This window comes from Panicum hallii, chromosome 6 (assembly GCF_002211085.1).
Source record: "Panicum hallii strain FIL2 chromosome 6, PHallii_v3.1, whole genome shotgun sequence".
NCBI classification, from domain to species: Eukaryota; Viridiplantae; Streptophyta; class Magnoliopsida; order Poales; family Poaceae; genus Panicum; species Panicum hallii.
The window spans coordinates 39489860-39558104 of NC_038047.1; the positions used below are offsets into that span (position 1 = coordinate 39489860).

General features: G+C 45.5%; 8 protein-coding genes across 14 annotated transcripts in view; 3 read left to right on the forward strand and 5 right to left on the reverse strand.

The window, feature by feature from the left end:
* Nucleotides 1-12811: 12811 nt before the first annotated feature.
* Nucleotides 12812-15785, reverse strand: LOC112897276 (cytochrome P450 87A3-like). The gene is made up of 9 exons (XM_025965547.1): nt 15503-15785; nt 15048-15372; nt 14714-14860; nt 14335-14586; nt 14130-14219; nt 13923-14001; nt 13680-13786; nt 13423-13559; nt 12812-13339 (listed from the first exon to the last, which is right to left on the reverse strand). Exons 1-9 carry the CDS (start codon nt 15724-15726, stop codon nt 13246-13248), a joined length of 1455 nt encoding a protein of 484 aa, XP_025821332.1. The 5' UTR covers nt 15727-15785; the 3' UTR covers nt 12812-13245.
* Nucleotides 15786-24049: 8264 nt separating this feature from the next.
* Nucleotides 24050-27014, reverse strand: LOC112897275 (cytochrome P450 87A3-like). The gene is made up of 9 exons (XM_025965546.1): nt 26742-27014; nt 26287-26611; nt 25941-26087; nt 25562-25813; nt 25360-25449; nt 25161-25239; nt 24918-25024; nt 24661-24797; nt 24050-24577 (listed from the first exon to the last, which is right to left on the reverse strand). Exons 1-9 carry the CDS (start codon nt 26963-26965, stop codon nt 24484-24486), a joined length of 1455 nt encoding a protein of 484 aa, XP_025821331.1. The 5' UTR covers nt 26966-27014; the 3' UTR covers nt 24050-24483.
* Nucleotides 27015-29058: 2044 nt separating this feature from the next.
* LOC112896619 (LRR receptor kinase SERK2-like) lies at nt 29059-41592 on the reverse strand. 3 transcript variants are annotated; one of them, XM_025964648.1, is made up of 15 exons: nt 33663-34108; nt 33295-33573; nt 32909-33108; nt 32346-32475; nt 31921-31992; nt 31677-31820; nt 31528-31599; nt 31323-31388; nt 31155-31225; nt 30844-30957; nt 30540-30721; nt 30168-30378; nt 29837-30074; nt 29588-29738; nt 29059-29485 (listed from the first exon to the last, which is right to left on the reverse strand). In XM_025964648.1, the coding sequence occupies exons 3-15, from the start codon at nt 32976-32978 to the stop codon at nt 29183-29185; spliced, it is 1824 nt and encodes a 607-aa protein (XP_025820433.1). In that variant the 5' UTR covers nt 32979-33108; nt 33295-33573; nt 33663-34108; the 3' UTR covers nt 29059-29182. The 3 variants fall into 3 exon arrangements, with proteins under 3 accessions (XP_025820433.1, XP_025820434.1, XP_025820435.1); XM_025964649.1 differs by lacking the exon at nt 33295-33573; XM_025964650.1 differs by lacking the exons at nt 33295-33573; nt 33663-34108 and adding an exon at nt 41058-41592 and having other exon boundaries at nt 29064-29485.
* On the reverse strand, nt 35392-36147 carry LOC112896621 (histone H2B.1-like). The gene has a single exon (XM_025964652.1). It carries the CDS (start codon nt 36039-36041, stop codon nt 35592-35594), a length of 450 nt encoding a protein of 149 aa, XP_025820437.1. The 5' UTR covers nt 36042-36147; the 3' UTR covers nt 35392-35591.
* A 178-nt stretch (nt 41593-41770) lies between the features above and the next one.
* On the reverse strand, nt 41771-44374 carry LOC112896620 (serine/threonine-protein kinase RIPK-like). Its single transcript, XM_025964651.1, has 3 exons — nt 43656-44374; nt 43363-43499; nt 41771-42694 (listed from the first exon to the last, which is right to left on the reverse strand). The coding sequence occupies exons 1-3, from the start codon at nt 44221-44223 to the stop codon at nt 41975-41977; spliced, it is 1425 nt and encodes a 474-aa protein (XP_025820436.1). The 5' UTR covers nt 44224-44374; the 3' UTR covers nt 41771-41974.
* A 10420-nt stretch (nt 44375-54794) lies between these two features.
* Nucleotides 54795-56669, forward strand: LOC112898443 (protein trichome birefringence-like 14). The gene is made up of 4 exons (XM_025966761.1): nt 54795-54948; nt 55031-55210; nt 55406-55601; nt 55841-56669. Exons 1-4 carry the CDS (start codon nt 54795-54797, stop codon nt 56667-56669), a joined length of 1359 nt encoding a protein of 452 aa, XP_025822546.1.
* A 1091-nt stretch (nt 56670-57760) lies between these two features.
* Nucleotides 57761-61249, forward strand: LOC112897456 (protein trichome birefringence-like 16). Of its 4 annotated transcripts, none has more exons than XM_025965749.1 (6): nt 57761-58003; nt 58097-58195; nt 59280-59448; nt 59536-59718; nt 59864-60059; nt 60159-60987. In XM_025965749.1, the coding sequence occupies exons 3-6, from the start codon at nt 59295-59297 to the stop codon at nt 60985-60987; spliced, it is 1362 nt and encodes a 453-aa protein (XP_025821534.1). In that variant the 5' UTR covers nt 57761-58003; nt 58097-58195; nt 59280-59294. The 4 variants fall into 4 exon arrangements, with proteins under 4 accessions (XP_025821534.1, XP_025821532.1, XP_025821535.1 ...); XM_025965747.1 differs by having other exon boundaries at nt 57762-58003; nt 59196-59448; nt 60159-61249; XM_025965748.1 differs by having other exon boundaries at nt 57987-58011; nt 59196-59448.
* A 4149-nt stretch (nt 61250-65398) lies between these two features.
* The window catches only part of LOC112896975 (probable GTP diphosphokinase RSH2, chloroplastic), a 3985-nt gene continuing 1138 nt past the window's right edge, over nt 65399-68245 (forward strand). The window contains exons 1-4 of one of the 2 annotated variants that reach the window (XR_003229563.1): nt 65399-66539; nt 66634-66819; nt 67616-68076; nt 68176-68245. The exon at nt 68176-68245 is cut by the window's right edge and continues 112 nt beyond it. Coding sequence is in view for 1 of the 2 variants with exons in the window: in XM_025965120.1 (XP_025820905.1) it covers nt 65844-66539; nt 66634-66819; nt 67616-68076; nt 68176-68245 (1413 nt within the window). In the remaining variant the exon portion in view is untranslated. The remainder of the gene's footprint in view (nt 66540-66633; nt 66820-67615; nt 68077-68175) is intronic. The other variant, XM_025965120.1, reaches the window with a different exon arrangement.

Below are 68245 nucleotides of genomic sequence, written 5' to 3' on the forward strand. Positions count from 1 at the left end.
GATAATGCGTGTTCACAATCACAGTACCGTTTGATCAGATACAGTTTTTTGTGCAGTAAGAAATAGCAAACCGAGAGGAACCAACTATAGCATTGAGGCAGCACATTGCTATCGGAAATAGTGCCAGGTATGTCCAAATGCATACCCTTCACAAAGACTCGCTGGAAATTAGTTGAGGCCTAAGGTTAAACTGATCATAATAGAAGATTTATCAACCTGCACTTTTCAGTCTTCTGCAGAACAGAAGCATAGGACGCTTTTGTGTCTCTCCCTAGCACCCAAATATGAATGGCTCGGAAGCGCGTACCTGGTGTTCATCTTCCCTTATTCTCCTTTATACGAGAGGAACCTCGACGGTTGAGAAAAAGGTCCGGCTTCCCGTCAGCTTCAGCATTCAGTTTAAGTTGCAGATTGATCCTGCTTCCAAAGCTAGTACAGGATTCAGGCGAGTGTGGCACATCGCACGCACAAGCCGGGTTGCAGCTAGCCCCTGGCCTTCAACATCAGGCAAGTCTCTTCCCACAAGGTAATCTGCAAACTCCGCGCGCAGTACAATTTCATACGGGACAATATTACATCAAACCCGATGAGCATCTAGTTGCCTTGCACGAACAGTACAGTAACAGGTGTCATTCTGCACAGAAAAAGCAGAGCGGAAGTCACTGAAGACCAAGACAGGGAGGACTACAGTGTGCGTGTGCGGTTTGCCGTCTGCTGCACAGGTTCCGGCCGCCGTGCAGGAGGAGATGCAGTGGTGGTCACTTGCGGCCCGCGCGGACATTCCCGGCCTCCGCTCGAGCTCAAGCCGCGGCTGCTCGCTCATCTCGGATCCTCGGCTGCCGACGAAGCGAGCTCCTCCGGTGTTTGCTGTGGGAGTCAAAGAGGAACGGAGCGGAGCTCCTGCGCTAGGCCTTGTGAGCGTGACGGACCTTACCGATGTCGGCTGGGAGCACGGCGGCGGCGGCGGCGGTGGACGGCCAGGAAGACATACCAAGGCAGGGGGGGGCATTTGTAAAAGTAAGGGGGCAATATGTGAATAATCGGACCGCGATTATTCATCCCGATCCAAATTAGGGGTTTATTTGAAAATACATGGGGGCAATATGAAAATAGTCGGATCGCGAATATTAATCGCGATCCAAACCAGGGGGGTATTTGCAACTATCAGGGTCTGTTTCGCAAAACATTCGCCGCCGCCAGCAATGTCCTCCAGCGATGCTGCGCTGCTGCCCGCCGACCACCGCCCACCGCTGTCCTTGGCACGTTGCGTCCCACGCGCTCCGCTCCAACGAGTCCGCGCTCCCATACGGTTCCTCCGGCGCACAGCGTGTCCCCCGGGTAACGGGCCTTGCCTCCTGCAGAGTAGCACTAGCGTGGGAGCGCCCGCGGCGGCGCGGTCTGGCGTCCATAGCTCGGCAATGGCCAGAGACGGTAAGGGTTCATGGACATGGAGCCTATAGCTCGGCGATGGTGCGGGCCTGTTCCTCTACTCCATGATCAGGCCAATGCCATCATCTCCGCTTGTCTGCGTGATTTGGATGGATCTCTGTGCGGTTCATGTGTTCACTGCTTTGCCTTAACAAGGAGAAAGGGCAGCTCGTTTCAAAAGGAAAAAAAAAGACAAGAAGAAGACAAACTAGTTGATGATCGGAACCGAAAAGCTTTGCGCCATCTGCCCTCTGATGATTCTTTCGCTGCAGTTCAGGCTTGGTCATTTATTTCTGAACTTTCTTACACAGGTATTGGCTAGGATTTCGAATCCATGGCCCAGTGGTGCAGTCTGCGAAATGCTGATTTGTTCTGTCCAAACATGAATCAAGAATGATTCAAGGATCGCTGTTGCCGCAGACGGAGTCGAAGATCAGTATGGATAGAGATGCCATGGCAGCATCGCACGACAAAGGTGCCATGTCAACAAAATTAGGGAGGAGTTCAAGAAAACCATCCATCTTTTGTTTCAGTGATTAGTGGTTGAACCACTAAAATCCTGTTTTTATGTGGCCTTTGGTCTTTTGGATGTCGAGATGGATCCAAATTGGTAAATAAACACCACTCGAGCATCAGAAGAACAGAGTTCAGAGGATTGCAATGGCCTGTAGTTTGATTTGTATTCCTCGTCATATGCCAAAACAGGTGTGCGAATCGATTTTCGGGGGAGTTTCTCTTGAGATATACCATTGACGACTAACCAACAGTTCTTCAGAAAATATTTCAGACAGCCCATGCTAAACTTGGGCTGTAAATCTGCACATGAACATTTTCTTTTGCAGCTGCCTCCTGGGTACCAAACAACACCAGGAATTCAGGAGTGGAGTTTCTGGCAAAACAAAAACCTCTCCGCTTGAGGGATGGAAAAGTAAAAGGGATCCATGTGAGGAAGCAACAAATGGGGATCGAGAAGTGCAGTCAGAAATAGCTCACAAACGAAGAAAGACTCGAGCGAATTTGGTAGAGCAGCAACTGCAGTACTGAATCAGAGATAACTGGGTTCAGACACGATACAGGTGCTGAAAGGAAGACGGCAATGAAGTAGCAGTAGATGTAGATCACTAGATCTAGTTCCTCCTGGAGAATCCTGTATTGTAAACTTGTTCTGTTCATCTATCCAAAGGATCAGCAGCTGTCACTCTGGTGTTTTATCTGAACTTCCCTCTTCTCTGAACTCTCTTACTTTTACATTGTTCGTTCCTCACAAATTGGAGGATCAGTATCTTAGACATGCATGTCACGATAAGAGCATCAAGATTCCATGCCAACAAAAACAGGGCTACTAGCGGTCTGCTATAGATATATTGGTGAAATGATGTGACTTCATTTCGTGGTTAATAAAAACATCATCATGCCACCATCTAAAAACCAAATCAAGTCAGTCTTCAACCAGTATATACAAACATCCAGTAATCCAAAAGCACCCGACTGACCAAATCTGCCATGGAGAAGGCCGAAGTAAATCCGGACACAAAATGGACCATCCAGGCAGCCACCATAGCATGACAGCAGGAAGTAAGACAGCAGGACACTATATACATATCCATGTTCATAACAAAAGGACATCAGCACATCAGGATGGTGAGGCTGGACAAACCAGCAGATGGACACACGAAACCAAGTTCTTCACGTGCAGCAATGGGCTCGCTCACTCAGCATGCTGAGCCCTTGGCACAACCAGGGCGCATCCGCCGTTAACCTGCAGTCTACAGCATCCGAAACAGTTTCCGATAAGATGAAGCGCACACTCATGCGTCAGCCACTGGTACTTGATCTTGGTGCCACGTCACCATCTGAAGATTTGGCATTCAAATTCCCATGCTAGAACCTTGCTGATAAGGCAGCCGAAACAGTTTCACATAAGATGAAACGCTCATGCGTCGGCCACTGGTACTTGATCTTGGTGCCACATCACCATCTGAAGATTTGGCATTCAAACCCCCATGCTAGAGACCTTGCTGATAAGGCACCCGAAACAGTTTCACATAAGATGAAACGCTCATGCGTCGGCCACTGGTACTTGATCTTGGTGCCACATCACTATCTGAAGATTTGGCATCCAAATCCCCATGATCGAGACCTTGCTGATAAGGTATGGGGCTCCCGATCAGCGCACACTCGGTTCACAGCACTTCAAATTCGTAAATGATGGTCCTGAATTTAGAAAGCAACATAAAAAGAATTTAGGGTTGTGGATTACATAGATGTGTATAGGACTCCAAATATAGCATCAATAGAGCAGATAGTAAACAACACAGAACTGTGAATACATAACTACATAAGATAATTAGAATAGCAGATACAAAATATATAGGAAAATATATCGAAAGATTGCATCTGATCAGTACCTCTTCAATGGAACCATTGCCATGGAGACTACGTGGATAGTAAACTCGCTTAAGTAAGCTTACACAACATTCACCTTTTCTCTCTCTTATTGAAAGGATACACAAGATTCACCTATATATGGGGTGTTTGGTTTGAGGGGGTGGTGCACTGGTGCATCGTGAGTTGATCCCATAAATTTTGGTGAGATTAATCCATTCCTCATTCCTATACCAATTATGGGTATATGAGGAATGAGGTGGCGAAGGATCAACCAATTACATTTCTCAAACCAAACAAGAATTCGAGAATGAGATGACGATGGACCATCCATTCATGAAGCCAAACACCCCCATAATGACATCTACACTGAACCTAGTAAACTAAGAAAGATGTATCACTCATCGAAATGAAATGTCTGCGCACAATCCCATCCCCATCCACCAAGAAATAAAGCCAAATGCAGTAGAAGTAAAATCAAGAAAGGCATTTTTATCACTGGGCTAACATATTGTACTTGTACCAGGAAATTCCAGTGGTCCAATACTAAAACTAAAAGCACCCTATCTCACGCATCACAAGACTTGCTTAGGCGCCCATCAAAAGGAACAGCTAAAGGATCAGAAAAATTAAACCTAAGACTAAAACCCCCCATTTTTCATAGTGTATTGCATAGTAGAGCGACTAGCAAACGACATTCGACCGGACGATCAGACGATACTCGGATACACTGCGGAGCACCAAAAAGGATGGACCAAGCAGCAAGATGCCGTACTTGTCGGTACTGCAGACATTGCAGCAGAAGACGAGGAGCCGGAGGACAGTGCCCTTGCGGATGTGGCCATCCTCGACGTAGTGCTTGAGGGGGGTCGAGAGGCTGAACTGACCCAGCGTGTGGACACCGTCGGAGAGCACCTTGCGGTGGGTCTCCGTACTCGGGCGGCAGAGGCAGCACCCATCGAGCCCGACCGGCGGCTCGGCCACCCACGACACCTCCACAACCTGCAGCACCGCCCGCTGTGCCGCCGGCGCCACCTACCACATCTTGCTAGCCGCAATGGCCGCCACCGCCCCACGCGTCAGGAGCGCCTCCATGGTGGTGGAAGAGATTGAGATGGGAGGACGCGTAGGGTTTGAGGGAGGCGAAGGGAACGGCGGCACTGCAGCAGCCTGCAGGAGTGAAAGGCCGGCCTGCCAGTTTGTTTGCCAACAAAAAGACGGCCCATGAAGCATGAAGGCCCACCATCAAGTGAGCTGATGCACAAGGCGCTAGGTCCCCCTCAAAAAAAAAACAAGGCGCTAGGTTCATTTATTTTTTAAAATTTATATTCACTTTATTTTTATTTTTTTAATCCTTACACATATTGCAGTGCGCGGCGTGTTTGTTTTTTTGCCTTCCATGTGCAGTTGACAATTTCTAAAATATTCTTTCAATGATCTGCGGAACCTAATTCGACCATTTGCAAATGCACACATAACAATTTGAAAACTTTGTACACGCACTAAACAAATTTGAAAGGACTAGTTCAACAAAAAACACTAAACTAACTAAAAATTTACAGATCACCTTGGACATTTCGTATGTGAATTCATTGAGATGGTACTACAAACAATGTCATGCTAGAGCGGCCGATAAAGAGATGTGTACTTTATTTACTTACATATGTAACATACATAATACTAAACTGTAAATTACTGGTTGCTATTTCCCTATTCGTTTTAGTGGGTAGATTATGATTTGAAAAGCTTTTAGAGTTATACTTCGATCATCAATTGTTATTTACAATACATAACATTTATTGCTAGAAAAATTATATCATATTAAAAGGTATTTGAAATATGAATATATTCATGTAAATTTTATGCACAATTATGCATATGATTTAATTAATTCTTCATCAATATTTATGAAGTTTGATTTTTAAAATCCTTATACGCCTACGAAACCAAATTAAGGAGTACTAAGCTATATAGGTTGCCTAAGACCTGGCGCCATACACGTCATAGCTTCTTGATTAATGTTGTTGATGATTGGAAAAACGTAGCAGCTGGTGATCAGAAGTGGCGTCAGCTTCGTGTGAAACTTTCTTCCGCAAAAAGAAAAAAAAATATATTAAATGCCAGCATAAGTTTTATAGGAAAAAGTTCAATTTACTTCCTCCAAGTATAGCCAAAATCTGAATAATCTCCTAAACTAGATCTTAGTTCAATTTACCTCATTTTACCCCTAATATAATTTATCCTTTTTATTTCTCCATACATAAGTTTAATTTAATTTTAAATTTTGCAGGATAGTAGTGGATCGGACATCACAATGCATATTAAAAGAATTGTTATAGCTTTTCATTGTTATATTTCATATAATATTGAACTCTAATGATTAATTTATTATTAAATATCATAACCTAACAAAACAACGATAAAGAATTATGTTTTATTTTTTCTAACATGTGTTATGATGTGTACCATCATCTTGTAAAATTTCAACTTAAAACTCCACCTATGCATGGAGAAATGAAAAAGACGAATTGCACTAGGGGTTATTTGAACCAAAGAGCATAGTTTGGGGGTAAAATGAACCAAACGATAATTTAGGGGTTTATCTGAATTTTGGCTATAGTTGAGGGGAGTAATTTAGATTTTTTCCTTTCATATAGCGCTGCCCTAGGTTGTAGGTCAGTTTTAGAAAAAAAACAGTTTCCTATGCATTACTCTTTCCGATCTCAAATATAAGTGCATTAAGATGTATCAACACAATAAGCTCCAGTACCATGCCTTGACTAGCAATATACAAACAGTATATTAAAATTAAGAATATTTAAAATTATGAGCGCATCATATCAAATCTAATATCTTTAGATACTCTTTAAAATAAATTCAGAAACGAAACGGGTGGTACATATATATAGACTCAGCAAACGACTATATAGGTACGGCGGGAAAGCCATTGACCTGGCTACGCACTTGAATATTTCAAGAACACGCCTAGTAGACTAGTTCTCCTAGGAAAGAAAAACATCCTCCTCCTAAAGTACCCATCTCCCTCCTCAAGTTGGCTTCAATCCCCATGCAGAAAGAGGAGGATGAAATCTCCAGAACTAGAACTTCGTCAGGCGAATATATGGCTCGGTCCGCATATAACATGCAGTTTGATGGATCAGTCATCTTCCCATACCCGGACCTTATCTGCAAGCCATGGGCGCCGCCGAGATACAAGCTCTTCATGTGGCTCCCTCTTCAGGACCGACTCTGGACTGCAAACAGGTTGCAACGACGTGAATGGGGGCAACAATTACTTCTGCGCATTGCCCAGTGTCAAGCAGAAGCATAGTGATGTTTACCGTTGTCATTGCCCATTCAGAAAATGAGTTATCCAATCACCAACTGTTTGTGGAACTCCTTGCAAACAACTTCCACATGAAATTAGGCTGTAAGTATAAATTAGGGTTTTCCATGTAGCTGTGGAGAAAATGTATTATATACCTTTCAGCTGCAATTAGGATGCAAGTTATATTTATTTTGGATTATTAGGTCATCCAAAAACTTGATAAAATAAACTAGAATGGTATTGTACGTAATTAATTTAGGAGGAGAAATGAACTAGTATGGCATGCCATCGTCATTATTTAGTTGATCCATAAATCATCATTAGGTACCCACTTGCATCCCTAGCTGCAATGTGCCGGTGTCTTGTTGAAAATTCAGGTGTGGTGTTTATTCATCCGGTTGATCTCATTCATAACCTTCTCAAGCAAAACAAACTCATTCACCTTACATGAGAGAAGTGGCAACAAGCATCATAATAGCAAAAAAATAATGCTAAAATATAAAAGCAGTATAGATGTCTGTTATTGCACTCCAGTCACCCGAGTAGTGAATGTCATGAACTTGTAATCCTCCCATGTGAACCTAGAATTATTGGCTTCTCATTTCTTTTAGTATTGCTTCATCAAGCTCCTCCTAGAAAAATGTGCAAAGCTATATATTGCTGAGTAGGATTCGTGATCCAGTTAGAGCAAGCTTAATAATACAGCCGGCTACTGGCCGTAAGGATCTTTGCAACTTATCTTTCAGCCCACTCATACAGAGCTCTTTACCATTAATACACAGCCCACTTGTCTCTCTCATAAAGTTTCTTAGTTCTTGTATCCAAGCCGGCTGTAAGCTTACAGCCCGCTTTTTCTCTCTCTTCTCTCCTTTCTCCTCCACCTCAGCATTTAGCTTGCTTATAGCCTGTTATAATATAAGCTCTTAGCTTGTGTTGGGATGTAACTTCGCCAAGTAGTCGAGAAAGAGAAAGAGAGAGCTCCAAAGGCACAAAATATATAAGCTGGTGAGGAGTCCCCTCCTTCTGACCTCTTGGGTCCTTTATATAGAGGGAGTAATGCCAATTTCCACCCGAGCCCTTGGTAGGTACAACATTCGTAAATAGATATTTGAGCCTTTACAATAGGCCCATTTTTGCATGGGCTGGGCCATTCTTCCAACAGTAGCCCCTTAGTTACTTTGGTTTGATTGGTACAACAAGACGAAGTAGCTGAATACATATGAATTGGGCTAGACCTATCTATGACTCCGGCCGCGAGGAATGAACTCATGACCATCCGCGCTTATGACTCGCTTTATCCTCATTTTGTGAGGTATCGAAGGTACTTCTTAGCTCTCCTGATCGAGCTAGACGGGCTTCATATATAGTTGATGAAGTCTTCGTCCTGGAAGCTTTTTTGCATCACCCATCGGCTTTGCCTTCGACTCCCTGGTACTCGAGTGTTTGCATCTTCGGAGCCGGTTGAGCCTAGTCGGAATCTCGGACCACTATGTTGTAACCGATGTAGTTGAAGTAGATGATGTAGACAGTTCTTCTTCCCCGTAGCCGAAGCGGCAAGTCCGTCTTTGGTGTAGCCGGCGTAGTTGAAGTAGAGAGGAAGTAGAATGTTGCTGTATTGATCGTGCTGAAGCCAGCAATGCCTTTAGGTCTTTGCTCACGAGCACCGGGCAAGACTTGTCCACCAGGTCATGCTAGTCCTCCATGGTCCTGCCATAGCCCCTCTTGTCCGGGATTTGTGGTGGAGCCCATTGGGCCGAACTGTGTCGACGAGGCCGATGGCTAAGTAGTCATCGTCGTGGTAGATGAAGAGCCCCTTGAGCCGAATTGTGTCAACGAGGCCGAAGGCAGAATAGTCGTCACCGAGGTAGACGAAGAGCCCCTCGAGCCGAACTGTGTCGACCAGGCCGAAGGTGAAGTAGTCGTCACCGAGGTAGACGAAGAGCCCCTCGAGCCGAGCTGTGTCGACGAGGCCGAAGTTGATGGTACGCTTCTTGGGCACCTTCATCTTTTTTATAAGCTTTCTATGGGCTACAAGAATATAACTTCAATTTTCCATCCAGAGCTTCTTTTTTTCTCACAATGACGTAATCACACTTTTACGATTTACCTTCGGCCTTTCGCCTAGGGTACCACTTTTCATTTCCACGAATACCTTCGGCCTTTCGCTCGAGAGGGTATCACTTTTTATTTATACGAATGCCTTCAGCCTTTCATTGGAGAGGATTTTATTATTTTTATTTCTACGAATGCCTTCAGCCTTTCACTAGAGAGGGTTTCATTTTTTCATTTCATAGGCACTCTCAGCTCTACGGCTCTTTGGCATTTTGCACGAGAGAGTCTTTAGCGTAGCGTGAGTACCTTCGGCTTCACGCTTCCGTGCAATGCAATGCAACGTGATTGCAATGATTGCATGTATGAGATGAATGATGAATGAATGGATGGATGGATGGATGGATGGATGCTTTTGCAATGATAATAAAAAATGAAGGGTTAGCCTAACAGATAAGGCACAACTTTTGGTTGAGTCCCACTTTCTTATGTGACCGAAACCCAATGAGTTAACTAGAATCAAGCAGTAGTGAAGGCCAAATAGAATCCTATGAGATCAATTTGATGAAGTGTAATAATGGGGAATACCGATTGATATGGCATATCCATTTCCAAATCAGTAACAGACTGAGCCATATAGAACTTTGTTTCGGGGTGAAAACCAATAACCCGAAGGTAGGATCATGCATAAATGTGATGAATTGTGCATACGGTGCATTATAATTCAAGTGATGTAGATAAGATGTAAAACACAATCGAAGTATAAATATATAGCACATTTGAGATTATAAAATGTAGATAACGTGCCAACATATTGAAAACGAAGGGCAAACAAAAATAGAGTTTCTTACCTTGGGGAGAAGAGCATGCAAAAAAAGATAAGTGATGTTCTTCCAAATGAAGGGTTAGCATAAGCATATAATCAAGTAAGACCTTACGAAGGGTAATTCACAAAGGTGCCGACAGGCTGAGGGACACATGTTTATTTCATGACTAAGCAGGGTACTGGATGTCGTTGTCCTAAAAATAAGGATAGATTGTGCCCGCTTATTCTAGGCATTTCAGCCCCTTTCGCCGGTGACAATATCTCTTTAAACCGAAGGGGTAGCTTGCTTCCGCGCTGCAAACCTTCCTTTTTAGAAATAATATTTATTTTGCAAAGAGATAAAAGCCCTTAAGCAAACGCTGCTTTAGCGATTGAGCAAAGGTAAGAGTTGATTTATAAATAGTGCTAGTAATCATGAAATGAAGAGTAAAAATGCATTGCACAATATTTTTGACGTTGAAAAGTAAGACTTTGGTAGGATAGCATCATTTATGTTAACCAAAGGGTGTAGAAGCAACAAGTACTTGGCTATCTCAGCTAGCTCGACCGCATGCTCCTCTGAAGGTACTAGTTTCAAAACCTAAGTGGCCGAAGCCCTTTTTTTATTTTATCAGAGGAGATTTAAACCGAAGGCACCCAGCAAAAATGATGCTACGAAGGAATCGATGAACCTGTGACCCAAAAGGGTAGACGTCACCTGTTCCAATTCCTCTGTGAATTATCGGAAGCTCACCTGCTGCTTCTTATATCTATAGAACTGAAACCGAAAGGTCCATTTATCCAAGAAGTGACGAAATGAACCACCGAAGGTTAAAGAATAATAATTGTTGGCTGCATATTATTCACTTTCAACAATTCCTTGAAAACCAAAAGATTTGTCTATTTGACTGTCAAAATAATCCACTTTAACAATAGATGAAGGCCCTGGGATTGTTCCTCTCCCACAATTATTTTCCGAGAGCTTGGTGCTGGGTTCACATTCTATGTGTGTATACGTCTTTTTGCAGTAGACCCAAACCTGTTCTTGGATGTTGAAGCTCAGTAGCAAACATGGGAACCGAAGCTCAATGAAGAAAGTGTACAACCGAAGCCCAATTGTACACGGACCGAAGGCCCCTAGGTGGCATTGGAAACTAGCGTAGCTTTGATTAGTGATCTATTGTGCTTCTCACCGAAGGAGATAAAGAATGGAAATAAAAGTATAGGAGATAAAAAAAAGTATCAACAAGATATAAAACACGCCGGAATTGATAAAAGTATAGGTGTACTCGTGAAAGAATTAATCTATTCCTCCACTCTTAGCTTGCTAGTTGGTGCTCATATGGAGCTGTTTTTCGAACGCAACCATTACATATTGAAGAGACTGTAAAGCATAATGCGTAAAAAAAACGAAGTGGGTGCGTTGGTTGCTGAATTACCTTTGAAGGCGGAGGTCAAGGGATCGATCCCTGGTCCCGCCTGTGCATCAGTAATTTTGCAAAACTAAGCTGGCTGAAGGTGCGCTCTTGGCTGGGCTGAAATTGTACCGAAGGTACATCTCAGTATCGTGTCTCATAAAAAAACCAACCGAACGCATAAACAAAGGTACAGCACAATTACAAATCAATACTGAAGGTATTTTTGACTGAGTCACCAGGAACGACGTTTAGTGAAGGGTGAAAAATTGATTCTGAACGGGTAAAAATCAACCTCCAATCAACCATAAAGGGTGAAAAACAATTCGGAATCACCATCGAAGGGTCAAACCAATTCGTCCCAAGAAATCACACTAAGATTGAAGGGTAAAACCTACGAACGGAAAGAAAACCGACGAAGTTCTTGTCCCAGGGTACTTCGCACCTCCTTTTTTTTCTCTTCAGTTTTTATTTTCATGTTAAACACACGATGGGCGTCAAATTATTGGGATGTAACTTTGCCAAGCAGTCGAGAGGGAGAAAGAGAAAGAGCAGTTTGAAGGCACAAAATATATGAGTTGGTAAGCAGTGCTCAATTGAATTCCCTCCTTGTGATCTCTTGGGTAGGGAGTAATGTCAATTTACACCCGAGCCCTTTATAGATACAACATTTACAAAAACCTTTACGATAGACCCATTTCTATACGGGCTACGCCCATTCCCCAACAGCCAAGCTCCATCTCCTTGTGCTAGCTTACTATATAAGAGAAGTGTCATGTGCGCTGTCAGCTCCTGCTCGTGATGAGTTTTGGTTCACGCGAGTTCGCTGGAGCTGAGCACCTTTCGGTGTTGACCCTGGAATTACTTGCATGCGCGCTGGAGGGTGCAGACTGTGTACCAGTTATGTAATCTCGTTGCTAATCTTCTAGTTGGCGCGCGCGCCCGTGAGCCAATTTTCAAGCATGTTGCGTGCGCGCGGCGCCACCCGTCGGCGCCGTCTCCGATCAGGTCAGAACGAGACGTGGCGAATGAGGAACGGGGTGGCGGCTTTTCCTTGCGATTTTCGACCGCTTCGCGTTCAGCCTCCGCCGGAGACCATGCTGTGCTTGCGCAGAGCTACTAGCACCTCGTTTAGAGAGAAAAAAATATGGAGAAGGAACCCGTCCACAATAACCTACAAGATGCTGTTGCCTGTTGCATCAGAGTCCGTAGTATACAGCCCTATCGCGTACTGGTTTGTTGTGTCATTGCGTACCTCGGTTAGCAAGGCAAGTTAAGGCAAATCAAAAGGAATCAGGTACACATGGATGACCACATCTGGGTGCAAAAATAGACTGCAAAAAATATGAAAAAACGATTTCGAAAGGCATGCGTTGAAGTTTCAAAACTCTAGTGATAATGTACCATCTATACCCATTCAAAGTTACAAATCTGTACTGATAATGTGATTTTTCTTTTCAAAATACAGAACAGTACCAAACACATATCCACACATGCATACTCACTTCTATGAATATACGCGCGCACATTATACCCCATAAGCACCTTCAAGAAATTGCCACGTGGTAAGTAATCATCTCCGGCAGTCATCTCAGGGTATTACCTTTCTTTATTGCACAGGTAGTTCCATACTTGCACATAACTAGTGAAAAAACAAACATACAATATGTTCTTGCCCACTTAACGTACGTACTGCGTTTCCTTTTTTTTAAAAAGAAAGAAAGATAGACACCGTACTGTGCAAGAAAGTGCTAATAAGTGCACACTTTCTTGCCGTGCGCACTTATTACTCTACGGAATTTACAGTGACCAGCATAATTTGTAGACACATCATCTCATTCGGTCGTAGGAACAAGTTGAATGTGATAGCCCTGAGGTATTATCATCTCTGCAACACGCAAGACTTGTCCTCCTTTTATCTCTTTCCACCTACAGAGACCATCAAAACTGCGCATGAGTGGGATGCATGAATATGAGATCTGTTCGTGCATATCTGCTCATGTATGTTGTACCTGTACTTTGTCACTAGGACGTGGAGGAAAAGTGATATAAAAAGTTTGCCGAACTCTGCCCCTAGACAAAGCCTTATGCCTCCTCCGAACGGCATGAAATTCCTCTGCTGCGTGCTTCGTTTCGTCTCATCATGTGTCTGCATGCAGTTAGCCCCAGATAGATCATGTAAATTGAGCGCATTTTGAGTTAAACATAATCTATGGAGCAAATTTAACAGTTCAAACTAAGTGAAAGAATGCAGTGTTTTGCTACTAACCATCCACCTCCATGGATTGAATTTGAGTGGATCCTCAAAGAGTGTTGGGTTTAGATGGACTGCCATGGGGCTAATCATGACTAACCACCCAGCCGGAATCGTATAGCCTGCATCAGAAATGGATTATCCAATGACCAACTGCTTTGTGCAACTCTGAGCATGCAATTTCTCCTGAACAGGCTATACATGCTTATAAACTAGGGGTTTTCATACAGTTGTGGGAAAAATGGGGAAAATGTGTACCGTTCACTTGCACATCTTTCAGAGTTTTTCTGAATATTCCAGGTGCGACGTTACTCATCCGGGTAATCTCATTCATAACCTTCAGGTGAAAAAAAAAACTCATTCATATCATATTAAATAAAAAGTGCCAATAAGCATCACAATAGCATAAATAACGCTGAAAAATAAAATCATCAAATATATGTTGGAGAATGGAGATCCAGGTACCTGAGTAGTGAATGCCAAGGACTTGTACTCATCCCATGTGAACCCAGAATTCTTGTCTCCTCGTTGCTTCAGTATTTCTTCATGCTCCTCCTAGAAAAATGATGTGAAGTTTCATATTAGGATTCAACCTCAAAGTTACGTCTTCTATGATTCTGTACTTATTATTTCGTTTGTGAGGTGATAGCATTCGAACAGGTGCAATAACCTTGAGCGTTTCGACGACTTTAGGGTTGTCTGTGAGCAACTTAAGACCTAAGGTGAGGGTTGCTGATATTGTCGCGAAGCTGCCAAAAAAGAGCGCAGCAAGTGCATCTATAGCAAAAGCCTCGTCTATCACCGGCTTTTCACTTCCTAGTTCCTCGACAAGTAGGTCGAGAAGGTCACCGTGTTTCTTCCCAGGTGTACGTAGCCGATCTTGCAGCAGACCGGTCAATTTCTTTTGCACGTTTTTCCTTCCCTGCATGCAACAAGTATCAACCCACAGGCAGCACAAACTCTATGTAAGTTGAGAGTTATAACGTTCAGGAATTAAAATTAAAAATCTCAACCAAATAAAATGAATGGATTGATCCTGAATTGTGTACCTTCATGCACTTGTAAAATGATGTCCCGGGAAAGTATATTGGGAAACAGAGCATCCCTTGGAAGAAGTCTTCAAAATTCTTCCTCAACTCTCGAGACTCGACGGGTTCGATGCTGACCATCTTCTTGGCGACCAGATCAAATATCATCTGTGACACAAGTAAAAATATGGCAAAATATCACTGTCAAGTTGGACATGTCACTGCCACTGATTGCGCCTTGGACAACGACAAGGACACACACCCAACCAACGGCTACATGTGCCCGGTTGAGCAGTGGACTAGTGATTGGTCACATGGTGTTAAACTACTCCTACGCATGCATGCACACACTTACATCTGCCACGCTGTCCTTCACCTCGATGCTCGGCCTGGCGGCCCACGAGGCGAAGCCCTGCCTCATGGCGTCCTCCAGCTCTCCGATGAGCACCTCCTTGAGGCTCTCGGCGCCGAAGAGCTTCGAGGAGAAGCTCCGGATGAACTTGTGGACGGTGCCGCTGTACGTGGTGACGCTCTTCTTGCCGAAGATGTTGTTGGCCGTCTCCGGGTACCAGAGCCGGAACAGCTTGCCCTCTTGCTGGAAAATGAACCTGTTGAACTCCGGGTCCAGGGAGACCACCAGAGGCTGCCCCACCAGGTTGGTCTTGAACACAGGACCATACCTGAAGAACAACAATGTATTGTGGATATGAACAGCAGTAAAGTTATTAGCCTAATTGTACAAAACAGTAAACAATACGAAAGCAGTAATAAGTTCAGAGTAACTTGGGCGGCTCTCATGTTAGTTGTTACCGCTTGAGTCGGTCCCGGTAGTAGCTGGGGATGTCCATGGAAGGACTGGCTTTGAACAGCTGGAAGGTCTCGCCAACAACGGGGAAGCCCATGGAGCCAGGAGGGAGCTTGCCGACAATGCACGGGGGATTCACCCACCTGTACACCCAATGCAGCAACCACCCAACCATCAGCGTCGCGCAGCAGAGAGCTGCGTACTGGAGGCCTAGCTGATCGCTCCCCATGCTACTATACTAGGCAAGAGAAGCTCAGGTTTTCAACGCAGCGAGCTCGGCCGTTTTCCCTTTCCCGGCCGTGCGTGCACAGAGGAGGCGTCGATCGAGACCTGCTTTTATAGGAAAAGCTCCGAGTTTTTCTTTGCCCGCGCGCGTTTGGATTTTGCGAGTATTTTTCAGTGCTGACCTCGATCTGAATTCTCTTTCGTGGATAATTAATACTGCCGGAATCACTTGCTCTTGTACGTTTCCTGTTGCCAGTTTTTCTAGTTCGCGCGCGCGCGGCGGCTTTGTTGTCGCTGCCGTCTGGGCGCCGCTTCCGCGGGCCGACGCGAGGCGTGAGGAGGAATCGAGCGTTTCCTGCTGCGTCGCTCGAGTTGGTTGCAGAGAGAACGAACGGGACGGCAGGTTCACGATTGGTTGACTTCCAACTTCACGATTGGTTGACTTCCAACTTCCGACGGATAATTTTTGATGGCACAGATGCCAGAGATAGCCGTCGCAAATTTATTAATAGCCGTCGATTAATCAATTTCCGACGGCTAGATCAAGTAAGGATGTCGTTATCCTAAAAGTAAGGATGGATTGGGCCCGCTTATTCTGGGTATTTCAGCCCCTTTCGTCGGTGACAACATCTCTTTAAATCAAAGGGGTAGCTTTAAATCAAAGGGGTAGCTTGCTTCGGCACTGCAAACCTTCCTTTTTAGAAAATAATATTTTATTTTGCAAAGAGATAAAAGCTCCTAAGCGAACGCTGCTTTAGCGATTGAGCGAATGGTAAGCAGTTGATTTATAAATAGTGCTAGTAATCATGAAATGAAGAGTAAAAATGCATTGCACAGTCTTTTTGACGTTGAAAAATAAGACTTTGGTAGGATAGCATCATTTATGTTGACTGAAGGGTGTAAAGCAACAAGTACTTGGCTATCTCAGCTAGCTTGACCGCATGCTCCTCTGAAGGTACTAGTTTCAAAACCTATGTGGCCGAAGCCCTTTTTTTTATTTTATCAGAGGAGATTTAAACCGAAGGCACCCAGCAAAAATAATGATGCTGTGACCCAGCAAAAAGGAATCGATGAACCTGTACCCCAAAAGGGTAGACGTCACCTGTTCCAGTTCCTCTATAAATTATCCGAAGCGCACCTGCTGCTTCTTATATCTACAGAACTGAAACCGAAGGGTCCATTTATCCAAGAAGTGACGAAATGAACCACCAAAGGTTAGAGAATAATAATTGTTGGCTGCATATTATTCACTTTCAACAATTCCGACTGCGTCGCTCAAGTTGGTTGCAGAGAGAACCAAACGGGACGGCAGGTTCACGATTGGTTGACTTCCAACTTCACGATTGGTTGACTTCCAACTTCCGACGGATAATTTTCGATGGCCACAGATGCCAGAGATAGCCGTCGCAAATTTATTAATTTTCGACGGCTAAGCCGTCGATTAATCAATTTCCGACGGCTAGACCAAGTAAGGATGTCGTTATCCTAAAAGTAAGGATGGATTGTGCCCGCTTATTCTGGGTATTTCAGCCCCTTTTGCCGGTGACAACATCTCTTTAAATCGAAGGGGTAGCTTGCTTCGGCACTGCAAACCTTCCTTTTTAAAAAATAATATTTTATTTTGCAAAGAGATAAAAGCTCTTAAGTGAACGCTGCTTTAGCGATTGAGCGAATGGTAAGCAGTTGATTTATAAATAGTGCTAGTAATCATGAAATGAAGAGTAAAAATGCATTGCAGTCTTTTTGACGTTGAAAAATAAGACTTTGGTAGGATAGCATCATTTATGTTGACTGAAGGGTCTAAAGCCCTTGGCTATCTCAGCTAGCTTGACCGCATGCTCCTCCGAAGGTACTAGTTTCAAAACCTGAGTGGCCGAAGCCCTTTTTTTTATTTTATCAGAGGAGATTTAAACCGAAGGCACCCAGCAAAAATGATGCTGTGACCTAGCAAAAAGGAATCGATGAACCTGTGACCTAAAAGGGTAGACGTCACCTGTTCCAGTTCCTCTGTAAATTATCCGAAGCCCACCTGCTGCTTCTTATATCTATAGAACTGAAACCGAAGGGTCCATTTATCCAAGAAGTGACGAAATGAACCACCAAAGGTTAGAGAATAATAATTGTTGGCTGCATATTATTCACTTTCAACAATTTCGATTGCGTCGCTCGAGTTGGTTGTAGAGAGAACCGAACGGGACGGCAGGTTCACGATTGGTTGACTTCCAACTTCATGATTGGTTGACTTCCAACTTCCGACGGATAATTTTCGATGGCCACAGATGCCAGAGATAGCCGTCGCAAACTTATTAATTTCCGACGGCTAAGCCGTCGATTAATCAATTTCCGACGGCTAGACCAAGCCGTCTAAAATTAATTAATTTCCAACGGCCCAGCAGTCAAGCGTCGGAAATTAGATGGAATGTAACGCCCGCCGTTATCACTCGTCTCCTCCTCTCTCTCGCCCGATCTGCACTGGTCGTCCAGCTCGCCGCCGCCGCCGCTGCCCACCTTCGCCGCCGCCGCCGCGTCCACCCGCCTCCTTCGCCGCCGCCCGCGCCCGCACCCGCCCGCGGCCCCACCACGGCGCGCCGCGTCCGCTCGCCTCCACCGCCACCGCCACCGCCCGCAGCCCCGCGCCCGCCCTCGACCCCGCGCCGCCCTGCTGCCGCCTGCGCCTGCTGCCACCTCGTCGCCGCGCCGGCTCCTCAGCCTCTGGCGCTGCCTCCCGTCCTCCGAGTCCACCTCCTCGGCCTCTGGCGCTGCAAGGTAAGAGTTCGATTTATATACTAAATAAATATATTGTTTAGCAACAGTGTAGAATTGTTTATTTGATTGTATACTAATTTCCGACAGCCATACATGTGATTAGATTAGTTTATAGGGTTATTTTTCGTGGGTAGCCATGACACCATCGAAAATTAACTTCAATGTGATTAGTAGGTTAACAATGTTAATTAGGTATTAATTAGGATGATTAATAGGTTAACAATGTTAATTAGATATTAATAGATAGTTTTTTAAAAATTATTTAGTTAATTAGGATGATTAACTAAGGTGAGTAACTACTTGGCTTAAGTAATTATCCTCATTATTGCGAATACATATTTAACTCATGTATTTAAATTTTAACTTTGATTGTTTACTTTCAATTTCAAGTACGAGTGAGGATCGTCGATGGATGTATGAAGGTTGGAATGGTACTATGTCTTCACCTGAATGGTTTTCTAAAATGGAGAATTTTATTAGACGTGCTTTTGCTTTGTCAAAAACTAGTAATGATGTGAGATGCCTATGTAGTCAGTGTCGTATTTGTTATTGTCAGATCGAAAGAATTCTATCATTATACCTTATCAGATATAGTTTCATGCCGAACTATGAGGTGTGGGTATATCATGGGAAGAGTTACCTCGTCAGAATGCATCAAAAGTCTCAACAACTGATGGTGGAGAATATGATAGGATGGATGAGATGGTCCACGATTTAGGGGAAGATATGAAGCTCCCACCTGAGTCTAAGGATCGGCCAACTCTAGAAGTCAAGAAAAGCTTCAGAAGAGCCGTTGCATGAGTATACAAAAGTGACGACCCTTGCTTTTGTGACTCGCCTTATGGCCATTAAGTCCAAATTTGCATTGTCTCACAATTGCTTCAATCAGCTCTTGAACCTTATAAGTGATGTGCTTCCGCCAAATCACAAGATGCCTAAAGATGTTTACCAGTCAAGAAAGCTATTGTCTTGTCTTCGCATGGATTATCAAAAAATTGATGTCTGCCTAGATAACTGTATGTTATTTTGGAAAGAAAATGAAAGTCTGACGAAGTGCAAGTGTGGAAAATTGAGATACGTAGAGGTTGTAAATGAAGATGGTGAAAAAGTGACTACGGAGATAGCACAAAAGCAACTTCGTTACATGCCTCTTAAGTCTCAGTTGAAGCGGTTGTTTCTATCAAAAAATACTCCTGAGCACATGAGATGGCACAAAAAGTACGTGCGTGCGAATCCAGAGTTGATGGTGCACCTATCTGATACTGATGCATGGAAGGCTCTAGATGATTTTGATCCTGATTTTGCTATTGACGCGAGAAATGTTCGAATTGGGTTAGCGACTGATGGCTTCTCACCTTTCAATATGACCGCATCCTCATATTCTTGTTGGCCAGTATTTGCTGTTCCCTGCAATCTTTCACCGCATCTTTGCATGAAATATGATTACATGTTCTCGTGTCTCATCATTCCCAGGCACCTCATCGTACCACTCGTCGCGCCGCTGAGGAGAGCGCAGAAGTAGTAAGGCTACGGGAGGCAATGAGACAGCAACAAGAATGGTTTTAAGCTCAACTTGCAACACAGAATGCATTACTGCAGGTAAGTCTTAGTTGCTGACACTAAGTATTAATTGTATATAGTAAGTTGCAATCATAACGAGAATTTACATCTTACAGCAAGTAGCGGCGCAGCAGAACATGGGCATAAATGTGCCACCGATGCCACCTCCTCCACCTTTCCTACAGAATATGTGGTCCTCACCTGTTGCTCGGGTATTAACAAGTTAATTAGTTCAAAGTATAGCTAATCTTTGTATATGTTAATCAATTCGTCATATTTTAATGAATTCACTTTGTATAGCCTACTCAGACTCCACCAGCTAGCTTAGCGGCATAAGGAGATCCGCAAGTTGACGACTCGGCTCAGCTCTGGGCGGATCAGTTATTTGCTAGCGGAGGAGGTAGCGGCTATCACTCAAACGACCAACCGGATGGAGGTGGTGATCAAGTTTGAGTGAGATCTTTCTTTCTGTCGTGCTTATGGATGTGAACTTGTGTTGCATTTCGTCGTGACTTGTGAAATCTATAAATGCGAAACTTGTGACGGAACTTATTAAATCTTTGGATGGGAAGGTACTTGAGTTATATATGCATGTGATATTTGAATGCCAATTGATATATGAATCTGTGATTTATAATGCCTGCGATGAACTTATATGAATTTTTGTGAATTTTATCTCGGATTTCCGAAGAATTTCAAAATTGGCACTTCGATCAATTTCCGACGGCTGCTTACGTGGCCGTCGTAAATTAACCTAACGCTGTCATAGCCTCTCTGGTGGGACGCACAACTGCTTATTTCCGACGGCCGTATTAGCCGTCGGAAATTAAACTAATTTTCGAGTCTGGCGGATAAGCCGTCGGATATTAGTTTCCGATGTATAGTTTTTGACGGCCTAATTTCCGATGGGAGCGGCAGTACCGTCGGAAATTAATTAATTTCTGATGATTTTTTTAATTTCCGACGTTTCTAGCCGTCGAAATTTTCCAAAATGTTGTAGTGAATTGGTTCATGTCTAAGCAGTGGCCGAGCTCGCCTCAGATTGATTGAATCGAGAGAACGGGCGAGTATCTCCTGTCGAGAACACCAAATCGAGCTCTTCCCTAATCGCCCAGAAACCTGCTGGTGCTACATGGAATTAGCCACCGCCGGCGTAAGGCGTGCTGCACGGAATTAGCCACCTTCCTTAAAGAGGACACAAGGAATCCGGGTGCGATAACTTGCATAGTTCTATCTACGGGATCACAGGCTGCCTTCGCACGACGGATGCACGACACTTGATCGGGAACCGTGTGAGAGCAACTCCAACAAGAAGTCCTAAAATTAGGCCCTAAAAGTTAAATTAAGACCTCATTTGAGTTATTTAGGGCCCAACAGATTTTTGTTACTCCAACAATGAGGCCATATTAATCAGATTATTGGTTAATTCTGGGATTCGTGGGAGGCGTGGGAGGCGTCCGGTGGTTGTGATACGTGATTCTACCGGATAGGACCCCTTCGCCCAGGTACTATATTTGGGACCTCATGGTTGGAGTCCTAAACAAATTTGATCAATTTTTATAAAATAAGACTTTTGTTGGAAGCTATTTTTTATGCTTAAGCCCTATATTTCAAAATAGGACCTAGTTTAAGACCTTTGTTGAAATTGCTCTGAGGGGGATAAAATTAAAGGGGAGAGATGTGAGTAAAGCCATGGACGAGCTTAGAGCAAGCTAAAATATTCTGAGCATTGTTAAGGCCTCCATCTCCTGTTTTTTTTTTCTTCTTACGTCTAGTCACAGTTAATTTATACTACAATTCAAGCAAATTATATTTTACTTATAGCTAGTTACATTGATTTATTTGTGTAATTTCTTTCAAAGTAGATATGGTGTCTAAAATTCGGCTGATAAGAAATATCCCAGTTTTTGAAACACTAAGATTTTGGTATTTATACATGCGCTCCCAAAATTCAGGGTCCTACTAGGCAATAAATACATTCCCAAAGAAATGTATTTACTCCAATCACCTCGCAAAACAAGTATTTACTCCAATCACAAGCCATTAATATCTTTTTTCATATTTTGATCGACTTTTGAAGATGATGTAGGTAGAATTGTCTTAAAAGTGTATTTATAAAATAGTCAAGTTTGCTAAATTTTCGCACCTTTCATGGTAACTGGTAGCCATAGTATTGCCATGACTTGCTCAATCTCCAAACATTTTTTTACTTATGTGAAACATTTGTTTACTCGTAGGGGTAGTAGCTTTCTTGTTTGGTTTCATGGAGATCTGGATTCTTGTAGCTTGTCAAAGCAACATCGTGCTATTCACACTTTCTCCATTCAAAATGTAGGTTATTTTAGTTTTACCTTAAACCAAACTCCTCTACTTTTCACTAGATTCTAGAAAAATGCACCAAACATTTGCAACGTCAAATCATTTTTTAAATTTAAATCCATCATAAGATATGCTTTTGTTAGTGCATTATCATAGATATTGATATGTTTCTATAAAGTTGGTTGAAATGGTCTGACTTAGAACAAACTATATTTTTAAACGGATGAAATAGTAAAGATGCTAAAGCAACTGCATGCATGAACCTGGAACCGGTGGTTAGATAGGCCTCAAAGTAAAAGTAGACGACTTAGATGGGTCTCAAAGTTAAATTAGACGACTTCAGTTTTGGGCCAGAGACCTCTCTGTCTCTGCCTCTCTGGCTATTATTCGTCGGGCCGTCTTTGACAAAGCCACCCGGCCCACGGCGGCGGCGAGGCGAAGCGGCACGGCGGAACCGCAACGAGGATGCAGCGCCGCGAGGAGAAGCAGCAAGACAGTAGACAGGAGGCTGCGCGGCCGCGCGGCCGGCGCCGGTGAAGAGGAATCAGGTGAGGAAACATTGGGGATAAAATCCCCTCAATGATTGCTTTGTTTGTTTTAGGTCCTGTTCCCACCCCGTAAACGTAAAAAAATCGTAAAGGCAAAATTTTTGAAGAAATTTTACTAATTTAAAGTACTAAATGAAGTCTATTTACAAAACTTTTTGCATGGATGGACTGTAAATCGCGAGACGAATCTAATGAGCCTACTTAATCCATGATCTGCAACAGTGATGCTACAGTAACCATCCGCTAATTATTGCTTAATCATGGATTAATTAGCATCATTAGATTCGCCTCGCGATTTACAACCCATCCATACAAAAAATTTTGTAAATAGATTTCATTTAGTACTTCAAATTGGCAAGATTCTTTTGAATTTTTTTTTGCATTTACGGACAAGAAACTAAACACTGCCTTAGTTTATTTGGAACATTTCAATTTGTATGATGGATTGATGGGGACCCGCTCTTGTGGGGGCTGGAGGTGGGTTCGTCGTCTAGCACCAGCGAGAAGCTGTGAGGAGGCGGTAACAAGCGGCGGTGTGTGCTGCCTGCTGCGACAGCGGGGGCTGGGCGGATCAGGACGACCCGCTCTTGTGAGGCTGCGGCATGCGCGCTGGAGGGTGCAGACTGTGTACCAGTTATGTAATCTCGTTGCTAATCTTCTAGTTGGCGCGCGCGCCCGTGAGCCAATTTTCAAGCATGTTGCGTGCGCGCGGCGCCACCCGTCGGCGCCGTCTCCGATCAGGTCAGAACGAGACGTGGCGAATGAGGAACGGGGTGGCGGCTTTTCCTTGCGATTTTCGACCGCTTCGCGTTCAGCCTCCGCCGGAGACCATGCTGTGCTTGCGCAGAGCTACTAGCACCTCGTTTAGAGAGAAAAAAATATGGAGAAGGAACCCGTCCACAATAACCTACAAGATGCTGTTGCCTGTTGCATCAGAGTCCGTAGTATACAGCCCTATCGCGTACTGGTTTGTTGTGTCATTGCGTACCTCGGTTAGCAAGGCAAGTTAAGGCAAATCAAAAGGAATCAGGTACACATGGATGACCACATCTGGGTGCAAAAATAGACTGCAAAAAATATGAAAAAACGATTTCGAAAGGCATGCGTTGAAGTTTCAAAACTCTAGTGATAATGTACCATCTATACCCATTCAAAGTTACAAATCTGTACTGATAATGTGATTTTTCTTTTCAAAATACAGAACAGTACCAAACACATATCCACACATGCATACTCACTTCTATGAATATACGCGCGCACATTATACCCCATAAGCACCTTCAAGAAATTGCCACGTGGTAAGTAATCATCTCCGGCAGTCATCTCAGGGTATTACCTTTCTTTGTTGCACAGGTAGTTCCATACTTGCACATAACTAGTGAAAAAACAAACATACAATATGTTCTTGCCCACTTAACGTACGTACTGCGTTTCCTTTTTTTTAAAAAAAAATAAAGATAGACACCGTACTGTGCAAGAAAGTGCTAATAAGTGCACACTTTCTTGCCGTGCGCACTTATTACTCTACGGAATTTACAGTGACCAGCATAATTTGTAGACACATCATCTCATTCGGTCGTAGGAACAAGTTGAATGTGATAGCCCTGAGGTATTATCATCTCTGCAACACGCAAGACTTGTCCTCCTTTTATCTCTTTCCACCTACAGAGACCATCAAAACTGCGCATGAGTGGGATGCATGAATATGAGATCTGTTCGTGCATATCTGCTCATGTATGTTGTACCTGTACTTTGTCACTAGGACGTGGAGGAAAAGTGATATAAAAAGTTTGCCGAACTCTGCCCCTAGACAAAGCCTTATGCCTCCTCCGAACGGCATGAAATTCCTCTGCTGTGTGCTTCGTTTCGTCTCATCATGTGTCTGCATGCAGTTAGCCCCAGATAGATCATGTAAATTGAGCGCATTTTGAGTTAAACATAATCTATGGAGCAAATTAAACAGTTCAAACTAAGTGAAAGAATGCAGTGTTTTGCTACTAACCATCCACCTCCATGGATTGAATTTGAGTGGATCCTCAAAGAGTGTTGGGTTTAGATGGACAGCCATGGGGCTAATCATGACTAACCACCCAGCCGGAATCGTATAGCCTGCATCAGAAATGAATTATCCAATGACCAACTGTATTGTGCAACTCTGAGCATGCAATTTCTCCTGAACAGGCTATACATGCTTATAAACTAGGGGTTTTCATACAGTTGTGGGAAAAATGGGAAAAATGTGTACCGTTCACTTGCACATCTTTCAGAGTTTTTCTGAATATTCCAGGTGCGATGTTACTCATCCGATTAATCTCATTCATAACCTTCAGGTGAAAAAAAAACTCATTCATATCATATTAAATAAAAAGTGCCAATAAGCATCACAATAGCATAAATAACGCGGAAAAATAAAATCATCAAATATATGTTGGAGATCCAGGTACCTGAGTAGTGAATGCCAAGGACTTGTACTCATCCCATGTGAACCCAGAATTCTTGTCTCCTCGTTGCTTCAGTATTTCTTCATGCTCCTCCTAGAAAAATGATGTGAAGTTTCATATTAGGATTCAACCTCAAAGTTACGTCTTCTATGATTCTGTAATTATTTCGTTTGTGAGGTGATAGCATTCGAACAGGTGCAATAACCTTGAGCGTTTCGACGACTTTAAGGTTGTCTGTGAGCAACTTAAGACCTATGGTGAGGGTTGCTGATATTGTCGCGAAGCTGGTAAACAAGAGCGCAGCAAGTGCATCTATAGCAAAAGCCTCGTCTATCACCGGCTTTTCACTTCCTAGTTCCTCGACAAGTAGGTCGAGAAGGTCACCGTGTTTCTTCCCAGGTGTACGTAGCCGATCTTGCAGCAGACCGGTCAATTTCTTATGCACGTTTTTCCTTCCCTGCATGCAACAAGTATCAACCCACAGGCAGCACAAACTCTATGTAAGTTGAGAGTTATAACGTTCAGGAATTAAAAATAAAAATCTCAACCAAACAAAATGAATGGATTGATCCTGAATTGTGTACCTTCATGCACTTGTAAAATGATGTCCCGGGAAAGTATATTGGGAAACAGAGCATCCCTTGGAAGAAGTCTTCAAAATTCTTCCTCAACTCTCGAGACTCGACGGGTTCGATGCTGACCATCTTCTTGGCGACCAGATCAAATATCATCTGTGACACAAGTAAAAATATGGCAAAACATCACTGTCAAGTTAGACATGTCACTGCCACTGATTACGCCATGGACAAGGACAAGGACAAGGACAAGGACACACACCCAACCAACGGCTACATGTGCCCGGTTGAGCAGTGGACTAGTGATTGGTCACATGGTGTTAAACTACTCCTACGCATGCATGCACACACTTACATCTGCCACGCTGTCCTTCACCTCGATGCTCGGCCTGGCGGCCCACGAGGCGAAGCCCTGCCTCATGGCGTCCTCCAGCTCTCCGATGAGCACCTCCTTGAGGCTCTCGGCGCCGAAGAGCTTCGAGGAGAAGCTCCGCATGAACTTGTGGACGGTGCCGCTGTACGTGGTGATGCTCTTCTTGCCGAAGATGTTGTTGGCCGTCTCCGGGTACCAGCTCCGGAACAGCTTGCCCTCTTGCTGGAAGATGAACCTGTTGAACTCCGGGTCCAGGGAGACCACCAGAGGCTGCCCCACCAGGTTGGTCTTGAACACAGGACCATACCTGAAGAACAGCAATGTATTGTGGATATGAACAGCAGTAAAGTTATTAGCCTAATTGTACAAAACAGCAAACAATACAAAAGCAGTAATAAGTTCAGAGTAACTTGGGCGGCTCTCATGTTAGTTGTTACCGCTTGAGTCGGTCCCGGTAGTAGCTGGGGATGTCGATGGAAGGACTGGCTTTGAACAGCTGGAAGGTCTCGCCAACAACGGGGAAGCCCATGGAGCCAGGAGGGAGCATGCCGACACTGCACGGGGGATTCACCCACCTGTACACCCAATGCAGCAACCACCCAATCATCAGCGTTGCGCAGCAGAGAGCTGCGTACTGGAGGCCTAGCTGATCGCTCCCCATGCTACTATACTAGGCAAGAGAAGCTCAGGTTTTCAACGCAGGTTTTCCCTTTCCCGGCCGTGCGTGCACAGAGGAGGCGTCGATCGAGACCTGCTTTTATAGGAAAAGCTCCGAGTTTTTTTTTTTGCCCGCGCGCGTTAGGATTTTGCGAGTATTTTTCAGTGCTGACCTCGATCTGAGTTCTCTTTCGTGGATAATACTACCGGAATCACTTGCTCTTGTACGTTTCCTGTTGCCAGTTTTTCTAGTTCGCGCGCGCGCGGCGGCTTTGTTGTCGCTGCCGTCTGGGCGCCGCTTCGGCGCGCGGGCAGGGCCGACGCGAGGCGTGAGGAGGAATTGAGCGTTTCCTGCTGCGTCGCTCGAGTTGGTTGCAGAGAGAAGCGAACGGGACGGCAGGTTCAGGATTGGTTGGCTTCCAACTTTTGCCGAATCAAAATCAAGGCGTAACAACAAAATTTGACTATCAGTTGGTTCATGTCTAAGCAGCGGCGGAGCTCGCCTCAGATTTTAGGTGGGGCAGAATCACGCTTCAGATTGAATCGAGAACACCAAATCGAGCTCTTCCCTAATCGCCCAGAAACCAGCTGGTGCTACACGGAAGACGTAAGGCGTGCTGCACGGAATTAGCCACCTTTCTTGAGAAGGACACAAGGAATCCGGGTGCGATAACTTGCATAGTTCTATCTACGGGATCACTCGGGACAAGAAGGGAAACAGATATGCACGAGGCTGCCTTCGCACGACGGATGCACGGCACTTGATCGGGAACCGTGTGAGGGGGATAAATTAAAGGGGAGAGGTGTGAGTAAAGCCATGGACGAGCTTAGAGCAAGCTAAACGCATGGAGGGGGAGAAAGAAAATTCGAGTATTGTTAAGGCCTCCATCTCCTGTTTTTTCTTCTTCTTACGTCTAGTCGCAGTTAGTTTATACTACAATTCAAGCAAATTATATTATAGTTATAGCTAGTTACATTGATTTATTTGTTTAATTTCTTTCAAAGTAGATATGGTGTCTAAAATTCGGCTGATAAGAAATATCCCAGTTTTTGAAACACTAAGATTTTGGTATTTATGCATGCGCTCCCAAAATTCGGGGTCCTACTAGGCAATAAATACATTCCCAAAGAAATGTATTTACTCCAATCACCTCGCAAAACAAGTATTTACTCCAATCACAAGCCATTAATATCTTTTTCCATATTTTGATCGACTTTTGAAGATGATGTAGGTAGAATTGTCTTAAAAGTGTATTTATAAAACAGTCAAGTTTGCTAAATTTTCGCACCTTTCATGGTATCTAGTAGCCATAGTATTGCCATGACCTCCTCAATCTCCAAACATTTTTTACTTATGTGAAACATTTGTTTACTCGTAGGAGTAGTAGCTTTCTTGTTTGGTTTCATGGAGATCTGGAATCTTGTAGCTTGTCAAAGCAACATCGTGCTATTCATACTTTCTCCATTCAAAATGTAGGTTATTTTAGTTTTACCTTAAACCAAACTCCTCTACTTTTGACTAGATTCTAGAAAAATGCACCAAGAATTTGCAACGTCAAATCATTTTTTAAATTTAAATCCATCATAAGATATGCTTTTGTTAGTGCATTATCATAGATATTGATATGTTTCTATAAAGTTGGTTGAGATGGTCTAACTTAGAACAAACTATATTTCTGAACGGATGAAATACTAAAGATGCTAAAGCAACTGCATGCATGAACCTGGAACTGGTGGTTAGATAGGCCTCAAAGTAAAAGTAGACGGCTTAGATGGGTCTCAAAGTTAAATTAGATGACTTCAGTTTTGGGCCATTGACCTCTCTGTCTCTGCCTCTCTGGCTATTATTCGTCGTCTAGCACCAGCAAGAAGCTGTGAGGAGGCGGTAACCAGCGGCGGTGTGTGCTGCCTGCTGCGACAGCGGGGGCTGGGCGGATCCGGACTACCTATCCTGGTAAGCAGGCATATCTCATCCCCAAACCATTACGACATAACATCTCACGATTGAATCCATCAGCTACTAGACAAACAACGGAGGCAGCCAACGAGGGTACCTGAGCGAGGCGAATGCGTGTAAAAAATAAAACGAAATAAGAGTCTGGTAGCATTAGTAAGTCACAAATTTCTCTGAGTCACACGAACAGTGCCAAGTATAGTCATAGCGAACATTCACATCTGAAACAATTTACAATAGTACTATCTACCATATGTTCATTCAATACTATCTACCGTAGGGGGTGGATATAGTCGCATCATTGGTACCGTATGACTCTGCATTTGTGAAGGCCTCTTCTTTTGCAACCCTTACATGGAAATATCCTGGGTGTTTAGGCTCAGGCAGGGAGACGCTTTTGCTGCTTAGCATCGCGACCACATCAGACATGGTGGGCCTATCGGTCGCGTTCTCTTGCACACATAGCAACGCAATGTTGATGCACCTCATCATCTCTAATGTACAACCGCTTGCAGCCAATGATGAATCGACGAGCGCAAACCATCTTCGCTCTTCCCACAAATGCCATGCCTATGAAAAATTCATCATGGATTATGTTATTTCAGATGTTACAAGTTACAGCACAAGCAGAAAAATTGCACAAATGAATGTTTGAATATAGGACATACGTACATATCCAAGAAGGTTCAGGAAGCTTCCGTGCTTATGGAAACCTGAGTTTCTTTTTCCAGTGATGATCTCAAGAATTAGCACACCGAAGCTGAATACGTCAGATTTTGTTGAGAAGAGGCCTTCAGAAGCATACTCTGGAGCCATATATCCACTGAAAGGCACACGAGTAACACAACACAACGTAAGGGAACAAACTTTTATGCCAAATTTGTGTTCTACAATGAACCAGTGTCTCAATAAAGAGCTTACTAAGTCCCAACCACCCTTTGTGTGTTTCCTTCGATATCATTTGAGCTAAACATTTTTGCTAGTCCAAAATCTGAAATCTTTGGATTCATTTCAGAGTCCAAGAGAATGTTGCTTGCTTTAACATCTCTATGTATGACTCGTAACCGAGAGTGTTTATGCAAATACAGAAGTCCCTGTGCAATTCCTTCGATTATCACGAGCCGTCTGTCCCAATTAAGTAAAGTTCTTCTTGTTTCATCTGCATATAAATTAAACATAAAACAGTACAGAAAACATTATCAGACTTTAGTAGGGTATAATATGGACTGCCTAATCATTAAAACAGTCATACCAAATATGAAGAAATCCAAGCTTTTATTCAGCAAATATTCATAGATCAACATTTTCTCCTGCCCCTGAGAGCAACAACCCAACAGCCTAACCAGATTTCTGTGCTGGAGTTTGGCTATGAGTTGGACTTCATTTTTGAACTCTGTGAGACCTTGCCCTGAATGTGAAGCAAGTCTTTTAACTGCTATATCCAATCCATCAGGAAATTGACCCTGCAGAAAAGGTTTTGATGCAGCTTGTAATCAATGTGATATTATTATTTTCAAATTCCTCAAACTACAATAAAACTAGCTTGCATGACATGTAAGAACGATCTTCAGATAATGCAAAATCTTAGTTTCTCTCTGTGTACACCAGTTCTTGTTTTCCCTACCTTGTAAACAGGACCAAAGCCACCTTGTCCAAGTTTATTTTCTACCGAGAAATTATTTGTAGCTTCCAAAACTTGTGAAAATTCGTAAAATGTGAACTCTGGATTGTTCCCTTCTATGTCCCATACTATCTCTTCACCTCGGTGCGTATTCACCTCTGATCTATCCATTACGCTCCATTTACCTAAAATGAGAGTTGATGTGATCCCCCATTAGTTATATACGTACAAACAAGAATATGAAAACTTGAAAAGTAGATGGAGATAGGGATTACTAACTAGAAGAAAAAAAAGTTTCACAGCTGACCTTTTGTGAGCCTTCTGAATTTGATCAATCCAAAGCAAAAGAGGAAACAGAAAATAACTGCTAGTAGAGAAGAAACAGCAGCCAAGCCCCAAAGAATGCTTTTAGTTTTAGGCCCTGACACGTTAACAATCCAGGATGTCATGAAATAGCATTTTTCTGATGCTCCATAAGTCCAAGTGAACATATCAAATGAAACAGTTTTCTGACTAAGTTAGAACCATTGTGTTTCACTCCACAAGGACTGAGATGTTGCATTAAGGATTAAACTTTCAATTTCTCAATATGGACTGAGATGTTGCTTAATGACTTACCTGCCTTAGTGGCGCCTTTTTCACATGGAGGAGTTGAGTTTCGTCTACAGTTCAAGTGGTTGCCTGTATAGCTGAAAAGAAGCACGACATTGTTCTTACTAAGTAAAATACAAAGTAGTACACATTAAATTGTTTATGTGTTCTACTGGACTGCAATATATGACATACTTGTATTGAACCACCTGAAGTAGTTGTTCTGGTATTTCACCTTTAAGGTAGTTGCCTGATAGATTACTGCAAAGTAAATATGTTATATGATAATGGAACAACCGAACAACTCTTGAAAATCTTGAGCAAATAAAATACTCCATTAAGTATAAACAATGAAATTTGAAAGTTTAATAGTTGTATCAGCATTGAAAGGCCAACTTACATTTCATTCAGTGATGAAAGATTTGAGAGGGAGATTGGGATCTCCCCGGTTAAGAGATTTTCGCTTAGATCCCTGTCCAGGTTATCAAATTGTTAAGAGTTGTTGAACAACCATGATAACATTTGTCGTGGAATCATGTGCTGGCTTACAGTGTTTGGAGCTTTTGAAGATGGCCAAGAGAATCAGGTATGGAACCATTAAAAATATTTCTTCCTAGATTTAGAGTTGTTAAGCTTGATACGTTCCCAAGCGCCTCAGGAATTCCACCACCTATCATATTGCCATCCAATAGCCTGAAACAATAATATGCAACAATCAGGAACTTTCTCCATATATATTTGAATTTATGGGAAATGAATGTTACATAGTCCAAAAGACTATCATTGAGCTTACAGCTGTTGTAAAGTTGTTAGTTCTGCAATGCTGGGTGACAAGACTCCGGCTAATCCTGTTGAGCTCAAAGTTCTGCAAACAACAAAAAAAGAAAACAACGCAAAAATCAATGTAAAGAGAAGTATGCATAATGTTCAAACTTGTAATAGCAAAAAATAGGAAAGCCTGCAAATGAACTACACGCTACCCAAATGCATACTCTTCTCCTGTAATAAACAGTTGTAATCAATAACAGTTGTAATCAATCCTTTATACATTAACTTGAGCAATTGGAGGTTTGTCTGTCCTAAAAGAGGTGTTTTAGGGTCTTTGGAAGATACCAAGAGGTATAGAAAAAAAAAGTTTGGGAGAAACGGGAAACCTAGCTGCCTTGGCAGGAATGGAATACACTGTTCAGACAGTAGAGTTGAATCCCCTGTACTTACATCTTAATTACTTTGTTGTCTTGACAAATAACATTTCTCCAATTGCAGGGGGACATTTGATTATCCTTCCAGTCTTGTAGGACACCACCATCATCAATGAGATGCATCTTGATTTCATACAGTGCTGTAACTGTGGATGAAAAACGAAGCCTTATTTGTGGGATTCAGGTAGACGAAAGAAAACAAAACTTGGCGAAATGATTCTGATGTCAATCTGATAATTGTCTCACATGAACTCTGGATCAGTTGAGTTAGGCCTTGCCAGATATTTAAGCCTTGAGTGAAAAATGATCAGTACTAGATAGATGGGCATGGGCTTTATATAAAACTTTTCTACAGTTTTAAATTCCCGCATTTGATTGGTCACATGTACAACTGGTGGGCACATCTTTAACAGACTTCAGTGTTAAGTACAGGTAGTCTAGTCAATATAGCACAATACATTCTGAGCGTGTTAGTTCAGAACCAATTCTCAATTTAAGTATAATAACTGCTTTATATCATTCCTGCCAAATAAGAAAAATCTGATGTGGCAAAGACATATGGAACTGTAAAGACCTTACCTTGGTAGTCACAAGTAACAAAACCTTGTAAGCACCCCAATAAGACTAAACCAAAAGCTAATAGCTTCATACTTTCTGAAAGTATCCTCTGTTTGTTTTGTTTTCAGAGACAGAAGTACTGTCTGTGCACGCTGAATCTATTTGCTTGATTGAAAACAGAAGCCCTCACGAAGGGAGATCAGTGCAAGACAGCTGCATCACTGAGCAACAAAAGAATATGTATAAGAGGAGAACCAACTGGGAAGAATGGAAAACAGAAATTACTCAGAAAATCTAACAAGGTCCTAATGGTAGGAAAGATTTAATCGAACCAGACAAATAATTTGTGGTTTTTAGAAACGAAAGTTATTTCGCAGTTTCTTCGTGCAGCGAAATTAGATGCTTACATCTCCTTTTTGCAATTTTTTTCAGGGATGATCTCCTTCGCAACTAGATAGATCTTCTCGATGATCACCTTTTGTAACAAGAGTTCTCCGGTATCAATCACTACACTGTTCTAAGTTGGAAATGGGAGCGAACTTCCTCTCTTACTCTCAGATCCATTTGGATTCTGCAGGTTGCAGATCGAGGCATCCAGGAGACCACAAGTAGCCTTAAAGGTACTGTGTGGGCTGAAGTGAAATAAGAGACTACAACCTCCTCGCAGGAAACTGTTATGGTAGATCCTACCAAAATAGCCATATCCATACCCTTACTGCTCAAACAGGAGTTCCCAGCCAAACAAACAGATAACCAAAGAAACAGCAGAACTTACCAAATGGATCATGCGTGCATGTGGTGCGGCAAGCGCCCAAACCTCTTACAGCTTTCTCCTTCCAGGCTTCAATTTCATCTTAGAATGAATGAAACCCTGAGCTTGGAAGTCTTGAGCTGCCGGAGACTTTCACTTGGATGGTTCAAGCTTTTCAGAGCACTCCTCGGTTGAAGGTTGGAGCAGTGGAGTACATACTTCAGGCTATTTTATTGGATAACATCTCAGCTCGATTGTGGTATACGCTGTATAATATGGACAAGCAGGAACTCCTTTCACTTTTCTACACTGTCTCGTGCCAAATCATGTCGGCCGGTGGTACCAGCTCTCCTTTGACTCGATCTGTCTGCTAGGCGTCATATCTTATAAAGGGCAAAATTTCAAAAGAGCTCATTGAGTGAATGTAGCAGCCGAGCCCTTTTCATGGTATGGAAAGTAGAATAGGATAAAACATGGGGTGCCGTGACGATATAATAAGGGAGTCATTCAGAACTTTCAGATCCGACAGCCATGTGAATTGAATCTTTAGACATGGGTCATATTCTGATGATGGCAGGCTGTTCCTCTGATGGCCTACGTATTTCATATTTCTCTAGTCATTTTGTGTTTTTGTACAGCCAGTAACTGCAACTTGTTCAGTATACTTCTACGTTCTGTCAGTTTCATATGCTCCTCTCTTTCTTGCGCCGAACAAGTCAACAGGACTGCTGAAAATTCGTCGTAGACTAGGGTATATAATGACTCAGCAACTCTAAGTGAGAAAAGACGGACTGACAGTAGGTGCTAAGGGTTTGGTAATTGGTATGCGATGAGAACCTTTTATCTAAGATGCTCTGTTGGACTTAATTGCAAAGTCACTAGCTAGTTGGAGCAGGTATGTGCGGCGTAGATAGAAAAGGATAGCACAGGAGCTTCTGAAAACTGGAAGAGGCCGTTCTCATCTCATCTCTCCAGTCCAGCTGAACTGGAGTTCAGATTGAAATGAACAGTTTGGGTGCAATCAGTTCAGAGTTCGAACATAGTTAACTAGAAGAATTGGAGGTTTGTCTATAATTTTATCATAATCAGAAAAGGCATAATTCTATTGGACAGAAAAAGACTGAAAGGCATATAAAATAAATTAGCCAGATGTGCAGTTTCTCTCTTAATCCAATACTGTTGACAGATTACAACAAATATGACTATGGTAAGCAGAAAAATTGAACCAGAAAATCTCGTAACCGAAGTAATGCGGCATGATGGGTTGGCTGGTGTAACAGCCTTCTATACTTCTATCTTAATCAGAGAGTAGAAGTTTCTGTAAACTGGAAGACCGGTGCTCAGCTCGGCGGTCAGACTGAATTCGAGCTCTGAGTGAAACAAACAGTACGGGTGCAAATTGCAATCACTTAAAAGGCAAGAATTCAGACATTAGTCACTGCAAGAATTGGAGGTTCATCCATCTCAAAAGGCAAGGATCTGAATTTGTTAAAGCTAACTGCCTTGGGCTGGAATGGAGTTGAAAGCTCTGACATCAGACAGTTAAATAGCCTGAAGTTTGTACAAGTTGAAACCCAGAATTCCACATGACGTAACTTTAATCTCCTCGAGTCTCGAGAATCACAGAACCTTTGCAAAACAGCTGAGACTTGAAAACCTCCATGAACGCCACAATAATCTAGAGTGCGAGTAGTCATATCGACATCACGGGATAATCAAAGGGATCCACAACCAAGAACAGATGATCCACAGATTAAAAAAAACAGCTGGGTTAAATAAACAGCATTGCTATTCCATCAGATAACATCACTGTTCAGAAACCACCAGGTGCTTCCTACAGGAGAGAACACATTCAGAGAATCTAACTACACCATCCGCAGCAGCCAAATCACGTCGCTCGCACATGAACAAGAGTGTGAAGCCTACAGCTACAGGCGGCCTAGCCTAGTTCGCCTAGGAGGAGGTGAACTTGGTGACGGCCTTGGTGCCCTCGGAGACGGCGTGCTTGGCGAGCTCCCCGGGGAGGACGAGGCGCACGGAGGTCTGGATCTCGCGGGAGGTGATGGTGGGCTTCTTGTTGTACCGCGCGAGCTTGGCCGCCTCGGCCGCAAGCTTCTCGAAGATGTCGTTGATGAACGAGTTCATGATGGACATGGCCTTGGAGGAGATGCCGATGTCCGGGTGCACCTGCTTCAGCACCTTGAAGATGTAGATCTTGTACGTCTCCACGCTCTTCTTCGCCTTCTTCTTGCCCTTCTTCCCCTCGCCGCCGCCCTCCTTGGACTTGCCCGCGGGGAGGCCCTTCTCTGCCTTGGGCTTCTTCCCGGCGGGGGCCTTCTCGGCCGCGGGCTCCTCCTCCGCCGGCTTCTTCGCCGCGGGCTTCTTCTCCGCCTTGGGCGCCATGGGTCGCGGCGGCGGCGGCGGCTGCTCGGATTCGCGGTGGAGGGGTGGGGATCTGGGCGAGCCGAGGATGTGCTTGCTGTTGGCGCTGGGGAGGTGGGGGGAGGTGGGTTGGTTTATTTATTATAGGAGGGGGGAGGCGAGCGCTGATTGGTGGAGAGGCAGGTGCCGCGGATCGCTGGCTTAAAGCGGCGTGGGCCGTCGGTGCTTCCTCGCACGGACGGCCGCGCTGCGGCTTCGACGCGGATCGCTGACGTGGCGAGGACGAGAGCGGGAACGAAAATGAATTGCGAACCGACTTCTCGTTGCTGTGGGGCTACTGGGCCAAATCAAATAATTGCCGAACGGGCCCTGAATAGTTTCCTATCCCTTTGGGCCGTAAAGGGTGCTGGTGGGAACTTCCATGAATTAAAGGTAGTACTATCGGGAACTTTTTTAACAAAAGGATTAAAAAAAATTAAAATTCGAAAAAGGGGAGCCGGATGGGGGAAATTAGGAAAATGGGTGCTTCCCGCCCACTGAACGGGCGGGAAGCGTGGGGCCGGGGACCTCCCGCCCAACCAGCGGGCGGGATGTCCCCCGAGGGCCTCTTCGCAAATAATTTTTTCGCGGAGAGGTCCCTGGGAGGGCATCCCGCCCAACCAAAGGGCAGGATGTTGTGCTTAGGGGCATTCCGCCCTTTGGTTGGGCGGAAGGTCCCCCATGGGCTATATAAGCCCCAACCTGCCCCGAAAATTCCATTTTATCCAGCAAAAATCAGAAAAAAGAGAAAGAGAGGAGAGGAAGAGAAAAGAGGAAGAGAGAAGAGGAAGCGGCGAAGCTCTGTCCACACGTCGATTTGGAGGTATATTCTCATTCTAGCCGTATAAGTACTTGAAAATGACTATAATTTAGAAAATATTTCTTAGAGTAGTTATGTTTTGAATAGTTTTTAGTATTTTCATTTATTTTTAGTATAATTTATAATCTGAATAGTTTAGAATCTATAAAATATAATCTGAAATTTAGGATCGTCGTTCGTTGTGTATTAATATGTAGTATAACTAGTTCATTAATGATTGACAGATATGTCTTCCGAGAGGGGTATTTTCAGTATATATTACGGAGAAGGAAATGTGATTTATGGGCCGAATGGGGTAGATTTAAGTGAATTCAACTGTGCGGTTAGAGGAATTATCAGGCCGCACGAGAGAACATTTGAATCCCTATGCAACTGGTTAATGAGGGGATTAAAGATTAATCAGGAGACACACACTGTGAGTGTTCAATGCGTCATAAATCGTACCACTCACGCTTTGATCTGAGAGCTAATGCCACTTGCAAGCAACGAGGACTGGTTAACTTATCTGCAAAATGCAAGTCATTGGCAGTGGCCACTGGTACTCCTTGTCAGTGTGCAACAAAACCCTTTGATAAACATTGAAGCTGCTCCGGGGGATGAAAATATTGATGAAGAAGTTGAGGAGGCAAACATTGAGGCAGGTGGCACCGAAGCACCTCAATGTGTGGCTGATGAGGGGGAGAACATACCCTTTATTGTTGAACAGCTGCAAGACGAAGAACGTGAATTGGATGAAGCAATGAATGCCGATTCGTCTGATGATGATGATGATGTGCCTCAAGATTGGGTAAGCAGTGACTTCAGTCATCTTGTCGTAGATGACGGATCTAGCTGGCATTCGGATTGCAGAGAGAATAAAATTATCCAGGGTGCAAGGTACCATTCAATTGAAGAGGTGAAGGAAGATGTTAAGTGCTGGTCTCTCTCTCTTATGCGAGAGTTTAAGACAGTGGAGTGCAAATCTCGTAAGTACGATATGGTATGTGTGAAGGATGGCTGTCCATGGCGGGTGCATGCCTACAAGGGTAAATGGAAAGATTATTGGGAATGCTCCATTGTCACTCAGCACACTTGTCATTTGCCTGGGGTGCAGAAGAGCCATCGCAACCTCACGTCGCAATACATCGCAAATGAGATGTACGGGATGATAGTACAGAACTTGTCATATGAACCAAAGTCTATTATCAGCTACATTCAGGAAAAAGTACAAGTATACCATCTCATACAGTAAGGCGTGGAGTGCAAAACAAAAGGTGTTGGAGATGAGGTTTGGTACGTTCGAGGCTGCATATGATAATGTTCCTCGAATGCTGGCCGTCCTATGTCAGAGAAATCCTGAAAGCTACTATAACCTGAAAACTCTAGACAGAGGAGAAGGTCCGCCCCACATATTGCAGCGGGTCTTTTTCAGCTTGGGTCCATGCATTAACGCATTCCATCACTGCCGGCCTATCCTGTGCATCGACGGGACCTTTCTCACAGGAAAGTATAGATTGCAAATGCTGACAGCTATTGGAGTTGATGGAAACAATCAATTGTTGCCTGTTGCTTTTGCTTTTGTTGAGAGTGAGAACACAGACAGTTGGTACTGATTTCTGAAACGGGTTAAGCTTGCAGTCGTTCGGGATAGGGAAGATGTCTGCCTGATTCATGATCGTCACGCCGGCATACTGAGGGCAATTCTAGATTTGCAGCAGGGGTGTGTGGAGACCGGAGAGCCGCCCAAGTGGCGTGATATTCGCAGTAGGTGGTGCATGAGGCATATCGGTGCAAACTTTTTCAGGCAATTCAAGAACAAGCACCTTATGGATATGTTCAAGAGGCTATCAAAGGAAACGAATCAGCAAAAATTTAACAAGCAGTGGCAGAAACTTGATGAACTGACCGGGAAGAAAAGAGCCGAGGACGCATCAAAAAACATAACTGCACAGGATGAAGCAGAGGCTTTGTGCTCTTTGCCAACAGATACTGCACGTACTCGCAGAAGGTCTGGGTCAGCGGTGAAAAAATTTTCTGAATGGATTGAGAATGAACCTAAAGAGAAGTGGGCGTTACTTTATGATACCGATGGTGCAAGGTACGGTATAATGACCACCAACTTCGCCGAAGTTTACAATTGGGTGCTGCGAGGTGTTCGTGGGCTTCCACTGGTTGCAATTGTTGAATTCATTGTCCGCGGGTGTACCGATTACTTTCGGGAGCGGTTCACTAAAAATCAGATATTCATGCGAGATCCAGACAGAAATTTTGGATTCAAGGTAACAGAATATATGACTAAGAAGGCAGAAAGCGCTCGGCTACACCATGTACGGCAATGTGGAACACAGGAGCTCAAGTTTGAGGTATCTCCTAAAGATAGGGCGCGACATGGCATGAGACGTCAAACTCCTGTAAAGGAGTGCATTCTCAAGTTCGATGGAACTTGTTGTTGCTCATGCATGAGGCCCAAGTTGCTGCACTTACCTTGTTCTCATGTAATGGCTGCTTGTGCGGATATTGGACATCCTGTCGATATATATGTTTCACATTACTTCAGAAAGGAGACAATTGCTAGCACCTGGCAGTATGAGATTTATGGGTTCCGTTTGGTTGGATCGTTCACTGAGACAGCGAATCCTGTTATCTATATTCCAGACCCAAGATCATCACGGGTTAAGAGAGGACGCCGTCAGTCACGGCGTATTTGTAATGATATGGATGAGTCAGAGCTCCGTCCGAGGATACAACGCTGCAGTGCATGTAATCAGATTGGACACACGTATAAACGTTGTCCAACCAATGATGCTGGCCCCAGTTGTGCTGAAGCTGGCCCTACAGGTGATGCTACAGATGGAAGACCTCCGGTTGCATCAAGAAGTGGGAGACGTCGCCGATCGAGTGCTAGTACGTCATCAGGCATCATTTAGTTGTAATTTTATTTAAACGTTGTTTGCTCATATGTAATATTTGCTGCGTTGAGATTCTATCAGACCTAGATACGTATTTGTAATATTTGCCGCATTGACTGAAGACACAATATTTGGATTCATGTATTTGTAATATTTGTAATGTTCATTATCATATTATTTTATTTTAAATGGCTTCATGTATTGTACTATCGTAATATTTAGATTCTACGTTGCAAACGTTATCGTTTAACTATCTTCGTACGAGTTTTAGATACCGTAATCTTCTTTAGAAAATTGAATTAAAATTCTATGTGCATACATAAGAGTATGGCGAATGAATCTTATATTTGAAAAAATTCTGAATTTCAAATAGTTTCTGAAACAAATAATCTAAGAAAAAATATAACAAAAATGGACCAGGAGCATAAGATTATAGGTTTTAGAACTTTATAGGTTTTAGAACTTTGACTATATATTAGATATTAAATAATATCACATTAGAGAATAACAATAAATTTTAATTAGAAAAGGGTTATAATTAGGTTTAGTTAACATTTCAAATTTGAAAAATTCAAGACAAAAGAAGTTAAATTTACATCAAATTTGAGTTTGAAACTTTGCACAAAGATACCTAGAGTTTATAGAATAGTCATACCAAACTTCATAAACAACAAAGCATGAAATCCTAAAGTTAAGCATAAACTTTACTTAATCTTAGTTTTAAAATAGGGGTAAAAGTATTTTGTTTCAAACTAAACTCCATTAACAAAAGTTATAGAGTTTGAAATCTAGTTTCTAACAAAACTAGTTTTGCTATTTTTGGATTTTTCTGTGAATTGTTACGAATTTTGGAAGCTAGAAAACACACACACATAAAATAGCAGTGCACCAAGGCGGGAGGCATCCCGCCCAGTGGCCGGGCGGGAGGCCTGCTTCAGGGACCTCTTCGCGAATAAAAAAAGTTTTCTTATTCGCGAAGAGGTCCCTGAAAATTTTTTTTGAGCATCCCGCCCTATGGTTGGGCGGGAGGCTCCTTTCCGCCCTTTCAGCGGGCGGGAGGCACCCATTTCTCTAAATTTCTCCAACTGGCGCCCCTTTTTCGAATTTTATTTTTTTTAATCCCCTTTTTACAAAAAACTCGTACTATCGGAGCATCCTGACTCTCTTGAGTCTTGGAGCTACTCTATCTAGGGAGGAAGCAATCCATCAAGGCAAACACAAAACCAACGAAGAAGGCGTAGTAATTGTATGTGAACATGCAAGGAATTTTGGCAAGAGTCAAGGGATTACCAAGAATAGTGGGGCATGCCGATCCACTTATATCCCTCTTCATGGAGACTTCAGTTGCCTCTTGGAATGGATGAACACTTATTATCTCCGCCAGTGCAGAGTGCTTACTCTGCTCTGGTAAGTAGCTGTCGGACTGACGCTCTCAGTTGAATGGATGAAACTTCTCATCCTCCTCCCCTGGATGAGTCGATGAGGCTGAAAAATCATCGTAGAATAAGAAGGTATGCAGTGACTAGCTCGATGACTCTAGGTGAGGAAAGACTGGCACTACCAGTACATGTCGTCGACGTCGAGGGTTTGGTCTGCGACGCGAGTCTTTTTCATCTCATTACGATTCTGCAGGACTTGACTCGCCACTCCGCCCGTGGAGCAGGTAGGGTGTATGATCTTTCTTGATGCAGGATGGGTTTCAGTGGACAGAAAAGGAGAGTAGAAATTTCTGGAGACTGCCGCGCGCGCCGGTCCGGCTGAACGCCCCAAGGCGGAAGCAGCGGTCCCGCGGAAAAGGCCATCCCGGAGACCCGGACGTCGCCGTAGCGCTGCAATGGCCGGGTTTGAGGAGCTTGACCTGATCCTCCAGCGGCAGCGGTCACACCCGGCCATTGCCCGCGGGGCGCAGAGATGGAGAATTTTCGTGGCGGAAATGGCGGGGTGGAAGGATTGGGCCTCTCGGCCTTCTTGCTCATGGGCTGAGCCAGCATTTCTCGAACTGCTGCGTGGAATTACACCAAGTATCACTATCATCACGAACGAAGAAATTGAACCAAAAAATTTGGCGACCAAGCCAATGCGGCGTGGTCTTTTTGTGTGGCTCGTTGTGTCACACCCCCCTACGATCTACCTTAACTATGTACACAACCAATCTTCCCCTTCGCTGCTTCTTTCCTAATATCCGCCGCGCTGATCAACCATGAAACCTACGCCCCTCTCTCCTTGACGTAGCTCGGCGTCCTCCGGTGCCGCCGCAGCGCGCTGATGTGCGGCCCGAGGTCGCCGTCCCGGTGCAGCACCTCGGCGTGGACCGCGGAGTTGGGGAACTTCTGCCGGTGCCGTTCATGGTGGCTCTGGCGCTTCTCCTCCACCGTCGTCTTGATCCTCATGCTCACCTTCTCACCGTCAACCATCTTGCCTTTGCCCTCGTTGATCTTCTCGTTGATGTCCTCCACTATGACCGTGAACACAAACGGGCCGATCTGGAGGTAGTCGTCCATGCCGAGTATGGGCTCGAGGGCCTGGACCACCTCCCGCATGGTGGGCCTGGACTTCGGGTTCTGGCTCAGGCACTTGTACGCCACCATAGCGGCCCGTTCGGCCCCTTGGCACGAGTACTGGCATTCCATGGCGGGGTCCATGACCCGGTAGAGCTTGTCGGGCTTCTTGAGGTAGGGCCTGGCCCAGTCCACCAGGCTCTGCTCCCTAGGGCGCCGAGCCCGATCGACGGACCGGCGACCCGTCAGAAGCTCCAGAAGTACCACTCCAAAGCTGTAGACGTCGCTCTTGGCGGTCAAGTGCCCCGTCATGATGTACTCGGGCGCCGCGTACCCGTTCGTCCCCATGACACGCGTCGTGACATGGGTCGCGTCGCCCTGAGGCCCATCCTTGGCGAGCCCAAAGTCGGACAACTTGGTGTTGAAGTCCTGAAAATCCAGAGAACCGGGTCGAGTTAGGCAGAGATCATGCGTGACGATTACAGTGAGATACATTCACGGAACTATCAAGGCGACGCTATCAGACCATCGCTGTCGACCGGCATCAGGTTGTTAAGCTACTGATGCTTTGATGCTAAGAAAAATACTAATGCGGTACGGATCAGGCAGGTGCAGATTTCTTTAGTATTAGGTGCCTAGACATTATTTATCATGAGCTGGGATTATCGACAGGAACTGGGCATCCAAGAACCTTCCGAGCTGCAATCATGTCGGGGCTGGGGTTCTAATGAAACGCGTGGCAGACGACTTTGAACATCCATGCATCTCCCATGGATGATCCAGAGTCAAATCTCGAAAAGTGGATTTCTACTGAGCTTTCAGAGGTTTTTTCTTGGTGAGATTTCTTCTCATTCTGCTCGAGCTGAATGTTCAGCAGCTGCACGAACGCGGCCGGTGGCGTCACCATCCTTTTCTACAGCGACGCAAGAGCTGCCGTCAGAAGCAGCCGTATGCGTCCGACATGGCCGTAACTTTCCCTAGCGTCGGTCGGTCGAAACCGAAACCACCTCTAGGCAGGCTCCAGCATCGCGAGCTAGCGCAGAGTGAAGAGAAGAGAGTAACGTGGAATTTTCCAAGTCTGGGTGTGGATCGCTCACCGAGTCGAGCAGGATGTTGGACGCCTTGAAGTCGCGGTAGATGACCGGCGTGTCGGCGTCGTGGAGGAAGGCGAGGCCCTTGGCGGCGCCGACGGCGATCTCCATCCGCCTCATCCACGGCATGGCGCCGTCGAGACCTGCACGCAGACGGCACGGCGGCGTTTCGGGTCAGCTTCTTGTTCAAGTCGGTATTCTCAACAACTATTGAATGCCAATGATTTTGGCTAACCACTCTGCTCTTTAACTTCATTAACTAAACGTGAAAAATGATTCAAATGGGATCGTGAGCTTACTTTTGAAGAGGTGCTTCTCGAGGCTGCCGTTGCTCATGTACTCGTAGACGAGCATCCGGTGGTGGTCCTCGTAGCAGTAGCCGACGAGCCTGACGAGGTTCCCGTGGCGCAGCTGGCCAAGGAAGAAGACCTCGGCGAGCCACTCCCGGTGGCCCTGCGTGCCGCAGTCCGGGTCGAGGTACTTGACGGCCACCTCCTGCGCCGCCAGCCCGGGGCGGAGCCCGTCCTCGACGCGGCCCCGGTAGACGGGGCCGAACCCGCCGCAGCCGAGGTAGTTGGCGCGGGAGAACCCCGCGGTGACGCCCCGCAGCTCGGCGCAGGTGAAGGCGTGCAGGTTGGAGCCCGAGAGCGTGAGCGAGAGGTCCTCCGGCGTGAGCGGCCCCGACGAGCCGAGGCTCGACAGCGACAACCGCGACGCCGACGAGGAGGAGGCGGGGAGCAGCAGCTGCTGGCGCTCCCGCCCGCGCGCGGTCCGCCGCCGCGGCGACGACGGCCCGTCGTCCTCGCCTGGCGCGCCACCGCCGCCGCCCACGCAGCAGAGCAGCGACCTCCACGGCTGCGCGGCCATCGCGTGCGCCAACGTTACCCCGGGGACCGAGAACTGACCGGAGGCGAATGCGCTTTCTTGCTTTGCTTGCGGACGGAGGTCGTTGCGGGTTTGGAGTTTGGAGCGAGGAAGAAGAGATCGGCGGCGGGGGAGACGGAGAGAGAGTTGAGGTTGAGGAAGCACGCGCGGGCGGTGGGCGTATATATAGCAGCAGCGGCAGGGCCGCAGGGGGAGCAGGCAGCTGGAGCTGGAGCTGGTCGTCCAACCGTGCGGCGTCCTAACGGAACGGCCCTGGCCTTGCCTTGACCCTGTCGAAGGGCGCAGCCGCGATACCGCGGCGGCACCCGCACGCGAGACGCGACCGACCGCGGAAGGAAGGAAACGGCGTCACAACGCCGGGGGACCCAGCGGAGTGGTTGGGCACTCGGCCTCCCCTCCCCTGCTTTTGGACGCCGGGTTCGACCGCTCCTACGATTAGGCGACGCTGACCGGCGAACGCTGCGGCCGCGGGCGCGTCACGTGGTTTTTTCCCCCCGGCGTTACGTGACGCCGATGACCAGGACGCGGGAGTACGGTGACGAGGTGTGGATGCGCGGTCGCTACCGGACGCGATTGACACGAGGGAGGGGAGAGAGCCTCGCTCGTAACGAGAAAACGCGCGCGTGTCCCCGCAAAAAAGGAAAAATAAATCGCGCGTGTGAGAGATTTGCACGGGATTTTTTGAAGTAACTTTCTTTCGCCGTCACGCAAGACGCTTTTCTTTTCGCGTTCCTTTCAGTTCAGGATGACAGGGTGGTCCAAACGCGGCGATTTATTTTGATCTTTTATCTTGTTCTGAAATATTTTATTTTATTATAAAATATTATTATCTTCAGCGGATACGTGCGATGATACAACAGCTAGTCGCAAAGCACGATAAATAAAGATCCTACTGTTCGCTTGTTCCGGCAGGCTATACACTAGATGCAAAGCAGGTGACTGAGACCGTTAGCGTTAGCTCCGTCCAGCGGCTACCTGAACCCGGCAGATCCGATCCAGCAGCCAGCAACGGCATCAGATTCCCTGCACACCTCCGCGACGCAACGCCCCGGCGCTCCATCACATTCCAGCGACTCTCGTAGGCGGCGCGACCCTTCCATCCTCTCTCCGTCTCCCCCTGATTCCCTTCCATCCTCGCGGCACATGGGCGAGGGGGGAAATAGGGCGTGCGGCCAGGCAGGCGCCAGGCGGCAGCGGCACTCGCACGTACGCCCTGATGAAGTGATGAGGATGAGCAGTCTGGCTGTTGAATTCGGATTCTCTCTGAACGGCCCCGGCAGTGCGGAGTGCGGACACGATCTGGGCTGGGATCCTACGGGATGAGGGTGGCTGGGTGGGGTGGACATGGCGCGGCACCTTGTCCTCCGTTGCACTGGCACCCCCAATCATGGCGGTCCGGGGAGCACGTCTGGGAGCCTCGGCACGGATCGGGGCCTCGGATTAGCTGCTGGCTAACCGGGATCCAGCCCACCTGTCGTGTTCATCGTCGCAGTTTACTATTTGCCTCCGAAATTGTGTTTTTTTCCCCCGCGGGGCAGAAGACTTTTGGATGGAGCCTGCTGGGGTTGGGGTTGGAGTTGGGGCACAGCTCACACGGTTGCCGATAAAGAATGCTCTTGGGGATCAGATTATTCCAACACCAACCCCATTCCGATAAAGAATGTTCCCGGCCTCGGATTATTATTACTATTCCGTGATCGTGTTCTTGCACCGGAAGAATGGTTTCCTTCCGGTAACGTCTGGGAAGGAAGCAGCAACTGAGCTCGTTCTTCTTCGGGGGCAAGAAGCGAAGCAGCAGTGACGAAAGAATCGCTCTGACTGATTGATGATTGATGATGCGCGAGCTCTCGATTCCCTTTCCGTTCGGCTGTCCAGGAAGCATTGCTGACGGATGGATCGGCGTTGAAAGTTCTGCAGCGATCGATGGTGCCCGACCGAAGAAGCTCCGAGTCGCCGCCGTCGTTGAAGCATCAGCGTTTGTTCCCGACCTCCTTTTCGTCGAAGGACGAACTTCTCTGCTCCCTGTTTTGTGTATGCGGGAGCAGAAACGTATCTTCTGCGAGTTGACACTTCACCCTCTTGTCTTGAGAAGTCGTTGAGGGCTTGGTAAGCCATTGCCCTTCCGAAAGTTTTAAACGAGGAGCAGTGGATGATAAACAAAAGTGCACGTAGCTCGGGATTTTTTTAAAAAAATCTTTGACTGTTTCAAATCGGAGAAATGTTAAAACTGCTTCCCTGTAGCAACAGCTGAAATTAGCGAGCAAGTGGGTCATCGATCGTGTCCTCTGAATCTGCCCGACCTAGTTGTACAGCTAATCGTTACTGTATTAGTTTTGTGTTTCAAAAAATTAGAAATCTAAATTGTGCATGTATCCACGTTTTGGAAAATTTGACAGCCTCCCGACGACCGGAGTTATTCTTAGATTTTTTACTCTGAAAATCCTAGACAGATCAGCGACATGGGAGTGGAATTCAAGATGCCCCGACCCCCGAGGCGACCAGCAGCCGGCCATGGCCGGCCGGCCAGCCAGCCAGGCCGCCAAGGAATCTGCCGCGCATTTTCTCGGGCCCTGCGCCCGCACGCACGCGGGGTTCGTCGCAACCTAACGGCCAATCATGGGGCCATGGGGGGTCACGCCAGCCGGCTGCGGGCCAGCGCCGATCGCCGGGCTCGAGAGCCGAAAGCGACGCCGCGCCGCCCCAGACCCCGACGCCCGAGCACGAGCAGGCGAGCACGCCTCCGCCTCGTGGGGTTCGCGGCTCGGCGCCTCCGCGCCGGAAAAAAACGTGCCGAAATGGGGGGCGGACGGCCCGGCAGTGCTTCGGTGACCGCGACCCGGTTTTCTCGTCCGGCAGCAGTGTAGCCGCACGCCGTGCTTCGCGGCTTTGCGAGGTGGTTCGAGCAAGATCGATCTACTATACCTGTTCTGCATGCCACTGCTGCAACCGGTACACCGTTTTGTGAATGTGTGTGTGTACGTGTTTCATTCAATTTTTTCCCGCTATGATGAATTCTTGTCGGATAGTGGAAGCCGATCTCTTGTTCTTTGCACCGGGAATGCAAGCAGCCGTCTTTTCCACACAGCTCCGAGTAGATGAAGAGAAAACGTTGGCCATACACCGTGTCGTATAAGCACGTTGAAAAGGTGGTATCGACCCAAAACGTATCTCGGTTTGTTTAGGTTACCAAGAGCATCTCTAAGGAATTTTTTATATCTTTAAAAATAGAGATTTTAATAAAAATTATCCTCCAACAGTTTTTTCAATTGTATATCTAAATATAGACCTCCTCTATTTCGGATTTCTCGCTAGCTAAAGATGGAGAGCGAGAATTACTCTCTAGACTACGCATGAGATATAGAAAAGCTGTTGGAGAGTATAAAGATATATAGAAAATAATTTTTACTCAAATTACTCTCTAAATGATGATTTGGAGAGTAGATTTTAGAAAGGCTCTTGGAGATGCTCTAATAATGGGAGTTTTAGACATTGACTTGACTCGTTACGAGTGTTCGTATTTTTTAAAGGATAATCAATGCTACTTTTCTAAGGATGATCCGTCAACAGCGAGACACATGTGGTAATTTAATAAACCAGGTATGTCTCGCAACCGAGTCTGGACTTCTGGCCGCCTAACGACAACGGGTGGCTGAGGAAGACTTGCTGCCCACTTTGCCGACGAGACCAAGAGACAGCCCACCACCTGCTCGTCGTTTGTCTCTATTCGAGACGCATTGGGAGGCGATCGCTAATTGGACACACTAGCCACAACTTAAACCGACCTAATGGGAACCAAGTGACAATGTGGCCGAATGGTGGCTGATGTTGGGAACAAGAACGGGAGTTCCACCGCGTAGTGGGCTGCGCTCACTTATTCTTTTAGTGGCATGGGAGTTTTGGAAGGAGCGTAATGCACGAACGTTCCAGCGAAAGGAACAGACAACTATACTACTCAAAATCAAGGAGGAAGCCCGAGCATGGGGCCTGGCAGGGGCGAAACGTCTCGTTTCGCTGATTACTGGTGCTTCAGCACCTTCACAGATACTGTGTAGCTCTTTTCTTTTATTGATTTGTATTCGCTCCGTTGAGAGCGCTTACTGTAATCTCCTTCTTTACTAATAGAAATGGCACACAATCATGTGGCCGTTCGCTCAAAAAAAAAACTTAAAAACCTGCCAGCCTAGTTTTAGTACAGTGCAAGCGCGTGACTTCTATACGGGTGAGCGTGCATACATATACTAGTATGTAAATATATGCAAGTGGTCACGTGCTTGCATCTATCTGTGCTTTGAGAAAATGTAGTCGCCTTACAAATTTCGAGACGGTGATAGCGAAGAATACTGAAGTAAACTATTGTATCCGGATAAAATGCCGGAAACAAAAGAAGCGTGGCAAATAAATAAAATGCTGATGGGGCGACCGTGATGGCGATTAACGCGAATATGATTGGGGTGGCGTGGCCGCCACTCTCTGCTCGACTTGATTCGGGACCTTCTCGGCTACTGACGCCGCATCGCCAGTTCGGCACTGCTTCATTATCCGTCGTCTGCTTGTGCTCAGATAAATCCAACCTCGCGCGCGGTCTTCTGAACGGCACAGGTCCACGCGCCAGCTGTGCACACGCACACCCTCGTAGTCGTAGTGTAGGGCTGCTGGTCTTGCAACGGATGGCGTCGTTTGGAAACTTTCAAGCTGCGTTGCTTGACCAGCATGCTCTCGGTCCGTGATCGATCGTTCTTCCGATCCTAAGCGGAATTGGGTATTTCATAATCTGAGATGTTTTTGCAAATTAAGTCGATCGACGGGCATCTTTCTAGCTCGTTTCTGCGGAGCTGATGGGGACTTAGCCGAATTTAAACTTTTCTTCGGCGAGGAGAATTTAAACTGACAATCACAGCAGTGACTGGAATTTATTCTCTTCTAATTTCGTCAGAAGAAAAAAAATCCTAGTCGTCTTGCCGTCGCTGCTGAGTGCTGACCGGCTTTACTCACCGAGCGCGACGCCGCCGTGATCGATGATGCCTTGTTGGACATTCCCTCCGGCCACTGTGCACGACGTCCGCCGCCTGTTCGGAAGATTTTCAGGGGTGTTTGGTTTTTCTAGGGTTTATTTTAAATTCTGTTATATCGGATATTTGATGCTAAATAAAAGTATTAAATATAGATTAATGATAAAATAAATTTTATAATTTTTAGGCTTATTCGCAAGACGAATCTATTAAACCTAATTAGTCCTGATTAGCCTATGTGGTGCTACAGTAAATATATGCTAATCATAGATTAATTAGGTTTAATAGATTTATCTCGTGAATAAGTTCTAGGCTTATGCAGTTAGTTTTATAATTAATTTATATTTAATCTTTCTAATTATCATTGAAACGGATTTAAAATAAGCCTCAGAAACCAAGCACCCCCTTAATTCGGAGTTCATGGGCTCCGAGATTCGTGCGGGGATCACCAAACCTGAAAGCAACGCCAGCGAGGTGGAGTCGTGGAGAGCTGCAGGGTAGACAAGGCAGCAGCCGAGTGACCGAAGAAGGCTTGCAGGGCTGGTGAGTCCTGTGGAAAATTTCGTGCTGCGAAAGCAATGTAAAAGGATCAAAAAACACGCTATTGTCAAAGATTTTTTTGTTGGTTGACCTGCGCGTTGACATGGAATGAGGCCGTCTGGGAGCTGCAAGGATACGGAAGCAAATGGCTTTGGGAAAGTTCTTGCTGTTTTTACGCTGCTTCTTTTATGTTTGAATCCGCGTAGGGTTAGATGGATGAACTATTCCGCGAGGTCCAAAGTCTACTATATAGTATATTCTGATTCAGGCCAACTAATCCCACGATGTGTCATGAGATGTTCAAAAACAAAGTTAGATAAAATCACCCATTAGTTGAGGCATGCTTTAGACTTCTTCTCACATGCCATTCCCACAGCTTTGCTTTTCTAAACTTTGGAGTTTGAAGTTCGTTGAGACTGCAACCTGCAGAAGCAGATCAGAACCCATGCTTGGATCATTTCCAGAGGCACACGTACAGCAGTGGTCAATCCTTGGTACATGGTAAAAGTGATTCATACACAGAAACACTAGCAATTTGTCCTACGTAAGAAACGCTAGTAGGTAGTACTTATCATGGTTTAGCTGCTAGTAGTATTCTCCTGATGAAGTACAAGAGACTCATATTTCCTTTTTGTCTACAAAGCATTCTTTCATATACTGCACTCGACATTATTGGTGCATACTCTCTTCGTCCCAAAAAAATAAAATTATCCTAGGATTCAAATTTTATCCAAAAAACAAATCATTATACCCTATTTAATATGAGCATGCGCATTCAAGAATCAATTAGTGCCAAATATGGCTAATAAATAGAGGCAAGTAAGGTCATTTTACCTCTTTCTTAATCTGTCCTAAAATTTCTAAAGTAACTTATTTTTTTAGACGGAAGGAGTACGTCGCTGCCCACCTTTTTGATTGATGTAGCAAAACTCATGTTGCAACACGCAAATATCTTTTTCATATAGCTCGAAGATGATCAATAATAGCTATCTGAACAGGAGTGGGAATATCTTGCGATCACATCAGGTTGCAAAAATATCTTGCGATCTCGACCATGAAAGTCACCGAAGAAAAAAAAAGATACCAGTCCATGAAAAAGGGACCCGGGCTAGCTTCAAAATTCATGGTTAGATTATATGGTTCCAAATTCCGTGGCTGCTAAGCAAATTCATCGTCCTGAAAGGGAGTGGTAATAAGACCAAGGACTGAAACTGAAACAGATACAGTTGTTGGGAGAACCAAGATAATACGCTAGGAGTTGTCTACAAGCTTGGCCAGCTCAGGCCTCAGACATGAGACATAGGGCTCTTATAAGAGGACAAAACCCTGCAAATATCTAACAAAATTGTACTCTCGAAGAGGAAATTAGGAAAACATCTGATGGTGAAGGTGGAGACAAACCACAGGATACTTCAGCAACAGTATATATAGTACGCAGGCAGATGTTCCCCATTTTTGCAGAGGATGTATAAATAAATCCACGGTTAGTAGTAGCACACATACTGATAGCTACATTTTTCAGTGTATATTTGATGATTTGAGTAATCACGTAGAGTTATGTCGCGTGTTCCTTCCAGATTATGCTCATCATATAAACTGTGCTTAAATAAATTAGAAGTTGAGAGAGGCAGGGAATTACACGCATGATGCTTTTATTTTTTCTTTTTCTTTTGGAAGGAATATGCATCACTGCTTGCATAACATACTTACTAGTAAGTCTTGCCTTGTCAAGCCAAGGACCAAGAGTTGAGAGCTGTGGCAATCAAAGTCCAAAATCTCCGAATTGTTCTATATTTTCCTAGGTTTCTTAACCATGTCGTCGGTGACATGTTGGGCCAACTCTTCCTTGCCTCTCAAGCAGTCTCCGGCCGGCAAGGTTACTTGACAAACTTACTCAATGACGTTGCGAGCTGACAAGGAGATTCCATCAGAATTTTGTTACGAGGACATGGGGATGATTCATACGATGACATAATGGCTCGTGAACTTCTAAAGCCAGAAACTGTTGCAATTGCCGTGTGTACCAACATCATGCTTTCGCGAGGGATGAGATAGCAAACGCCGTTCTTGCATTATATTGGTCAAGACACAAATATGAAAAGCAAAAAATATAACACAATGGCAATCAGGTAATGCAAAAACTTTTCAGCAAATTTCTTCCAACAACAAACAAAAAAGAGGCTAGTTTTTTTTTCATTTCCTCAAAGAAACAACAGGGGACTTTTATTTCCCCTCCAAATTCAGTTATGCGTGGGTGATCTCATCGTTTTCGTCATGTGAACATTAAAAAAACTAGAATGAGACATTTGGAGCTCCGAAGGAAGGCTCTGTCCGTTCCAATGTTTTTTTGATCTGAACTGCACTTTAATAGTGATTTGGTCACCAACTACATTCACGCCCTAGAAACAGATGGGCGCCTAGACCAAGCAGCAGCACGAAGCAAAAGTCGACGTATCAAATTACAAGTTTTAAACTACCAGGTTGCAAGAACAGTAAGACCAAATCGGCCAAAGAGAATCGTTGCAAACTTAGTTTAATCGCCCTTACGCTGCTTGCTTTTGCAGGGGGCCGGCCGCGGTTTCCTTGGAGCATACGCGGCCGTGGTTTTCCCGCGGTGTGGAGTGAAGGGACGCACGCTGTTGAAAACCTGCCGAGAGAGGTTGAAAACATCAGCCTGTTGCTTGTTTTATCTGTGGTCCGGTTTGAAGCCGGAGGCAGAAGTCAGCTAGCTAAGCAAACAACGTCTCATGCGTTTGTTATGTTCAGATAACAACTCAGAAAGGCACAGTTTTGTTAACTGAACGCAAAAGGAAATGTGAGAGTCAGGCAAACCTTTGTCTTCACATTTGCCTGAATTCCAAAAGATTTGCCCCCTTTTCCTACAGAGCCTAGTAGGAGAGCATCAGAGCACCTGCATCTGCCTTCTGCACTCTTGAAGGCAAGAACGGAGCAGCATCCGCGCTCACACTCTGGCAGAACAGGATCATCCGCTGTCTCTGTCTGTACCCTGATCCCATGCGCCCGGGGACAGGTGGCGAGCAGCAGCATCGCAGCAACTACCGCACGTGCCCATAACCTGGCAGCGGCATCGTGGCAGCGAGCGGTTGGACCGAAGATCCGCGGCAGCTGCCTGCAATGATCTGCACGTACGCGCGCCGTTGCCGGAATCATTTCTGGAGGAAGCTTTTGCTGGATTCGGAGCAAACTGGCAAGTGGCAACGGCTGATATTCCCGGACAACAGTGTGTCGTGCACTGTCCAGGGTGTGGAGAGTTCACTCAGATGGCTGTATCAGACATGCCAACGGTGCAATCTGAGGATTAGCAGATGAGGGAGCAGGGAATATAGGGTCCGTCTGATGCCTTGATGGATATGACCTGTCTGAAAGCCGTAGTTTTTGTAAAAAGCAGCCGGCAGATTGTAACAAGCTGCGAGTTGGTGCGGTGCAGATTAACGAAGGAATAAGTTTATTTTACCCCTAACCTATCGAGGTTCCGTCTACTTAACTCCCTCACCTATAAAACTAGGTATTCTAACCCCTCAACTATTGAAAACTGTCAAGAGATGCTTATTCCGAATGCATGAGATGCTTTCAAGCTATTGCCTGTTCTGATTGGTCAGAGATGAGATTTGAGTGGGGCGGGTGCTACCGGCAGGCACGTCAAATGGTTGTGTAAGAGTACCTATACCTTGTACCTAAAATATACTCTCTTTCCGTTACCCAATAACTACTTTTTGTGTATTTGGTAATAGTTGCTGCAATAGACTAGTGGACTAACAAAATCCAATCGCTAAGAATAAGGTAGAGGGACAAATCCTCTTCATTTAGGTGAGAGAGAGGTATGTTTTGGTGATTACCGAAGATAATAGAGATCGGATTGGTAATCTGCTGGAGCACCTGCAATCACTAAAATATTATTTTTTATATTAGAAGAGGGATGTGTAATATATTGGAGATGCTCTGACGGTGTATTTAACAGGAATAAACGGGGATGATATATAAAGGATGAAAAACAAAACTAGATATAAATGATGAAAAATAAAATTAGATGACAATAAAAGGATTATTATATTGTTGATGGTATAGAAAGGATGAGTACGTTTGAATGTATAGAAGGAATTTTCTCTAACGTGAATGTGCCGTGGCACGGGTCAACAAGACAACAGCGTCCTTGTTGCCGCTTCTCAACTTTTCGTTTTCGATGCCGCGCTCTTCGTTTCCGTCGTCCTCCTGTTGTTCGTTCCCGCCGGCGTCAGTACTACTCCTTATCAACACAGCAGCTTAGTTGCGGCGCTTCCATTTCCTTTCTCTTGATATCATCGAACAGCTAGCCAAGTGGCCGGCGGCGGCCGGCGGTCGGCGCCCCGACTCGTCGGACCCGATTCGGCGACGAACTGCTCCAGCGGAGGCCTGATTCGGCGGCCAGTGAGTCCCCCCGCCCGCCCGCGCTCCCGCTCCTTGCGCGCAGGAAATCTTCCTGCGCCGATTATTTTCGCCCGCGTTTTCCAGGGACTGGGATCGGAGGCAAAGGGAAAGTTTTCCAATAGTAGTGAGGTTGGATCTAGCGTCCGGGTAAAGCTCGATATGGCAGCGCCGCCATTCTCGCTTTCTTTACTTCCCTTTCCTCTCGGGATTCGGCCGTGCAATCCGTTTAGCGGCAGATTATACGGTGAGCTTCTTTGTGATTGTGGACGAACAGTTTTCTGCACTGAATGCAGGGATTCAAACGCAGGCTACTGCCATCTGAATAAGGCTTTGTTTTCATTTGATTGCCATGTTTAGTCCTAGGAGCTGGTTCAAGTTGGACCAAATGGATTTTGTGGTGGCAAGGGCGAGTTTGTTTCGTTTGCATTGCCCAAGTTTAAATTGAAGGGAATGCTTAGTATATATGCCTCTGACATTCAGGTTTACTGTCAACAGTTTTCTTGCTAAATGGATGGTTATTAATCACACATCGAATTTAAAGAGAACAATATTTTTCTGTTACATAACATCGATAAAGAGATGAGGCTTGGATGTATAAATGGCTTGCGGTTCAAGCACCTCAAGCTTGCCACTCTTGCATTTTTCATGTTGTTTCTTCTTTGGAAATGGGGGAAAGGCACATACTATGGTTCTGGAGTCCTCCGACCAGATCCATTGTTTTTTACTGATCCAGGTCACCTTAAGCACACAGAAACATTTTACCTTAAATTTCTTTTTATCACATACTATCCTCATTTTCTATTAAACTTCCGCAGCTAACTCAAAGTTTGTAGACCAGCATACATCAACAGAGGCAGACTTTCAAAGTGCGGACCCATTGCCTCAGTCGGTAGTTAAAGTAAAAAAGCAAGTTACTGGTGCACCACCTCCATTGACGACAGGTTATTCTGTTGATGTTGCAGATGAAAATGAAGTGCCGCCTCCTGAGAAGAAAGGTATTTAATCATCATGCGGCTGCCTAAGGAACCATGGATTTATTTCTTCTGTGAGCAAATGAGCATGCAAATGTTCTTGTTTTATTTATTGGCATGTCCGTCATATTGTCTACGTAATTAGTCCAAAAGTTTTTCTTTTGGTCAGTCTACTTGTGCCCTTCTATCTGATGTTTGCTTCATCTATCTATCCTACAGAATGTAACTACAGGAATGGAAAGTGGGTTTTTGACAGTCTTAGACCACTGTACTCGGGGTTTGGCTGTAAACACTGGCTTTCCGAGCGTTGGTCCTGCAGATTAACCCAGCGCACGGATTTTGCATATGAAAAATTTAGATGGCAGCCAGAAGCATGTGAGATGCCAGAGTTTGAGGCCTCACTGTTCTTGAGGAGGTACATGACCAATTGACCATTGCCATTTCCAGTGGCGGACCCAGAAAATTGGTTGAGCCGCTAAAACAGTGCATGCAGGTGCCCTCCGCCCTGAGCCTGGGCCGGCGCCTAGGGTGGCCGGGCTCTAGGTCCGCCCATGGCCATTCCAACATGAATTTGGAGACGGCGTATACTTGACTCTTTGGCTTTTGAATATATCTTTCAGACAATATGTAAATACTAATTTGGACGTATTTCAGAATGCAGGATAAAACCATTGCTTATGTGGGCGATTCTTTAGGAAGGCAGATGTTTGAATCAATGATGTGTATGGTCACTGGCGGGAAGCAGAGGCCTGATGTGGAAGATGTCGGAGCGGAGTATGGCTTTGTGTTAGCACCAGCTGCCGAAAGACCAGACGGCTTGGCCTACCGGTTCCCGAGCACCAACACGACAATTCTATACCATCTGTCGTCGACACTCTGTGAGTTGGAGCCTCTGGATCCATCAGATCGTGCGACCAGTTACGCCATGCACCTTGATCGTCCAGCTGCTTTCCTGAAGAACAACCTCCACAGGTTCCATGCCCTGATCCTCAACACCGGCGACCACTGGAATGAATGGAACCTAAGGTCCAACAAGTGGGAGATGTATCTTGGTGGGGCACCAAACAGCAACCGGGACATTGCCGTCATCCGGAATGCAAAAAATTTCACCATTCACAGCGTCATCAAGTGGTTGGATGCTCAGCTCCCACACCACCCCCAGCTGAAGGTGTTCTACAGATCGTTGTCACCTCGGCACTTCTTCAACGGGGATTGGAACACCGGCGGCCGATGCGATGGCACAAATCCTCTGCCCAAAGGAAGCGGCGTTCACCGGAACCATTCCGAAGACGCTGAAGCTGAGAGCGCGGTGAGGGGGACCAGGATCGGGCTGCTGGATGTCACCGCCCTATCGCGCTTGAGGGAGGAGGGGCATGTATCACGGTACAGGATCGGGGGCACGCAGGGCGTTCAAGATTGCTTGCCCTGGTGCCTTCCTGGCGTGCCAGACACGTGGAATGGGATCCTTGCAGCAAAGCTATAGCCCGTGGCTGATCGGACGATAGAAGCTTTATATTCAGATAAGCACCCACATACAGTATAGTTCTGCTAACTGAACAAAAAAAGGAATGCAAGCGTTATGCAAATGTCATGTCTTAAAATTTTTACTGATTTGTGCATACTGCCAGAAAGATTTGCTCACTTTCCTACCGAGCTCAGCAGGAGAGCAAGCATCTGCATCCTGCACATGTAAAGGCCCAGAACAGCTGAGGAAGCTTCTGCCGGATGTGGAGTACGATTAGCAAACCGGCAATCTTAGTACAGGGTGGAGATGTTCAGTCAGATGACTGTATCAGAAAAATGAACACACGCCAACGATGCAATCTAAGAGTAAGGGAGCAGAGAAAGATGGGAACATGTATGGGCTCTGTAGGTGCAGATAGCCTGCCCCGGAAGCCTTGGCCTGCTTCTGAGAGTTTGTTAAAAGCTAGAAGCCTAGAACTTGAGATCTGCCCTTCATTGTTTATAGAAAGGATCGCATTCTAGTTTTGGTACCTCCGATCCATTTTATTTGTCATTTCCGGCCAGCAAACGGAGCGAATTGCAGGTCGAAATCTCTGTCCGCAAGGCACTGGAGGTGGTACTAGTTTTGAGCGGCACCCTAAGAAAAGTCAGATTCGCACCAGTTGTCTCGCTGGAACGGGGTTGAAGTATTCGTCGCAACATTTGAAATGGCAGCATATTTTTGTTGAAGTGAATCGCGTTCATGTTTGCAATGCAACTGCCAGCCGTTTATTGACAACTGCTCAGTGCGAAGTCGATGTACTTGGGCATGGTGTGCCCCTAGTCGATTCGGGCCCAAGTTCGGGTCCCTTAAGAATGGGTGGGCCTGGCCCGTTTCTACTGGGCCACGTCCGCGGCCGATTAGAAAGCAACTCCGGCCGAGGAAACTGGGCCTGTGCTGCTCCAAGGGCCTCGAAATGTGAATGGGCCGTGTCGCTGCTCAACAGCTCCTCACCAGCACGAGACTTGGGCGCGTGGATGTCTGCTTCCTGTGCAAGATTCTCGTAAATGAACTCGGTTAACCCTCCACAGTAAGCACCATCTAATTACCACCAGCAGCGGATCAAGTTCAGCTCACCAAATAGAGGCTAGAGCGTTGCAGTTTCTGCCTTGCGGGCCTGGCTGAGAGAACAGCGGCGAGCCCCACACCGGGTTCGGCTCTAACCTAACCCGCCCTCCGGTAATTACTAATCAGTCGCCGTTACCCTCGTCGGACAACCGTCGCACTCCCTTCCCCCGAGCCGAGCGGCCGCCGGGCGCGGGGAGCAGAGCCGCTCCATCTAGCGGGGAGAGGAGGGAGACCCCCGGCCTGAGGTACGGCGGTACGGAGCGTCTCCCCTGACACCCCCCCTCTTTATTGGCAGCCTGATGCATTTTTTTTTCATTTCTCTTGATCTCATCGAACAGCCGGGCGGCGGTGTCCCATCTCCTCGCAACGAATCCGCGGCGGCGGAGATTCGATTCGGCTGCTTGAGCGGCTGGGGCAGAGGCCCGATTCGGCGGCCGGTGAGTCCCCCTCTCGCGCTCCCGCTCCTTGCGCTATGCGTCGGTTATTTTCGCCCTCGTTTTCCAGGGATGCGTAGCTTCCAGTGAGTCGTGAGTTTGGGATCTGGCGTGCGGGTAACGCCGGATATGGAAGCGCAATTCTCGCTTTGTTACTTCCCTCTCCCGTTGGATTCGGTTTGGGCGCAGTCCCGTCTAGCGGCAGATTGTATGAGCTTGTTTGAGATTTTCGACGAACAGTTTTTCTACACCGGATGGAGGGATTCAAACGCCAGCTTCTGTGATCTGAATTAGGTTTTGTTTCCATTTGAATTGATTGCTGTGTTTGCTACTTGAGTTGGTTCAAGTCGAACCAAATCGATTTTGAGGTGGCAAGGGCGAGTTTTGTTGATTTGTATTGCTATTGCCCAAGGTTAAGATGGAGGAGGGGGGGGGGTGCTTACTTAGTTGATTTCTGCAGTGATGCTGCAGTTATTACTTGTCTAGATCTTGTGCTCCTAGTGATCTTGTAGCATTTAGTAGCTAGCGTGTTTAATTGCATGGCTTGATCTGCACTCACAACATCAATCTGTGGGTTATCTTGATTCATTGGACCAAATTGTTAATGTCTTTGTTCGGGAATGGTACATGGTATGTGCTTTCGGTTTAACTTTTTAGGATATTGGTAAAGCATCAAAAGCTTTTGCATCCCAAATTGAAAGTGAACTAGATTGCTTTTAGCACGCTTTGCGAGTGAGCATATGGTGGGAAGGGTCACTAATTGATAAAGGTCTCACAAAATGGCCTTTCCCCATAAAAGCAACATGATTTTTACCGGTCATTTGGCAAGTGCAAGGCAGGCTTCATCCTATTTACTGTTGGCAGCCTAACATTTAGGAAATGCATAGAATTGATTATTTTTTCTTACATAGCTGCCAGCTTTGCATTTGTTTTGGAAAATTTTGCATGTTACGATGTTAATATGTGTTATAATATGCCTGTAACACTACCTTTTCTGAAACAGGTTGACTGTCAACAAACTGTTTTTACTCTTTATATGGATGGTTGCACACATCAACTTTAAAGAGGATAATATTTTTTGCTACAGAACATCAATAAAGGGATGAGGCTTGGAAGTATGAATGGATTGCAGTTCAAACAGCTTAAACTTGTCATTCTTGCTTTTTTCATGCTGTTTCTTCTTTGGAAATGGGAGAAAGGCACATACTATGATTCTGGAATCCTCAAACCAGATCCATTGGTTTTGACTGATCCAGGTCATCTTAAGCACACAGTAACATTTTCTCTTAAATTTCTTTGTATCAAATCAATTTCTATTCTCATTTTCTTTTAAATTTCTGCAGCTAACTCGAAGTTTGTAGATCAGCATACATCTTCAGAAGAAGACTTTCCAAATGCAGACCCATTGCCTCAATCAGTAGTTAGAGTAGAAAAGCAAATTACTGGTGCACCACCACCATTGACTATGGTAGGGTATTCTGTTGACGTTGCAGATGAAAATGAAATGCCGCCTGCTGAGAAGAAAGGTATTTACTCAAGTTGTGTGAGTGTGACTGCTAGAGAAACAATGAATTCATTTCATCTAGGATATTCCTCATCTTGTCTACTGTTCACTCTACTTTTATATTAGTTAGCATGCTGGTTCTGATGTTCACTTCATCTATCCTGCAGAATGTAGCTACAGGAATGGAAAGTGGGTTTCTGATAATCGTAGACCACTATACTCGGGGTTTGGCTGTAAACAGTGGCTTTCTGAGAGTTGGTCCTGCAGATTAACCCAGCGCACAGATTTTGCATATGAAAAATTTAGGTGGCAGCCAGAAGCCTGTGAGATGCCAGAGTTTGAGGCTTCTCAGTTCTTGAGGAGGTACATGACCATTGCCAGTCCAAGATGAATTTGGAGATGGCATATACTGCACTCTATGGCCTGTGAATATAGGCAAATACTAACTTGGACATATTTCAGAATGCAGGATAAAACCATTGCTTATGTTGGTGATTCTTTAGGGAGGCAGATGTTTCAATCAATGATGTGTATGGTCACTGGTGGAAAGCAGAGGCCCGATGTGGAAGATGTCGGAGCGGAATATGGCTTTGTGTTAGCACCAGGTGCAAAAAGACCAGACGGCTGGGCCTATCGGTTCCCGAGTACCAATACAACAATTTTATACCATTGGTCATCAACACTTTGTGATTTGGAGCCTCTGAATCCATCAGATCATGCAACCAGTTATGCCATGCACCTTGACCGACCTCCTGCTTTTCTGAAGAACAACCTGCACAGGTTTCATGTTCTGATTCTTAACACCGGACACCACTGGAATCGAGGGAAGCTAAGGGCGAACAAGTGGGAGATGTATCTTGGTGGAGCACCAAACAATAACCGGAACATTGCTGTCATCTGGAAGGCCAAAAATTTCACCATCCACAGTGTCATCAAGTGGTTGGACGCTCAGCTCCCTCACCACCCCCAGCTGAAGGTGTTCTACAGGTCAATATCACCTCGGCACTTCTTTAATGGGGATTGGGACACTGGGGGCCGATGTGATAACACGAATCCTCTGGCCAAAGGAAGCGGCATTCGCTTGAACCATTCCGAAGACACAGATGCTGAGGGTGCAGTGAGGGGAACCAGGATCAAGCTGCTAGATGTCACTGCCCTGTCGCGTCTAAGGGATGAGGGGCATATATCACGGTACAGTATCAAGGCCACGCCGGGCGTTCAAGATTGCCTGCACTGGTGCCTTCCCGGTGTACCAGATACGTGGAATGAGATCCTTGCAGCGCAGCTATAGCCAGTAGCTGCTCGAACGATCAAAGTCAATATATACTGTAATTGTTAGTATTTTGTTAGGCTTTACTGAAGAGTTCTTATGCTGCTGGTAGGAAACACCAAGCGGCAGTAGATCGGCTTTTACGGAAAGCTTGATTTGTTGTAACTATGTAGAGGCTTCTTTTCTAGTGTAACTGTGTAAGTAACTGTTGTATTCGCTTCAGTGTATGGCTATTGTTCGGAAAATTGGACAGTCGTTACTTAGTACAACTATTTAAGATGGACGACGCTAGCTGGTGGTAGCATCCAGTCCTCTGGCCTCTGGGAACCTGTCACCAAATAGAGATAATCATGCATTGCTGGTCCATGTGGTTGCTGATCTGTACGTTGAAATTGGTCGTTCATGCTCCTTTCTTTTTTTGGATAAGGGGCCGTTCATGCTTTGTTTGGTCACTTATTAGTACAAGTGGTCTCATCAGATACGTTCCGAATGCCGCTGTAGCAACATGAGCAAGATGTCACCGGATGCAGCTGTACTCGATGCTGAACAGTCTTGAGACAAAATCTGTTGCTCCTGACCAGGAGCTTTGTTGAAGCATTTCCGGGGGACATTTTCACGTGCAAAGTACGGTGAACCTGTTGGTGTTGCTTTGCGTACGGTAAGCAACGAGCCTAGCTAGCTTGCTGATCACTAATCCATGGGGTCGTGCCCTGCTCTAAGATCGACGCACCGACCATGCTCGTTGCCCCCAGGGGCTTTATCAGCTACGCCATCTCAGGTGACGGCAATTGGCAGATAAACTATTCAGCACGTCCACATGCTCAGGGCTTGACGTCTTGACGACGATGCCGCTTTGCGTGCCGAAACCTCTGCCGCGAGTCCCCTGACGACGCAAGCGAAAAGGTTTGAGATGAGAAGCCGCGGCGACGAGAAGGCTCGACGACGACGGCCGGACCGGACCCAATCATGCGCGGAGCGCGAGTGGCGGAGGACGTGCGTTTTCCATCATGTGATTTCCGGGGTCGTAGCGGACGTTGTCTGGCACAGATCCATCATATAGGCGCAAGGATTATTGATTATTGCAGAGACAGACATGGCCAAATTAAGAGTCCCTTTAGCACAGAACTATATGAAATTTTTTTAAGTTCATTAAAGCTGTTCAAGAAGCTGTGCCAAAAGGATATTTTTGCAGCAGGTTTATCTATAAAGCACCTGATAAAGCTATCAGCAGGTTTATCTATGAAGCACAAGCTATTTTTCAGCTTACATTGAAAAGGAGAAGTTGGAAATCCTACCTCGTCTATTCTCCAACAAACCACCGTTTCGTCAAACAATTTTAACAGAGAAACAATTTCAGAATCTGTTTTAGAAAAGCTAAAGCTACGTTAAACGGGGCTAAAGTGCAGACTCCCCAACGATTTTGACAGGCACATGCTGCGATTTGCGAGCAGCTGTGGGCGCTCTCTACTAGGCTGTCTCTAGAAGAGCCGGGGAAATCAGCTAGCTATAGCCTAGCTTGCCGAGCTCGAGCTGACGTGTCGAGTGATGTTAGGTGGGGCTGTGGGGGTACAGATGGCCGAGGCACACATCCGACCTTGCATCCTTGTCAAGGATCGTATCTGTGTTTCAGTATTCCCAGCAAAACAAGGGAAAACATTTCACGGCCAGATGGCTCGGATGCCTTGGACGGATCTAGCTATGTCCATGGCTTTGGTTGAAGATTTTTTTTCTTCTTCTAGAAACTAGGATGAATCTCACAATGTGCAATTTTTTGTTAAAATTATGTTTATTGTGACTAATGTTCCAGGCCGTATTTGGGTGAACCTTGTACATAGAACCGTATATTCATTGTCCATATTTAATGCTAGTATACGCGTCACCGCGAAGATTTTATACGCATTTTTTGTATTTATTACACGTGTACATACGAGAGTTCGCCGCTGCGTTACACGTACATCCCGGCACGTGTGGCCCTGCACGCCCCGGCGCGTACGTCCGCGGGGGCTACGTGGCGCCGGCTCGCCGGAAGGCGCGTGACGGCCGTGGCGTGGCGTGGTGGAGGCCGGCCTGGCCGGGCACGTTTCCCGGCCAACGGTGGTCGCCGGTAATAACCCGACCGTCCGTTCTGGCAGGCAGCACTCCGTCGGCCACCGGCCCATCGTCATCTTCTCGCGGCTGCTGTTCCTGCACTGCCCTTGCTTGCTTTGCGAAGAAACTTCATGGAGGCACGCTTTTGCCTTTTACTAAAAAGAAGAAACTACTCCAGTCATGTGCTATTTACACCTCTGTTGAGTTTGACTACTGTTTAAAAACGCGGTAATTTGGCAGGAGGGCTTAATATGTTAGTGTAGATTTATTTATTGAACTGAGCACTTGTAACCCTTAGATATTAAAAAAATACTCCATATATCTAGATGCATAGCAAAAATTATGCATCTACAAGTGCCAAAACGATCTATAATTTAGTACGAATAGAGTATGATTTAATTCACAATGGGCCTTAGTTGCACTCAGATCATTTGAATGCGACTTTTATAGAAGTTTCATTCACAATAAAATGATATGCTATGTAAGTAAAAAATAATAACATAATATAAAATTTACGAGGAGAGTTAAGACTTGCACTTATAACGCTTTCATTTGGCATACACAATTATCCAATTATCATGACTTTAGAACTTGAATGAAATCCTCACCGAGTGTGATCCGTTTAACCATCACATCTTTTCTTAATTCTATGTGACCACTACTAGCATGCTAGTAATTAATTTAGTTACAATTACTAGTGGTTACACAATTTATGAGGTGCATTTCATCTCAATATTATGCAACAATTAGATTCATGAACTAATATATGAAATCGTGAATGACTATGCATCCTAAGGGCTTATTTCATTCACAAACTAAACCTCTAAAGATGATGTGACATTCTTCTCGCTAATAATATGGTCACCACTTATTCTCTGCCACTCATTAGCGACAATAGCCCTGCTTCTAGAAGGTTGTCTTTAACAGCTTTCTCTCTAAATCCGATATTAGTGAATTTATTATATTTTAATATCACATCAATATTCTTTCCGACGCATTTGCAAAACTCAATGTATATGAGTAAAAACAGTTTGCGTTTTGAAGTTGGTAGGATTATAGGTACAAACCTATCAAAGGATTATCTAGTCATCGGATTCCTTTTTTCCACGGGTGTCTTCTAACCTTGCCAACATCAATCACTAGTCACCATTGTTATTCTTAATACTAGAAGACACCTTCATATGAAATTCATATGAAATATGCCTTGTATCTTCAAGGCTGCCTCATCTTCATAGTTGTTAGCCCACTGCCTTATTAGTTTCTCGAGAACAGTATCTCTACCCTATCCTTACTCACCAACCTTTTTTCGCCACCTCAGCTAGTGACTCTATCATCGCTTTATTGCCCATTTACTGCCAACATGTTTGCTTTAAGAGGTAGAATGGTTGGAGCTCCTAATTTCTTGTAGGTATTTCCCGCCGAGGTTAATAAAGGGTGTGTTCGTTTTCTAGGTTCTAAAGTTTAGACCTGTCACAACAAAGAGAATCTTGTCATTTAGAAGTATTAAATAAAGTCTAATTACAAAACTAATTGTAGAACCCCAGAGCTAATTCGCGAGATGAATCTAATGAGGTATATTAGTTCATGATTAGCGGATGATTACTGTAGCATCATTGTGGCAAATTATGGATTAATTAGGCTCATTAAATTTGTCTCGCGAATTAGCATCCATCTATGCAAAAAGTTTTACAAACAAATTTTATTTAATACTTCTAAATAGCAAGATTCTCGTTTGATGTGACGGGGCTAAACTTTGGAGGGTAGGAAACGAACGCACCCAAAATGTGCCCAGCATTAGAAATTGTAAACATGTGATATTTTTAAGCTTTAATGTGTTCAATCAAATAGCTTATATATGCAACATGAATTGAACAATACAAGTTTTAGTGATGCGTTTGTCGATTGTGATATATTGTACACTCTATTCCGCCATATTATTACAATCTACTCGATCCGTTTTAAATTATAGATTTTTCAAAATTTATACGTATATAATTTTATTCTATATATCTGGATATACACTATTTCAATTCAAAGTAGTTATAATTCCGCTCGTAGAGGTAGTCTTTTCACAATATTAGTGGATTCTTATATGATTATTACCGGTGTCATTGCCTCCTAGCGTCACTCAGCGAATCGTGGAGTCTTGTCAGCCCGCGTGGACTACGAGTGAGCTGCGGATTAGATTGCCATGTCGCGCCGGGACGGAACAGATCTTATCCGGAAATAGCCCGAAGCGGATGAGGTAAAATAAGCTGAATTCCGGCTGGCTCCCTGCCTGGCACGGGGGCACTTTCGGCATCCCACCCGCGCGCGGCTATTGTTGGCGTGGAGGCCCCCCGCCCCAGATTCTTCAGCTCGCGCACCCCAAATCCACACCTCACAAACCACGCAGCGGAGGCGACCCACAAAAAACACGCGCGGCAGGAGGAGGGAGGAGGAGGAGGAGCACCGCCCCCCCTTCCCTTGTGCGCGTTGCGTTCGTCCTCCTCGTCCTCTTAATCCCGCGGTTTCCCCAGGGCAATCCCGCCAGCTCCGACGCCGAATTCGTGCTCCGGAGGTCCGATTGCCCCCCGCCCCGCTGCGGCCGCGTCCGGAGCTCGAGCCGATTAGCGGGCTGCTTTGCTTGATTCGGTTCGTGCCCCGCGGAGCTTCGAGCTGTCGGGATTGAATTGAGGCCTCCGGGGTTGGAGCTGGAGCCGGGGATTGAGTGCTTTCCTGCTCCGGGTTGCTGGTTGGAGGCGGGTTGGGTTGCGGGTGGTTGAGGGCCTGCTCGGCTTCCGGCGACCATGTCCGTGCCGGCGATAGCCGTGTACACCAGCCCGCCGGGCGCCGTCCACGCGCCGCCGGAGCACGACGCGAGCTCGCGCGGCCCGGCGCCGTGCGCGGCCGCGGCGCCCCCGTCGGCGGCGGGCTCGCACCGCCACGCGGGGGGCCTGTCCTGTCTCTTCTCCTCCCCGTCCGCGGCGCCGCGCGCCACGGCGCACGAGGAGCTCGGCGCGCTCTGGCACGACAGATCCGACGAGCCGGCGCTCGCCCCGGCCGCCGGCTTCGGCGGCGGGGGCTACTCGTGCCCGCAGTCGTCGCCGTCCCCGTCGCCGTTCAAGCTGCGGGACCACCTCCATCGCAGCCCGGCGTCGCTGTTCCACAGCCCGGCCTCCTCGCCGGCGTCCAGGAGCCCGTCCGTCTCGTGGCTCGCCGGCCGCGAGCGCGACCGGCTCTTCTCCAGCTTCGTGCGCAACGCGCTGGGCTCCTGCATTGACTACGCGCCCGTCACCAGCCTGCCGCTGGGCGTCCCCGCGGCCGCTGGTGTCGACGCCGCCGAGCTGGCCTTTGAGCTTGACGAGAACCTCTCCGAGGCGGAGCCGTCCTGCGAACCGTATGCTCATGAACTCCTCGCCAGCGCTCAAGCTCGCCACCGTATCTTCCGCGATGAGCTTGTCGTCAAGGCCTTCTTCGAGGCCGAGAGGGCACACCGTGGTCAGGTGATTTTTCGATCCCCAAGAAGCTGCAGTAAACTGTATTGGCATTGTGTTGTTGTTAAACCTTGTGGGCTTTGTGCTTTGCTTGTTTGTTCAGAAGCGGGCTAGTGGTGATCCATACTTGCAGCATTGTGTCGAAACTGCAGTGCATCTGGCCAAAATTGGCGCAAATGCGACCGTCGTGTCTGCCGGCCTTCTCCATGACACAATTGATGATTCGTTCGTGGACTATGATGATATCTTCCAGATGTTTGGCGCTGGTGTGGCCGATCTTGTTGAAGGGGTATGCACTTTTTGTTTACTTGATCATTATTTTAGATGGGAGGATAACTTCCCCTGTATTAGTGTATTTTACTGAAGGTTTTTGGCTAGATCTGCTTCTAGTTGTTCAAGGTATGTAGATTAGCCTGTTTAACTTTAGACGTCAATGAGTCGTGGGCTCCTTTTTCTTAACATATGGATAGCTTTACTACTATGTAAACAAAGTCCTCAGTGATGCCAAGTCTAATTTCTTGACCTTGGAAGCTTCTATCCTGACTGAGCTACTTATTTGTTTATAAGCTATAGGTCATAGCAATCAACTTGTGATGAAGTTTCTTAGTAAAAATAGTCCAACTATTCCATTCCTAAACCTCTGTCTCTGTTTTGTTAATATTGTTTATTCAAACACCACAAAGTAGACATACTTTCTCAACTCCCTACCAAGGACAGAGGCAAGAAATTGGCCTGTTTCATGTATTCAACATTTTCGGTGGCATGGCCCCCAAAGTTCGTCAGCATCTTTGATCATTCAACCACAAATCAACAGTTCTGGTCACCAATACCTACAAGAAGCCACAAATGAGAAATTGCCTCTTTGCCGATTCCTGTTTGACAGAAATTTGATTATTTTATATATGTTATTAATCACATATTCCTTGTCACACAATTTTATAAATGGCTACACATAAATCTTTTGTTTCTTTTTCTTTACACAAATACGTTGTACCATCTGTTTTCCAGTTTTGATCACATTCAGTTAATAGAAACTGTGTTGCTATTGCTGCTGCAAGTTCATGAATTAATATTTATTTATTCAGGTCTCGAAGTTAAGCCATTTGAGCAAACTTGCTCGGGACAACAATACTGCAAGTAGGACTGTTGAAGCAGATCGCCTGCATACCATGTTTCTTGCAATGGCTGATGCACGAGCTGTTCTGATAAAGCTAGCAGATCGTCTTCACAACATGAAGACGATAGAAGCTTTGCCTATGGTTAAACAGCAAAGGTTTGCTAAAGAGACTATGGAAATATTTGTGCCGTTGGCCAACAGATTAGGAATTGCTAGCTGGAAAGACCAGTTGGAAAATATTTGCTTCAAACACTTGAATCCAGAGGAGCACAAGGAACTTTCCTCTAAGCTTGTGATGTCTTTTGATGAAGCGCTCCTTACGTCTACTCTTGATAAATTGGATAAAGGTCTCAGAGATGAAGGTATTTCATATCACAGTCTTTCTGGGAGGCACAAGAGTCTGTACAGTATATACTCCAAGATGATAAAGTATGTCGCTGTTCTTTTTGTTACACTATCTGCAGTTCAGTAGTTAATACAGCTGGCATTCACAATACCTACCATAAACCATGCTTATGATTTCTGCAGGAAGAACTTAACAATGGATGATGTCCATGACATCCATGGCCTGCGGCTTGTGGTTGAGACAGAGCAAGAT

Coding starts and splice junctions, on each gene's coding strand:
- LOC112897275 (XM_025965546.1), bottom strand. CDS start 26,965: ATGGGGAGCGATCAGCTAGGCCTCCAGTACGCAGCTCTCTGCTGCGCA. Junction 25,025..25,160: donor GAAAGATGTGCAAGTGAACG/GTACACATTTTT, acceptor TTTCTGATGCAG/GCTATACGATTCCGGCTGGG. Junction 24,578..24,660: donor GTCCTAGTGACAAAGTACAG/GTACAACATACA, acceptor TGGTCTCTGTAG/GTGGAAAGAGATAAAAGGAG.
- LOC112897456 (XM_025965749.1), top strand. CDS start 59,295: ATGAGGCTTGGAAGTATGAATGGATTGCAGTTCAAACAGCTTAAACTT. Junction 59,449..59,535: donor ATTGGTTTTGACTGATCCAG/GTCATCTTAAGC, acceptor AAATTTCTGCAG/CTAACTCGAAGTTTGTAGAT. Junction 59,719..59,863: donor GCCGCCTGCTGAGAAGAAAG/GTATTTACTCAA, acceptor TCTATCCTGCAG/AATGTAGCTACAGGAATGGA.
- LOC112896620 (XM_025964651.1), bottom strand. CDS start 44,223: ATGGCCGCGCAGCCGTGGAGGTCGCTGCTCTGCTGCGTGGGCGGCGGC. Junction 43,500..43,655: donor CGAGAAGCACCTCTTCAAAA/GTAAGCTCACGA, acceptor GTCTGCGTGCAG/GTCTCGACGGCGCCATGCCG. Junction 42,695..43,362: donor CCAACATCCTGCTCGACTCG/GTGAGCGATCCA, acceptor CTGGATTTTCAG/GACTTCAACACCAAGTTGTC.
- LOC112897276 (XM_025965547.1), bottom strand. CDS start 15,726: ATGGGGAGCGATCAGCTAGGCCTCCAGTACGCAGCTCTCTGCTGCGCG. Junction 14,220..14,334: donor AAGTCGTCGAAACGCTCAAG/GTTATTGCACCT, acceptor TCATTTTTCTAG/GAGGAGCATGAAGAAATACT. Junction 14,002..14,129: donor CCTTGGCATTCACTACTCAG/GTACCTGGATCT, acceptor TTTCACCTGAAG/GTTATGAATGAGATTACCCG.
- LOC112896621 (XM_025964652.1), bottom strand. CDS start 36,041: ATGGCGCCCAAGGCGGAGAAGAAGCCCGCGGCGAAGAAGCCGGCGGAG.
- LOC112896619 (XM_025964649.1), bottom strand. CDS start 32,978: ATGAAGCTATTAGCTTTTGGTTTAGTCTTATTGGGGTGCTTACAAGGT. Junction 31,389..31,527: donor CTTTCATCACTGAATGAAAT/GTAAGTTGGCCT, acceptor TTTACTTTGCAG/TAATCTATCAGGCAACTACC. Junction 30,722..30,843: donor ATTCAGAAGGCTCACAAAAG/GTCAGCTGTGAA, acceptor CTCTCATTTTAG/GTAAATGGAGCGTAATGGAT.
- LOC112898443 (XM_025966761.1), top strand. CDS start 54,795: ATGAGGCTTGGATGTATAAATGGCTTGCGGTTCAAGCACCTCAAGCTT. Junction 54,949..55,030: donor ATTGTTTTTTACTGATCCAG/GTCACCTTAAGC, acceptor AAACTTCCGCAG/CTAACTCAAAGTTTGTAGAC. Junction 55,211..55,405: donor GCCGCCTCCTGAGAAGAAAG/GTATTTAATCAT, acceptor TCTATCCTACAG/AATGTAACTACAGGAATGGA.